This window comes from Mauremys reevesii, unplaced genomic scaffold (assembly GCF_016161935.1).
Source record: "Mauremys reevesii isolate NIE-2019 unplaced genomic scaffold, ASM1616193v1 Contig1, whole genome shotgun sequence".
NCBI lineage: Eukaryota > Metazoa > Chordata > Testudines > Geoemydidae > Mauremys > Mauremys reevesii.
The window spans coordinates 1,785,721-1,856,271 of NW_024100715.1; the positions used below are offsets into that span (position 1 = coordinate 1,785,721).

Below are 70,551 nucleotides of genomic sequence, written 5' to 3' on the forward strand. Positions count from 1 at the left end.
GGGGTGTGTTTATGTTGCTATTGACATGTGTGTGTTTGTGTTGCTGGGTGTGTTGCTGTCTAGACGCGTGTTTCTGCGACTGGGTGGCTGTGTATTTGTTACTGTTTAAGTGTGTGATTCTGACTGTGTGTGCTTGTGTTTCTGTAACACATTTGTTTTGCTGTGACTGTGTGTCAGTTGCTGTGACTGTGTGTGTTTGGGTGCATGCTTGTGTGTGTCTGTGTCTGGTGAGGAAGGGTGTGTGTGTATGATGGAGGGAGGAGGTTTTGTGTGTGTGAGAGAGCGAGGGTGGTTGTGTGTGTGTTAGGTGTAGTGTGTATGGGGAGTTGCGTGTGCGTGTTTGAAGCCCTCAAACTGAGCCCAGTCAAACATGTCTCACCCTCTCATTTGCCCTCCCAGCCCAAGGGACTCAAACCCTTTTCCCACCGCAGATCCCACCGCTGGCACCAGAAGTGTCTCTGCAGTGGGCTCCTCGGGTCCCCACTAAGGGCAGCGGGAGGAGCAGCCACAGGACCCACTAAGAAGCACTAGGGGGCGCTGGCAACACTCCCACCAACAGTTGTCTGCAGTGGGGTATTTGTAGCTGGGTGTGAACACGGCCTCTTGCGCTCCGGCCTCCGCCAGCGCCTGGGACAGGAACCGGGGCCTGGCAGGAACTGCCCTGGGTCAGGGCGTCTCGGACCACTGCTCCCGGGACGGCTCAGCAGTGGGGCGGGTTCCGGGGACGTGGCTGGAACTGGTGCATTTGCCCAGGGCAGGTTTCTTGAGCAATTGGCGTCCGGTTAATTGTTCTGGGCAGGAAGGTGAAAGCGAGGGGGAGGGGGAGAAAGAAAGAAAGAAATTTCCATTCCAGATGGCTGGCCTGGCCTGGCCCTGGGTGCCCCCTCCCCTGCCAGGACCCCAGCCCTGCCGGTGCCCCTCACTCCCGACCCGCAGCCCCTGCCAGCCCAGCCCTGCCCCCCCCAGCTCTGCTGGTGCCCCTCACTCCTGACCCACAGCCCCTGCCAGCCCAGCCCTGCCCCCCACGAGCCCTGCCGGTGCCCCTCACTCCCGACCCGCAGCCCCTGCCAGCCCAGCCCTGCCCCCCCCAGCCCTGCTGGTGCCCCTCACTCCCGACCCGCAGCCCCTGCCAGCCCAGCCCTGCCGGTGCCCCTCACTCCCGACCCGCAGCCCCTGCCAGCCCAGCCCTGCCCCCGCCCAGCCCTGCCGGTGCCCCTCACTCCCGACCCGCAGCCCCTGCCAGCCCAGCCCTGCCCCCGCCCAGCTCTGCCGGTGCCCCTCACTCCCGACCCGCAGCCCCAGCCAGCCCAGCCCGGCGCCCCGCCCCCCGGGCGGCCGGGGCCCCGCACGCCCGCCCCGCCGCCCCTGCCAGCCCAGCCCTGCCCATCCCCCCGCTCCACTGGTGCCCCTCACTCCTGACCCACAGCCCCTGCCAGCCCAGCCCTGTCCCCCCAGCTCTGCCGGTGCCCCTCACTCCCGACCCGCAGCCCCTGCCAGCCCAGCCCTGCCCCCGCCCAGCTCTGCCGGTGCCCCTCACTCCCAACCCGGAGCCCCTGCCAGCCCAGCCCTGGGCTCCCACTCCCGACCCGCACCCCCTCTGCTCTGCCCCACACAGCGCTCAGCGACCGAGGGCCCCTTTGGTAGCCGGATGCCCAGGGGCCGGCGCGCTCGTTTCACTGTAAGCGAAGCCGGCGGAGGCCGGATCTGGGCAGAGCGCAGGCTCCTGCTCCGGCCCAGCCGTGCCAAGACTCCGACTTTGGAATAACAGCTCCAGGCCGCACACGACCCCTCGGCTGTTTAGTAAACACGGCGGGTGAGTGCGTCATTTCCCTTCGCTTCTGGGCTTGCAAGTGCAACCTCCCAATGGCCTGCCTGGCTCTGCAAGGGCAGTGGGGCGTAGTGGGGGGGCTGGGAGCCAGGACACCTGGGTTCTCTCCCTGGCTCTGGGAGGGGAGTGGGGGTTAGTGGTTAGAGCAGGGGGGCTGGGAGCCAGGGCCCCGTTGGGCACTGCACAGACACTGTCTGAGATGGGGGCTCTGCTGTATTTAATGATCCGGCCACCCCACTCCTGGGCCCCCCGGCGCTGAGTGTGGAGCCAGCCGGTCAGCCCAGGCGGGGGAGGGCTCAGGCAGGGGCTTCTTGGCTAGAGACGGAGAGAGGGAACGAACGCAGCGAAGAGCTGCCCGCCCTGAGACCCGCCCTGGGGGAACGCTGGCACCAGGCCTGGTCACCAATCCGTCCATTTGTCCAGCCCCATAAACCCCCGTCCGTCTGTCTGTCTGTCTGTCCCCTACACCCCCATCTGTCTGTCTGTCTGTCCCCTACACCCCCATCTGTCTGTCTGTCCATCCCTACAGCCCCATCTGTCCATTTGTCCAGCCCCATAAACCCCCGTCTGTCTGTCCGTCCCCTACACCCCCCATCTGTCTGTGTGTCTGTCCCCTACACCCCCATCTGTCTGTCTGTCCATCCCCTACTCCCCCATCTGTCCGTCTGTCCATCCCTTACACCCCCATCTGTCCATTTGTCCAGCCCCATAAACCCCCGTCTGTCTGTCTGTCTGTCCATCCCTACAGCCCCATCTGTCTGTCTGTCCGTCCCCTACACCCCCATCTGTCTGTCTGTCCATTCCTACAGCCCCATCTGTCCATCTGTCCATCCCTTACACCCCCATCTGTCTGTCTGTCCGTCCCCTACACCCCCATCTGTCTGTCTGTCCCCTACACCCATCTGTCTGTCTGTCCAGCCCCATAAACCCCCATCTGTCTGTCCGTCCCCTACACCCCCATCCGTCCATTTGTCCAGCCCCATAAACCCCCATCTGTCTGTCTGTCTGTCCCCTACACCCCCATCTGTCTGTCTGTCCATCCCTTACACCCCCATCTGTCCATTTGTCCAGCCCCATAAACCCCCGTCTGTCTGTCTGTCTGTCCATCCCTACAGCCCCATCTGTCTGTCTGTCCGTCCCCTACACCCCCATCTGTCTGTCTGTCCATTCCTACAGCCCCATCTGTCCATCTGTCTGTCCCCACACCCATCTGTCTGTCTGTCCGTCCCCTACACCCCCATCTGTCTGTCTGTCCGTCCCTACACCCCCCATCTGTCTGTCTGTCTGTCCCCCCCCCCATCTGTCTGTCTGTCCAGCCCCATCTGTCTGTCTGTCCAGCCCTACAAACCATCTGTCTGTCTGTCTGTCCCTCCCTACCCCATCATCTGTCATGTCCATACACCCCCCCCATCTGTCTGTCTGTCCGTCCCTTACACCCCCATCTGTCTGTCTGTCCATCCCTACAGCCCCATCTGTCTGTCTGTCCGTCCCCTACACCCCCATCTGTCTGTCTGTCCATTCCTACAGCCCCATCTGTCCATTTGTCCAGCCCCATAAACCCCCATCTGTCTGTCTGTCCGTCCCCTACACCCCCATCTGTCTGTCTGTCTGTCCCCTACACCCCCATCTGTCCATCTGTCCATCCCTTACACCCCCATCTGTCTGTCTGTCCCCTACACCCCCATCTGTCTGTCTGTCTGTCCCCTACACCCCCATCTGTCTGTCTGTCCAGCCCCATAAACCCCCATCTGTCTGTCTGTCTGTCCGTCCCCTACACCCCCATCTGTCCATTTGTCCAGCCCCATAAACCCCCGTCTGTCTGTCTGTCTGTCCGTCCCCTACACCCCCATCTGTCTGTCTGTCCGTCCCCTACACCCCCATCTGTCTGTCCCACCAGAGGCTCAAGCAAAGGAAGCAGCCGTGGGATAGGAGGGAAGGTCTCTCATGGATCAGTAACTGGGTAAAAGACAGGAATAAATGGTCCGTTTTGACAGTGGGGTCCCCCCGGGGTCCGTGCTGGGCTCAGCCCAATTCACCATGTCCATAAAGGAGCTGGGAAAAGGGGCAGACAGTGAGGTGGCAGAACTGCTCCCGATCGCTGAGTCCCAGGCAGCCTGCGAGGCGCTAGAAAAGGGTCTCACAGAACTGGCTGACCGGGCGACCAAATGGCCGATGAAATTCAGTGCTGATAAATGCGAAGTGATGCCCATTGGAAAGCATCATCCCAGCTAGACAGATGCAATGACAGGGTCTAATTAGCTGGTACCGCTCAAGAAAGACCTTGGAGCCATTGTGGAGGGTTCTCTGAACTCCTCCGCTCCACGTGCAGCGCTGACAAAGCAGCGAGCAGCACGCTGGGAATCATTAAGACAGGGACAGTCGATAAGACAGAAAAGATCCTGTTGCCTGTATATAAATCCACGGTACGAGCACGCCCCGAATACCGCGTGCGGCTGTTCTCAGCCCAGCTCACAGGCTGCGTGTGACTCTTTCATTGGGGTGGGTGTGACGAGGGAGGTGCCCCACACCCTGCATGTCTTGCCCTGTTTGCGGCGGCTTCGCCGCCCCGGGGCTCGTATACCCAGCGCCCAGGCCCTGACTCAGCACAGCTCTGTTAGGCTGGGACAGGTACAGAGCAGGGCAACGCACATGGTCGAGGGGCTGGAACAGCTTCCGGAGGAGGAGAGATGAAAAAGGCTGGGGCAGTTTTCTTCAGAAAAGAGATGACTAGGCCAGAGGTCGATAAAGTCATGATGGGTGAGGAGACAGCAGTAAGGAAGTGCGATTTACCCCTTCTCAGAACAAAACAGCTAGAGTCACCCGATGAAATGAATCAGCAGCAGGTTCAAAACAAAGGAAAAGGACGTATTGCTTCACACACCGCACAGCCAACCCGTGGAACTCCTCGCCGCAGGATGTTGTGTAGGTCAAAAGTGTAACTGGGTTCAAAAAAGAATTAGATAAGCTCATGGAGGGCAGGTCTATCGATGGCTATTAGCCAGGATGGTTAGGGGTGCAACCCCATGCTCTGTGCGCCCCTGAATCTCTGACTGCCAGAAGCTGGGAGTGGGCGACAGGGGATGGGTCACTTGATGATTCCCTGCTCTGTTCATTCCCTCTGGGGCACCTGGCATTGGCCGCTGTCGGAAGACAGGACACTGGACTGGATGGACCTTTGGGCTGAACCAGTATGGCCGTTCCTATCTATCTATCTATCTATCTACACCCCCCCCACATCTATCTATCTATCTATCTATCTATCTATCTATCTATCTACACACACCCCATCTATCCATCCCCACACACCCCCTCTATCTATCTATCTATCTACACCCCCCCCACATCTATCTATCTATCTATCTACACACACCCCATCTATCCATCCCCACCCACCCCCTCTATCTATCTATCTACACCCCCCATCTATCTATCTATCTATCTATCTATCTATCTATCTATCTATCTATCTACACACACCCCATCTATCCATCCCCACCCACCCCCTCTATCTATCTATCTATCTATCTATCTATCTATCTATCTATCTATCTATCCCCACACACCCCCTCTATCTATCTATCTATCTATCTATCTATCTATCTATCTATCTATCTATCTATCTATCTATCTATCCCCATTCCCAAGCCCAGCCCTGCTCTCCTGGCCTGCTCTGGTCACCGGAGTCCCCTGTGGTGGCCACCCAGCAGTGGCCGGTGAGTCAGCGTGTGGTGTGAGCGCACGGACGGTCATGCAGAGCACGGATGAGCGAGCCGGTGTCGCCATCCCGTCCTTTCCCTGCCGGCCCCGGGGGATGGACCCGTTTGCAGGCCAAGGACTCAGGCCGGGCCGGGGGGGGGGGGGGGCACTTCCACGCTTCAACGTCTAACTTCTCTCCAGCGTGTTAGACACGGGTGTGGGGCTGGGGAACGGACACGGGGCCTTTCCCCTCCAGGGGGCGCCGGCTCCCACCTGGGCCCAGGGCTGGGGGACTGGCTGGCTCAGCGGGGAGGGACCCTGTGTGTGTGTCTCACAGGCTGACACTAGATCTAACCTGCCCCCCTCCCATTCTTTGCTGCCCAGTCACCCCCTGTCCTGTCCAGCCTGTTCATTACGGCTCATTGCTCTGCAGGGGGAATGGGGCCCGGTCACTCATTAACAGCCCCCTGCGTCCTGAGGGCCCCGTTCACACAGGAGGGTGGGGGTGGGGGTGGGGGCGCAGCCCCAGGCCAATATTAACCGGACGTTGATTGTTCCAGGACTGGCCGGGGCTGAGTGTCCCTGACGTGCCCCATGACGCAGGCGTTTGTGGGATTGTGCCAGGCGAAAGGGGCACCCAAGGGTGTGAACAGACCAATAGATCGCAAAGCACTGGCTGTGATAGTGCAGCCAGCTCTGGGGAGGGGCGGCTGGGGAAAGCCGCACAGCGACACTGCACAGGGATGTCCCGCCTGGCACTGAGATGCAGCCAGCTCTGGGGAGGGGCGGCTGGGGAAAGCCGCACAGCGACACTGCACAGGGATGTCCCGCCTGGCACTGAGATGCAGCCAGCTCTGGGGAGGGGCGGCTGGGGAAAGCCGCACAGCGACACCGCACAGGGATGTCCCGCCTGGCACTGAGATGCAGCCAGCTCTGGGGAGGGGCAGCTGGGGGAAAGCCGCACAGCGACACTGCACAGGGATGTCCTGCCTGGCGCTGAGATGCAGCCAGCTCTGGGGAGGGGCGGCTGGGGGAAAGCCGCACAGCGACACTGCACAGGGATGTCCCGCCTGGCGCTGAGATGCAGCCAGCTCTGGGGAGGGGCGGCTGGGGAAAGCCGCACAGCGACACTGCACAGGGATGGCTCCCAGCACTGAGATGCAGCCAGCTCTGGGGAGGGGCGGCTGGGGAAAGCCGCACAGCGACACTGCACAGGGATGTCCCGCCTGGCACTGAGATGCAGCCAGCTCTGGGGAGGGGCGGCTGGGGAAAGCCGCACAGCGACACCGCACGGGGATGACTCGCCCGGCACTGAGATGCAGCCAGCTCTGGGGAGGGGCGGCTGGGGAAAGCCGCACAGCGACACTGCACAGGGATGACTCGCCCGGCACTGAGATGCAGCCAGCTCTGGGGAGGGGCGGCTGGGGAAAGCCGCACAGCGACACCGCACAGGGATGTCCCGCCTGGCACTGAGATGCAGCCAGCTCTGGGGAGGGGCGGCTGGGGAAAGCCGCACAGCGACACTGCACAGGGATGTCCCGCCTGGCACTGAGATGCAGCCAGCTCTGGGGAGGGGCGGCTGGGGGAAAGCCGCACAGCGACACCGCACGGGGATGACTCGCCCGGTGCTGAGATGCAGCCAGCTCTGGGGAGGGGCGGCTGGGGAAAGCCGCACAGCGACACCGCACAGGGATGGCTCGCCTGGTGCTGAGATGCAGCCAGCTCTGGGGAGGGGCGGCTGGGGAAAGCCGCACAGCGACACCGCACGGGGATGACTCGCCCGGCACTGAGATGCAGCCAGCTCTGGGGAGGGGCGGCTGGGGAAAGCCGCACACCGACACTGCACGGGGATGGCTCGCCCGGCACTGAGATGCAGCCAGCTCTGGGGAGGGGCGGCTGGGGAAAGCCGCACAGCGACACTGCACAGGGATGTCCCGCCTGGCACTGAGATGCAGCCAGCTCTGGGGAGGGGCGGCTGGGGGAAAGCTGCACAGCGACACCGCATGGGGATGACTCGCCCGGCACTGAGATGCAGCCAGCTCTGGGGAGGGGCGGCTGGGGAAAGCCGCACAGCGACACTGCATGGGGATGACTCGCCTGGCACTGAGATGCAGCCAGCTCTGGGGAGGGGATGGCTGGGGAAAGCCGCACAGCGACACCGCACGGGGATGACTCGCCCGGCACTGAGATGCAGCCAGCTCTGGGGAGGGGCGGCTGGGGAAAGCCGCACAGTGACACTGCACAGGGATGGCTCGCCTGGCGCTGAGATGCAGCCAGCTCTGGGGAGGGGCGGCTGGGGAAAGCCGCACAGCGACACTGCACAGGGATGGCTCGCCCGGTGCTGAGATGCAGCCAGCTCTGGGGAGGGGCGGCTGGGGAAAGCCGCACAGCGACACTGCACAGGGATGACTTGCCCGGCACTGAGATGCAACCAGCTCTGGGGAGGGGCGGCTGGGGAAAGCCGCACAGGGACACCGCATGGGGATGGCTCGCCCGGTGCTGAGATGCAGCCAGCTCTGGGGAGGGGCGGCTGGGGGAAAGCCGCACAGCGACACCACATGGGGATGGCTCGCCCGGTGCTGAGATGCAGCCAGCTCTGGGGAGGGGCGGCTGGGGAAAGCCGCACAGTGACACCGTACGGGGATGACTCGCCCGGTGCTGAGATGCAGGGGCGGCTCTAGGCACCAGCAAAACAAGCTGGTGCCTAGGGCGGCCAAATGTAGGGGGCGTCCCCTGCGGCAGGGGTGAGCGGCAGGCTGAGCAGGCGGACCTGCCGCAGTCATGCCTGCGGGAGGTCCAGCGACACCGCACAGGATGACTGGACCTGCCACTGAGATGCAGCCAGCTCTGGGACGGGCAGCTGGTCCCGCTGCTCGGCTGGACCTCCGCACAGGCATGACTGCGGCAGCTCAACTGAGATGCAGCCAGCTCTGGGAGGGCAGTCCAGCCGAGCCACGCGGGACCAGCGGACCCTCCACAGTCATGCCCGCGGGAGGTCCGCTGCTCCCGCGGCTCCGGGGCGCCTCCCGCGCATGACTGCTTGGGGCGGCCAAAACGCTAGAGCCGCCCCTGCTGAGATGCAGCCAGCTCTGGGGAGGGGCGGCTGGGGAAAGCCGCACAGTGACACCGCACGGGGATGACTCGCCCGGTGCTGAGATGCAGCCAGCTCTGGGGAGGGGCGGCTGGGGGAAAGCTGCACAGGGACACCGCACGGGGATGACTCGCCTGGCACTGAGATGCAGCCAGCTCTGGGGAGGGGCGGCTGGGGAAAGCCGCACAGTGACACCGCACGGGGATGACTTGCCCGGCTCTGAGATGCAGCCAGCTCTGGGGAGGGGCGGCTGGGGAAAGCCGCACAGCGACACCGCACGGGGATGACTCGCCCGGCACTGAAATGCAGCCAGCTCTGGGGAGGGGCTGCAGGTCCTAGCTCACAGCAGCACCTGAGGATGAGCGGGGGAAGGACAATCCTGGATCCCTTTGAAACGTCACAAGGAATTTAGGGAGGCACATGGGAAAGGGTCTCGCCGGGGTTCAAACCCACCGCGCTGGATCCCCCCACAGACGCCCGCGGGCCCCCGGCTGGTGGGACAGGCCCAGAGAGACTGTAACCCTGAGCCTGAGGCTGGGCCCATGGGGAGCAGCGGGTCACACGCTCGTGAGAAAATAACCCCAGGCCCAGTTCTGCAGCCCGGCTGTGACGTGAGAGAGCATCGCCGCCCCCTGCTGGTGGGAATAGAGACCTGGGGTGTGTGTGTGTGTGTGTGTGTGTGTGTGTGTGTGTGTGTGTGTGTGTGTGTGTGTGTGTGTGTTAGCGCTGCCCTCTGGTGGTAGGAAATAGGTTTGTGCTGTATGTGCGTATGTCTATGGGACTCCCCACAATATGTCTACCCCGCCCCTGATTTTGCCCAAACTCCTATTGTCTTCATTTAACAATCTCCAGCCCTGGACAGTCTCCCAGCCCAGTGACTGAGCCGGCCGGTCCGACAGTGCCAGCCGGCAGCACTCGCTGTAACCCCACCTGGCCGTACCCAGCTGCTCTGCCCCCCAACCCCCAGCCCTGCAGCCTGTCAGTGGGGGTGGTGGGGGCTGGGGGGCTGGGGGCTGTGTCATGTGCCCCTGGGACACTCCAGCCCTTTTCACCCGGGTCAGGCCTTGGGCATGACTCAGTGACACCCAGCGCTGACACTGATGCAGGAGGAATGATGGGGTGGGGATGGAGGGAGGGATGTGGGTGCGGATGGAGGGATGCATGCCCCAGCCCTGACCCCCCTCTCAGAGCCAGCACCTCACACCCCTTCCTGCACCCCAATCCCCAGCCTTGAGCACCCTTCCGGAGCCAGTACCCTGCACCCCAACACTGTGCCCCAGCTCGGAGCCCCCTCCTGCACCCAAACTCCCTCCCAGAGTTTGCACCCCCACCCCCTCCTGAACCCCAATCCCCTGCCCCAGGCTCAGCCCAGAGCCTCCTTCCACACTGCAAACCCCTCGGCCCCAGCCCAGAGCCCACACCCCCTACCCCATCCCGGTGAAAGTGAGTGAGGGTGGGGGAGAGCGAGCAATGGGGTGGGGAGATGGAGGTGGGGGGCTTTGGGAAGGGGCGGGACTCGGGGAAGGGGCGGGGTAGATCCTGAGTTGCTCTTAAATTCAAAAAGTGATCTTGGGCGTAAAAAGGTTGGAGACCCCTGGTATAGCTGGAGGGCTTGGTAAGAGTGGCGGGGAAAACTCCACAGTGGCCCAACACTGGCATTTAATTTCAGAAAGGCGAACGACACAAAAAGGAGGAAGTTAGTTGAACAGAAATTGAAAGGTTCAGCACCAAAAGTGAAATCCCTGCAAACGCAGGGAAACTTTTAAAAGACACCGTAATAGAAGCTCAACTTAAAGGTATGTCCCAAATTAAAAAACACAGTAAGAGAATCAAAAAAGTGCCACTGTGGCTAAACAACAAAGTAAAAGAAGCAGTGAGAGGCAAAAAGGTATGAAGAGAGATTAATAAGCCTGGGACTTTTCAGCTTGGAAAAGAGACGACTGAGGGGGGATATGATAGAGGTCTATAAAATCATGCCTGGTGTGGAGAAAGTAAATAAGGAAGGGTTGTTTACTCCTTCTCATCACACAAGAACTAAGGGTCAACAGATGAAATTAATAGGCAGCAGGTTTCAAACAAAGAAAAGGCAGTATTTCTTCACACAACGCACCGTTAACCTGTGGAACTCTCTGCCAGAGGATGTTGTGAAGGCCAAGACTATAACAGGGTTCAAAAAGGAACTAGATAAGTTCATGGAGGATAGATCCATCAACGGCTATTAGCCAGGATGGGCAGGGATGGTGTCCCTCACCTCTGTCTGCCAGAATCTGGGAATTGGCGGCAGGGGATGGATCACTCGATGATTCCCTGTTCTGTTCATTCCCTCTGGGGCACCTGGCATTGGCCACTGTCGGAAGACAGGAGACTGGGCTAGATGGACCTTTGGTCTGACCCAGGATGGCCGTTCTTGTGTTCTTATGATTTCTGTGGCTTGGTTAAATAGATCACTTGTTTTAAAAATCAGACCCTTCAGACTTGTGGGATGTTAGCACTGGGCTTCTAGATGACTATGGATCTGTCTGTCCTCCCAGTCTGTGATGGTGACATTTAGAGAATAATGTTAGTTAGAGGCAAACTGCCCAGATTTGCTCTGGCGTCGTCCAGAGAGGTCCAGCCTGGCTCCCACCACGGGGCTACTATTACAGTCACGCTGTAGCCTAAGCCTGCAGTTTGGCTGCCCTTAGCACTTTGGGGTCCTCTGCTTCCCCCCGGTCTCTCCGTCCGGCTTGCTGCAGGCCCACTGCCTCTCGGTGTCGCAGCCTGCGCTGTTCACAACGCCGTCAGCCAGGTAAGCGCAGAGTCCGGCTCCTCTGACCCCAAAGCTGCAGCGGAGAGGAAGAGGATTAATCCCAAAGGCCCCGGTGAAGCTAGCGGAAAAAGGCAACTGGCTGGAAGTCAAAGCCAGACAAGTGAGGTATAATATAAGGGACACGTTTTAACAGTGGAGGGGGGGGGCTTTGCGCCGATGTAGCTACACCCAACCATATATCCCTGACCCCCCTCCACGCCCCCACAGTCCTCTGGGCTGAGTTTCGTGGTGATTTCAACCTGGGCTGGCAGGTCTGGCTGCTCTCCCCTGAGCTGGTAACCCGTCCACTTTGCAGTGTGGACACAAGCGATACCCCTCGAGTGCTGATCATTCTCCAATGCCTTCCCACAATTCTCCTGCCATGTGCCCAGAAAGGGCAGACACGTTCTCCCACAATTCATTGGGAAAGAATCGAGTGTCTTGGCTTATTGAAGCACAAAGACCCATGGATACGTCCTCAGAAGTCAGAGTGACACACACCGGGGAGGGGAGCGCTGCCCTGGCTAACCCAATAATCAACCCAATGACTTGCATCTGAAGAAGTGGGTATTCACCCACGAAAGCTCATGCTGCAGAACGTCTGTTAGTCTATAAGGTGCCACAGGATTCTTTGTTGCTTTTACAGATCCAGACTAACACGGCTACCCCTCTGATACTTGACACCAATAATTCAGGTAGTGCTGCTAGGCTAATCCATGTGCTGCGACCCAAGTTAACTCTGCAGCGAAGACATTCAATACTAGGACAAGCCCTGTATTACGCTGGTGCCGGTCTCCTATGCTGGGGGTTTGCGCTGGGCTAGTGACACTGTCCATGTTCTTAAACTAAACTGGCTCTTTGCTAAGAGAACAATTGACAGAGGTGCTGTGACTGCAGCTAACATTCCAGCCATGTGCACACAGACCGACTGCCTGGTGCTTCCTCCAGACTCTTTCCCCTGCAACCTGTGCTCCTCCCTCCAAGTTCCGTGCAGGCTGATACACCCAATATAGGCTCTGAGTGCACAAATGCTGCCCACCGCCCTTGCGGAAGGGTTTCTGGCTAGTGACCCCAAAGAATCAAAGCCCTCCCACTCCTGGCACCATGTTAAGAGCTGTGCCATCTGGAAGCTGGTTGTGGTGCATGACAACGATAACTTTATTGGTCCTACAAAATTGCGAATATAAGACCACACCTCTGTGTGGTTGACAGAAGCAGGGATCGAATCTGAGATTTCTGGGTCTAAGTGCAGGCACCTCTACTGCCTGAGCTAAAAGACCAACCTCTGTTAGCTTACAGGCTGTAGAAGATCCATAATTCCGATATGCTCCAATCAGTAGAGGGAAGCATAGAGCGACTCGGAGTAAACTTGAGGGAGTGTGAAAAATGTTACATATTCTTAACTGCATGAGCCACCTCCATACCCACTGCAGTGGGGTGGGAAGTAGATTCTTCAATTTGTGGGAAAATAGCTGAGTTTTAAATGTTTTCTCTTCCAAAATGGAAGAAAACAAAAGGAAATGTCCTGAAAAACAATGCAGAGTTTTTGTTGTCATTATTTCGGGACAATTGAAACATTTCGTTCTGATTTTGACTTTTAAAAAAATTGTTTTACATACAATTAAAAAATGGAACGGAGGCAACATTTTGAAATGGGAAATCCAACCGTTCCATTCCGAACAGGTCAAAACATTTTCTCTTTCATTTTTCTTTCCAAATGAAATTTTGTTGACACCCACAGGGCTCTGCTAAGGGTTTCCCATTTGAGGCGTTGGCGTTGCGTGATGGAAAAACGCTGCATTGGGAAAATCCCGGCCAGCTCCAATACACACACAGATACAGGCATAGCTCTTGCGTAATGCTTCTCTAATGACATCAGCCTTGGCCCAAGCTGACCCTGGCTGCTGCTGTAAACTCCCAGCCATGATTTATAGCGCGACCTATACAGATCCCACCGCTTCCACCAATACCTCTCTGGGAGTAGACAGGCCTCTGCTGCCACTTCCGGAGGTGGGGAAAGGCGGCTGCTGCCTCTCTGGGAATGGGGCTTCCCTAAGGCTCCCAAGTGGTGGGTGGGGCTCTGGCCATAGTTACCCTATAGCCTGGTGTGGATCCCCTCAATCCTGCCGCCCCCATGTGCAGTCGGAAAGAAAGGGACTCACGGGTGGTTGAATGCGGCGCCATCCACCCATCTCCAGGGCTGGCCCGGTTCCCTCCGCAGTCCAACCCAGTGATTGGAGGGGCCTTTATGGTGCACTGCGGTATTCTGAATGAGGCAAAGGGAAATCACACGTCATACGTGTCCCTCTCCCCCACCCATTCCTTCACTGTCTGTTTCTGGCCCCTATGAGGCCATGGGGTGTAACATGCTGTTATGCTAGACGGTGCTAATGGAGGCCACCAGGTCACTCAACGGGAGTGGGGGACTAAATCGGGGGACCATATTTCCCTGTGCTGAATACAGGACACCTGGTAAAATTACTGGTATTCAGGTGAGTTCAAGGGCAACCAATCCGAACTGTGCAGGGCAAACGTTCAAATTAACATCAGGCTGACTGAGCCCCTGTTAGAAAGAAATACTGTGGAGCTGGAGTCTTTTTATTTGCCTTCTTATCAGTAAGGTTCACACAGGGAGGGGTGACACACACTCTCCCGTACCCCTCTCTCACACAGGGTGGGGTGGGGTGCGGTGACCAACCCTCCCTGCCTGGCGCTCTCCGCCCTCCCTGCCTGGCTGTGTTGATAGCGGCCTGTAAGGGGAAATGTGAGTCAGGTGGCTCCAGAATAGAAAGGTGGAAAAATACCAGCGGCCCCTTATTGAACAGCCTTCAGACCGAGGCCAGATAACAGGACACAACCCCACCACTGGCTGCCTTCATGCTTGCGCAGCTCGAAAAGAGACAAAGTGCGTGTTTCACTTAAGACGACATTTGTGTGACATTTTGTTGTATCCTCATAATATTCGTTAAAAATACCAGAACTTTTAATATTTATTACAACCACTTTAGAGCTACTGTATGGAGCATGCAAAGAAGCCCCCTTGTAAAGGCAAAAGCAAATCACTTGCTCTTTTCAGTGCAAAACAAAAATGAAAGAGGGGGGAGCAGGATAGCTCAGTGGTTTGAGCATTGGCCTGCTAAACCCAGGGCTGTGAGTTTAATCCTTGAGGGGGCCACTTAGGGATCTGGGGGAAAAATCTGTCAGGGATGATACTTGGTCCTGCTGTGAAGGCAGGAAACTGGACTCAACTCAATGACCTTTCAAGGTCCCTTCTAGTTCCATGTTTTTCAACTCCATAATTATTATTGGTAAGAAAATAAGTTTAGAATGAAGTTATTTTCTTTGACACACAGGAGAATTGGGAGCGTGCTAAGGGGTGCGTCTCATCCCTGGACTTCAGCAAGGACTGCGTGGGTCTGAAACTGGCAAAGTGGCTACACTAAGGGGATTTGCTGCTGAAACTGTCGCTTTGGGGAAGGATTTGGCTGCACCCAGAGATCTGCCGGCTGGGTTCTCTCTGCCATCTGAAGGGTCAGGTGCAAACAGCCTCTAGATGAGACTGTTCGTGCTGCCCCCGTGTGGCCAAAGGGTAGCATTGACAGAGGGTAAAGCTGGAGGGAGCAGACAGCGAGGCGGGTGGGGCACTGGGGGTTGCGTCCAGCCAGGCCCCACCGACACACCCAGGATTACATGCAGCACCAGAGGCTTTATGTGCAGCTTGTTCAGATTCACTCCAGCTTTAAACTCCGCCTGTCAGTTCTAAGCTTTGGCCACAGGGGAGCAGCCTGGAGCTCGGCTGATGCTCCACCTGGGGGGCTGCATTTCCCCCTCCCATTGCGGGTTAAAGCCCCGCAGCAGATGTGTGACCAGAGGCCGGATCCTTCCCCCCAGCCAGCGCGTTAGCAGCAGCTGCCCTAGAAAAGCGCTGACGTCCCCATGAAGGTAAATGACTAGCCGGAGCCCTGTCTCCAGGTTCTCCTGTTTGGGGGACCATATTTCCCTGTGCTGAATACAGGACACCTGGTAAAATGGCTGGTATTGACGTGAGTTCGGCGGCTGTCACTCAGAACTGTGCAGGACAAACGTTCAAACTAACATCCAGCTGGCGGAGCCGGAAATGGGAGGCAGGGCGGGGCCCTGCTGGCTGAGAGCCGGCACGCGGCCTCGGCTGCTCTGATGGAGCAACAGGGGGAGCGTCTGGCCCTGCGCGCTGCATCTTCGCCCTGCCACCCACCTGGCACCCCCATCGTCAGCCCCTGGACCCCCCCACTCACCACTGGTGGGCGGGCAGCAGCTGAGCAACGATCCAGCCAGCAGCAGGACCCACCAGTACGGGGGGGGGGGGGGCGGTGGGGTGACAGAAAATATGGGAGAATTTGCCTGATTTAAGAAAAAGGGAGACCTGCAGGAGGGCTTCAGTACGGGACTGTCTCTTTAAAAATGGGCCATCTGGTCACCTGACACCTAACTACTCTCTGGGTGACCAGAAAGGTCTGTGGATGAGCTAGGAATTGAACCCAGGTCTCTTAAACATCAGGTTCTTGCCCTAACTTGGGGGCCATGGGATGAAACCAACCTGCACTAGCTGCAGCTCCCCCAGCTCCCCTCTGGGCTGAGCTACCTAAGCTGTATTGTGGGTGCTGGCTGTAGATTGCAGTCCAGTGCCTGGCTGTGGGTCACTGAGCCTGCACATGGGGCCTGCTATTTTGTGTTCTCAAACCACAGATTACAAACTCTTTGGGGAATGGATTTGTTACATGTCTGTACAAGTGTCTCATTCAGCCTCTGTGATCTGCATATTCACAAAGAGGATGTGGGTCCCTGGTCAACAAGAGAGGCAAAGTTGGAGAGTGAGCTGTGTAGAGAAGCCTGCTTGTTTGGGGCTATAGTTTGCATCTGTTTTCTTTTAATAACACCCTCCTGTTTAAGATAGACGGTGATTCCATATATCAATGCGGCCCTGATCCCTGACTGTGACATCTAGGCCTACTATAATAGAGCTAATGAATTAAGAGAATGAAGACGCTCCACCCCTTATGGTTCAAAACAAGAACTGAGTGTGACACAGCCACATCTGCCTGAGTTTGCAGAGAGCCTGAAGCAATTGCTGAGAGAAAGAACTGCCCCATGTCACTTATGCAGCGGTGCTGCCTGAGTCTGCAGAGAGCCTGGGCCACTCAGCGGGATGGCACATGTCCTGCCCATCGCCACTGGGTGTTAAATCTGAACCCTAATGACAACACATCGATATTTAACCCTAACGGGTTGCCATCTCTTATGATTTTATCGGTAGACTCGGTGTTTAGTCCTGAAGCCACAGTTCCTGAGTCATGGGAATACATAAGAATCTCAGCCTTCCATTTAAACATTTAAAACGTTCCCAGCTCTGTGTTTGCAGAAGAACGTGACCTGAGTGCACAAAAGAATCCCCAAGTTTAGCGAGGCTTCCAAAATGCCGTGATTTTTAAGCCCATGATTGTTTTTTTGAGGGGGGCAGGGGTGATGTGATTTTTTGAACAGGGTTGGTCACCACTGCCCCACCAGGGACACTTGGTGTCATGAGTGGGCGGGGCTTGTTTTGTGGGCGGAGTTTGGATGGCCTTATGTTTTCCCAGTCTAATGCCAACACCTCCTGCTGTGGGGAACCTGGTCTATTGCCGTTACAAGGACTCGACGGCTCTGTCTTACCAGAGCCTCTAAGCTACTGTTTGCAGCCAGAGAGGCACCGTGTGAAGCGCAGTGATTCTGGCCGGATTTCCAGTTCCCTTCCGCTTCAGAAAAATAGTAGCACTTTCCTTGGGAGGCGATCCAGCCTTCTGCACAGCAGGGGGCAGCAGACGCCGTCAGAGCAGCCGTGTCAGGTTTGATGGCAGCTCCTGGTAAGGCACAAGGATAACAAGAAGTTAGTGCCTCCACTGTCACGGGGGGTGTTGTACTGCTGCGACGGGAACCGTCAGCACTTTTCACATCCGCTCCAGGGTCGACACAGCTGTAGTCGTGGACGTGTTGGGCTGGAAGGGACAATGAGACGTCATCAAGTCTCCTGGGGCAGGGCCAAGTGAACCCAACTGGGTCTTAAACACCTCCAAGATGGGGATCCACAACCTCCTTCGTGAGCCTGTTCCAGAGCTTCACTACCCTGAGGGCACATGGCGAACAATGGACCAACGTGCTCTTTATAACAGCCCTTAACATAGGTGAAGACGGTTATCACTCCCACCTCAGTCTTCTTTTCTCAAGACTGAACACACCCAGTTTTTTTAACCTTTCCCCAAAGGTCAGGGGTTCTAGACCTCTCATCGTTTTTCTTGCTGCCCTCTGGACTCTCTCCACTCTGTCCAGATCTTTCCGACAGCGCAGCCCCCAGAACTGGACACCGTGCATCAGCTGAGGCCTCACCAGTGCCGAGCAGAGTGGGACAATTGCAATCAATGCAGCTACGTAGAGCTGGTGGGAAAATGTTTTTTTTCCCCCTGCTAAAAATTTGGATGAGAATAAAAAATGTGGAAAATTTTGAGTTTACAGAAAAAACATTGCAAGTGTTTCGTCTGAAAACCAAACTATTTTGGCTTGGAAATGTCAATGCAGTGCATCATGGGAGCTGTAGTCTTGGTGTCTGATGTCTCCATTCTCTTCTAAAGGTGAGGCTACTTGGTCAGCTGCCATCTCCCATGATGCACCATGGTCTCCCCTCTTAGTGAAGGGAGTGTATCATGGCGATCCTTAGACTTATGGGAGATGAAGTCCAGCTGGAGTTCCAGCCTGGCCTCCACACGTTCCCTGTAATGAGATTTTGACATGCAATGTCTCATTCAGCCTCTAGATGGTTCTGTGATCTGCAGACAGGATCCAGGTCTCTGGTAGAGCGACCAGATGTCCTGATTTTATAGGGAGAGTCCTGATATTCGGGGCTGTGTCTTATATAGGTGCCTATTACCCCCCATCCCTTGTCCTGATTTTTCACACTTGCTATCTGGTCCTCCTAGTCCCTGGTCAACAAGAGAGGCAAAGTTGGGAAGCGAGCTGTGTAGAAGCTTCCTTGTTTGGGACTATAGCTTGCATCAGTTTTCTTTTAATAATCCCCTCCTGTTTAACATAGATTGTGACTTCATATGTCATGACATTCCCTGTGCCAGGGTTGTCTACGCTAGTAGGATCTCCCCTACAGAAGGGGTATTCCTAGCTGGGGAGATGTCAGTTTCCATCCTGTTTACGCTCCTGGAGTAGCTCAAAGGGGGGCAGGATCTGGCCTTGCATGGGAAAGGGAACTGGGAGGACAGAATGTGTCACCGAGTCGCGGAGATGGAGCCAGCCTGGGCCCTTTCCACTCACGTGTGAAAACAAATATGGTGGCGCTCAATCCTCCGATCGCAATCAGGAAAATGAGTAGGACCATCCACGCCATGAATGTCTGGATCTTGGAGAAAGATGGATCGTCTGCAATGGGGAGGAGGGAAAGCCATTTAAAATTCCTTGGGGACAGAGCTACTCAGAGCCCAGGCTTCGTACATTGTGTAGACAGACGCTGGAGGTTTCTGGGGGGAGGCAGCAAGGCAGTGGATCGCACACTGGCCTGGAATGCAGCAGACCTGTGTTCATTTCACCCTCTCTACCTCAGTTTCCCCATATGCCAAATGGGACAACAATACCAGTCTCTTTTGAGACCCCCAATGAAAAGTGCTAAGTATGATTATTCCTGGAAGCGGGGTTTCAAACGGGCGGCGCTCCCTTCCTCCCTTCCTCCATTCCAGTTTCTGCATATTTAAGATGAACCCACCCCATACGATTATCTTCCTTTACCTTTGAGTCCGACTGGGTCACCGTTCTCAGCCTGCTTCGCCAGCTCCACCCTATTTATGTCTCCGCTAACGGTAGAAATTGGCTTTGATTTTGGAAACTTCTCCCGGCTACAAAAACACAATGTTACATTGAAGACACCTGAATGTTCTCTCGCTGCGCAGCATGGGGAAGGGATGGAGAATGGGAGAAGAGCAAGTGGTGAATTATTGAGTTATTTGCTATTGGGTGCTATAAAATGATTCTTTCATCCAAAGTCAATCACAGGCCTCATTAGAACCAATGGGTGGCCAAGCCCCCTCTTTTAAGCTCAGAGGGAGCAATTAAGTCTCTTTATGCAAGAGGGAGAGCTAGAAACAATGCAGGGACCGCCCAAGGCACATGACTGTTGTGTACTGGGACATATATGATCTGGGGGTCAGAGCAGGAGTCGGGGTCAGAGCCAGAGTCAGTAGCCAGGAGTGGGGCACAGAAACAGGGATCTGGAACAAGGCAGGGTCCAACATAGCAGCCAGCTACAGATTCACGTAGCCACTCAGACAACTTCCTGTGCCTCCATCTGGCTTAAATAGTGAGTCAGAGCCAATCAGAGAGGCCGGACATCTCCTCCAATCAGGAGCTTTGTGGGCAGGGCGTCTGGTGAAGTAGGGTCTGCCAGCCCACATTTCCTGCTGGTACCAGCGAGCTGCCAAGTGGTGGCTGCAGTCTGAGGACTGACTGCGGACCCGGATTCGAGAGTCAAAATCCCTCACATCAGCGGAGCTAAGCTGTGCGAGCCGAGGGTTTGCAGACGCAGGGGCTAGGAGGCTGGTTGCAGGATGTGTGTCTTGGAGGCTGAAAGCCAGGGGAAGCAGAGAGACAGGGCTTTTTGGGCACAGAGCTCCCGGCTTGGGGGTGGGGAGAGGCGGACACAGTCCATTACTGGTAAGGGGAGGGGCACAAGAGGAAAAGTTTGGGCACCACTGGATTAAAGAATTAGAAAATCTGCCTTGTAGTGATAGTCTCAAGGAGCCCGATTTATTTAGTGTTACAAAGAGAAGGTTCAGGGTGACTTGATCCCAGGCTATAAGTACCTAGATGGGGAACAAATACTTTAAGGGCCCTTCAATCTAGCAGAGAAAGTTACCACGTGACCCACTGACTAGAAGTTGAAACTGGAAATTCAGATTCAAATTCAAATTCAGACTGGAAATAAGATCTATGTTTTTCCCAGTGAGGGTAATTAACCATTGGTACAACTTACCAAAGGTCACGGTGGATTCTCCGTCACTGACACGTTTTACATCAGGATGGGACGTTTTTCTAACAGATCTGCTCTAGGAATTAATTCAGTGACGTTCTCTGGCCTGTGTTATCCAGGAGGTCAGACTAGATGATCCCAATAGTCCTGTCTGGCTTTGGAATACACAGGAATGGGACATCGGTGTCCCCCCAGCAGACTGAGCAGATACTGTGACCACACAAAGGAACCACAACCTGATAGGAACCCACCCAGAGGAGAGCGGACCAGCGTGTTACCTGGACATTGCAATACCCCTTTAGCGTCTTGGGTTAGGATCCAGTGGAGTAGGAGGGCCTTGGCTTGACCACTAGGCAAGCTGGCTATCGCACTGACCCACCACAGAGGGCCTTTATCAGAGGGGGAAACTGAGGCATGGAGAGTCTCAGGTCACCCAGGATGTCTGTGATGAGCAGGGCATTGAACCTAAGGCTGCCAAGTGCTTAGCTAGTGAATTAATCATTGGACCAGCCTCCCTCTCTGTACTAAATGCCAGATCCAGCACTGGCTAATCCATCTCTACAACAGCTGGTCAGGAACTTCCCATCAAATTGAATTTCTGATGCAAAATGCAGTTTCCGGAAAAATCAAAATTTCCTGCAGGAACATTTCAAAGTTGCCAATTTTTTGTCTCAATTTTGTTTCGGGAAAACCAAAATGGGACATTTTGTTTCGGGTCGGTTCAACGTTAATCTATGTCTGCCTGAGCTGTCGCGGTGCCTCAGGGGAGTTGAAGTTCGGATGTTTCATGCTCCCATTCACCTCTCTGGGATGGGCTCTCTGGCTGGACTACATGTCCCAGGATGCATTAGGGTCTTCCTGTTGTGTGGTGCATCAGAGGAGTCACATTACCATGGATGCATCATGGGAGATGTAGTCCAGCCAGGGAGCCTAGCCCATAGGGAAAAATGAGGGGATGAGGCACCCAAACTCAGGGCCGGCTCCAGGAGTTTTGCCATCCCAAGCAGCCAAAAAAAAAAAAAAAAAAAAGCCGCGATCGCAATCTGCGGCAATTCAGCAGGAGGTCCCTCGCTCCGAGCGGGAGTGAGGGACCCTCCGCCGAATTGCTGCCAAATACCTGAAAGTGCTGCCCTGCTCCTGAGTTGCCTCCCCAAGCACTTGCTTGTTAAGCTGGTGCCTGGAGCCGGCCCTGCCCAAACTACAACTCCCATGAGGGGAGATGCATAGGAAGATGCAGATTTATGTTAAATTGACTCGAAAAAAATATTTCAACATTTCTGGGATTCTGTGTTCAGTCCCAGGAAGATATGGTTAACCACAAAGTCCTGTTCCTTTGAACACGGGAAAAACAAACAACAGCCGGCAAGTTCCTTGCTCGATTCCTCACGTCTGCCCTTCCAGGGAGTTCTGTGCCCAGAAAGCCCTGTCTCTCTGCTTCCTTTCACACTCACAATGGTTTCCTCTGGCTTTTTGCCTCTAACACACAACCTGCTACTGATATCCTCATCCTTGCATTTGCAACCAGGGACACCCCTCGGCCCACGCGGCTTAGCTCTGCCCTGCCACGAGCCTTGGGCAGTCCCTCCATGGTTTGTAGCTCTCACTTCTGCATAAGAGGGGCTTAGTTGCTCCTTCCATTGAGTCCGAAAGTGTTTGGCCACCCACCGGCTTTCACCACATGTGGGATTGTCTTTGGATGACAGGCTCACTTGACGGTAGCCACTTAACACCTTTCAGCGTGACGAGGCAGCCAAAGTGTGGAGGGTTTGGAAAAGAGCAAAAACTGTGCTCAGGGGGTTAGAGGGACACTGGGGTACGTCTACACTGCAAAAAACAAACCAACCCTCAGCAGGGTTCAGAGCCTGGGCTCCAGCCCAAGCCGGAAAGTTTACATTGCTGTTATTGTCCCTGTAGCCTGAGTCCCGGGAGCCCGAGTCAGCTGACCGTGGCGTTGAGATTTTCTTAGGCACCCAACCTGCTTCCCAGACCACTCCCCAGCAGAACAAAGCTCAAGGGGCAGCTGATAGCAGGAGCCACTCACCCGGCCAAGGGACGCCTGATGTGCTGGAAGAGAAAGCAAAGGAAACTTAACCCATGTTCCATACAGCAGATCCCCTGTAGGGGCAAGACGTTGCTGACACCAGAAAGGGGCCGGCGAATGGGTGAGCTCCATTGCGTATCGCCCCAAATGTTGGACGTCTTTGGTTTTTGGGATTCCAACACTGGGACGTGGCATTGAGTGCAGGGCGAAAGAGAGGGCTCGGGTAGCCTGATTTATAGTTCACTTGTGTTTGCTATTGTTATTAAAAAATTAGTTCTGTTAGCCTCAAATTCTGAGCTCTTTACTCAGGTGTCACCTGTACAACTTGTGATAATCATATAGGGGTAACCCATTAGTTGGCAGCGGTAGTAGGCTGTTATCCACTATGTCGACCAGCCACTAGAGAGTGCCATGGTGCACACTTAACAAATGTATTACACTTACTCAGGTAAAACTCCTAAGGGCAGCAGTAAAACTGGGGTGAGGTGGGGGAGGTAAACTTTTTAATCCCAATTTCATTGTACATTTGAAAAAACTCCCCAAAATTTCATTAAGAAAAATGGCCCTTTCCCCCCCGGCATTTTAAAAAAACGTTTTGTTGAAAAAATGTCAATGTGCTCGGAGGATAATGATCTTTCTGTTGTCTGCCGTGTCTATTTATACTACAGGTTGTTCAAGGCAAGGATTGTCTCTCGCTGTGTGTCTGTGCAGCACCCGGCACGACGGGGCCCTGATCTCAGCTGGGGCAGGGCCTGTCTCTCCCTGTGTGTCTGTGCAGCGCCCGGCACAACGGGGCCCTGATCTCAGTGGGGGCAGGGCCTGTCTCTCCCTGTGTGTCTGTGCAGCGCCCGGCACAACGGGGCCCTGATCTCAGCTGGGGCAGGGACTGTCTCTCCCTGTGTGTCTGTGCAGCGCCCGGCACAACGGGGCCCTGATCTCAGCTGGGGCAGGGCCTGTCTCTCCCTGTGTGTCTGTGCAGCACCCGGCACAACGGGGCCCTGATCTCAGCTGGGGCAGGGACTGTCTCTCGCTGTGTGTCTGTGCAGCGCCCGGCACAACGGGACCCTGATCTCAGCTGGGGCAGGGACTGTCTCTCGCCGTGTGTCTGTGCAGCGCCCGGCACAACGGGACCCTGATCTCAGCTGGGGTCCCCAGGAGCTGCTGTAACACACGTAATAATTACTCAATTAGCGCAATATCCTACCTGGTTTATGCTGCTATCAGCCTCCTCTCTGGGAATCAGTGTGTGTGATTTATGATTCTGGGCATCCCTGCAGACAAGGCAAATGAAGGTTTGATCCTCTACGCAGTAGAGTTTTAGCTCTTCTCTGTGGTTCGCACACACCCCTTCTGGCCACAAACTCAGCTCCTCTAACAGGAACTGCTTCTCTATTTCTGCCACCTTCCAGGGTTGGTTGTCAGAGCCGGATTTTCCCTCCTGAAAATCTTCTTTGCACCACGGGCAGGTGATTTGCTCTGTCACTTCTCTCTGGGGCCGGTTGATGCAGGCCTGGCACAAGTTGTGCCCACAGTGTCTGATCACTGGATCTCGACAGCGCTCCAGGCAGAGAGAACAAGTAACGAGCCCCCGGAGATGCTTAACAGAGTTGGTGTCTTTCATGGCTCCTGTGAGAGAGAGGTTGGAATGTGAAGCTTACGCTTGTCTCTTGGGGTTATTTTTTGTGTGCGTCAGTTGCCTATACTGTGCCTTTGGAAAGGAGGCGACGGAAAGGGGATAAGGTGGAGTAAATTGAGGGTAGGCAGCAGTAGCGTAGCTAGGGGGTATGCAGGGGAAGCAGCCGCTTTCCCTCAGCACATTTTCCAAAAGTGGTGCCTTAGTTAGGGGTTACCATGGTGCCAGCGGGCGGGGCCCACGCTCCGCTCTGAAGCTTGGCCTGCCGGGCTGGCGCTGGGCTCCTGCAGGCAAGGGTGGGGCAGCACAGCCGGAGGAGCCATGGGGAGGAGGGGCCACGGGGGCGGCACGGCACGGCCAGAGGAGCCATGGGGGGGCAGCTGGAGGAGCGAGGGGGAGCGCAGCATGGCAGCCCACAGCACGGCCGGAGGAGCCGGGGTGGGGGGGGCATGGAGCGGCCGGAGGAGGACCCAAGGGGGGGGCGCCTTTTTAATGTTTGCTCCCCCTGCTCTTAGAACCTGGCTACGCCACTGGTAGGCAGACAGATATTCCCCTAGGTACCATGCCATTGATGGTTCTCTATCTCTACCGTTCTGACAATGCCAACAACATGCAAACGGTGACTCTCCCTCCCTCTGGTTTATAATGTGGCTGTGTGTGAGTGGATTTTCACAGAGCACGCGAAAGGCCTGATCTCAGAGCTACCCACTGTCAGATCTCCAAGTTCCTGTTCCAAACCAGGGAGATGACAGAGCTCTTCAAACCAGCAAGTGAGGGGAGATATAGTTAACATTGGCATTCTCTGCTGTTCGACATGGCTGCACCGGTTTGGCTGAAACTTAAAACCCCCCAACCAACCAAACCCCGAATCCCTGGGGCAGAGATTTTAGGAACAAACAGGTAAAGTTATAAACAACTGAAAACAGGGGGTGATTAGGGTGAGCATCAGGCAATCTGAACGATGCACATCTCGAATGCTCGTCCTTAGCAGCTCTCTGTCTGTATGGTATTACGGGGGTGTTTGATTATGTGGGGCTCAATCCTGCTGCCAGCTTGAAATCTAGTCTGTTTCAAAACAGGTTAAAAGCAGTTTCTGCTCCTGCGTCTGCTTCTCAGATGTCCTTCTATGAATAGTTTTACAGTCACTCTTTACTATCTTAAAGGATTATCTTTTTCTGCCCAGTTGCTGTGTGAAAAACCTGCATAAACACGGGAAACCAACAAAGTGTGTAGGAGAAATTGTGAGAAAGACTGTACACAGAGTGTCAAGTATCAGAGGGGTAGCCGTGTTAGTCTGGTTCTGTAAAAGCAGCAAAGAATCCTGTGGCACCTTATAGACTAACAGACATTTTTGCAGCATGAGCTTTTGTGGGTGAATATCCACTTCTTCGCTTGCATCCGAAGAAGTGGGTATTCACCCACGAAAGCTCATGCTGCAAAAACGTCTGTTAGTCTATAAGCTGCCACAGGATTCTTTGCTGCTTGTACACAGAGTGCTGCAAATGCAGAGAGATCCCACTAGAGAGTAAAAGTGGAGAAACGTTTTTTATCTCGAGGGTCCTGATCCTGTGGACACATCAGTCACTTTACTCATGTGAGTAATCTCACTGATTTCCATGAGACTAATCAAGTGATACAAAACATCTTAACATGATCAGAAGGACTTACTTTAAAATAATCAAATCAATGTAACCGTAATTCTGCGGACTCATAAACATCCTTCCACCCTCCACATAAATTAAATACAGTTCCCAGTTAGTTTGATCTGAAAAACAACAGAAGCTTTTTTTAAAGGCCATTAGACTGCATGGGAATGTATCAAATGAATGTTATAAAGGCTGGAGATGGAAAATGAGACGCCTTCAGGGGTCTTTGGCTGCAGCCTGCTTTCTGGGTGAAGATCAGCCTGGTTGAGAGCTACCATACCTGGAATATGCTCTTCGGTCGTCACAAATCTCTGACTCAGGGGAGACCTCACCTGGACCGTGTGCTCAGCCCCTCTGCGAAGTCCCCAGCTGAACAGCGGGTAGTTACTGCCAAACTTCAAGGAGTTCAGAGAGGGGCAGTGAAACCGATCGGGGGCTCACAAGGGGAGACTGAAATAGCTAACGGGGCTTGGTTGGTTGATTTCTTTTCCTCAGCCCTGGTTGATTGGCTGTTTGCTGTAACCCCATCCTGGGCCCTGTCCCAGGGTTGCTTCACCTCAGCCTCACTCCACACCTGCTCCTCATATCTCTTCTGCCCTGTCCTCCTGGCCCCTCTCGATGCCCTCCTTAGTAAACTCCACTCTCCCAAAAATATTACGCAATTAACATGCCATGACACTGTTCTTTTGCTCCGCTTGTGTGTCAAACTCCTTCCCCTCACCCTGGGCCTATTTAGATCGTAAGTCCTTCGACACAGGGACTGTCTCTTCCTGTGTGTCTGTGCAGGACTCAGCACAACGGAGCACTGATCTCAGCTGGGGCAGGGACTGTCTCTCCCTGTGGGTCTGTGCAGCACCCGGCACAATGGGGCCCTGATCTCAGCTGGGGCAGGGCCTGTCTCTCGCTGTGTGTCTGTGCAGCGCCCGGCACAACGGGGCCCTGATCTCAGCTGGGGCAGGGACTGTCTCTCCCTGTGTGTCTGTGCAGCGCCCGGCACAACGGGGCCCTGATCTCAGCTGGGGCCGGGACCGTCTCTCCCTGTGTGTCTGTGCAGCGCCCGGCACAACGGGGCCCTGATCTCAGCTGGGGCAGGGCCTGTCTCTCCCTGTGTGTCTGTGCAGCGCCCGGCACAACGGGGCCCTGATCTCAGCTGGGGCAGGGACTGTCTCTCCCTGTGTGTCTGTGCAGCGCCCGGCACAACGGGGCCCTGATCTCAGCTGGGGCCGGGACCGTCTCTCCCTGTGTGTCTGTGCAGCGCCCGGCACAACAGGGCCCTGATCTCAGCTGGGGCAGGGCCTGTCTCTCGCTGTGTGTCTGTGCAGCGCCCGGCACAACGGGGCCCTGATCTCAGCTGGGGCAGGGACTGTCTCTCCCTGTGTGTCTGTGCAGCGCCCGGCACAACGGGGCCCTGATCTCAGCTGGGGCAGGGACTGTCTCTCGCTGTGTGTCTGTGCCTGACTAAAGTCAGTGGGAAAGTGATTGCAATGTTGCAAAAGGTGTATTTAGCTGACATGTTTCAATATTACATGTGAATTTAACAATCCCGCTTCTGTGCGTTGTGTATGCTCCGCCAGCTGTGGCCTTCAGGAACACTTCACGCACGCCGGCCGAGCATCTCCACCAGATAAGCATTTCAACATCTCTCACGGTAATCTTGTGGTCTGGAAAGAAAGTCCCCGCTTGCAGCTTCGGGTATAGGCCGGTGTTCCTGAAGATGTGTGCGTCATGCACCTTCCCGGACCACCCTGCGTTGATGTCAGTGAAATGCCCACGGTGATCCATAAGCATCTGCAACACCGAGGAGAAGTACCTCTTCCTACTGATGTACTCCGTCGCAAAGTTGTCTGGTGCCAAAATGGGAATGTGTGTGCCAAGTATCGCCCTCCACAGTTAGGGAAACCCATTTCTGCAAAGCCATCCACTATTTCACGCACATTTCCCAGAGTCACAATCCTCCGTAGCAGGATGCAATTTATTGCCTGGCACACTTGCGTTAACACAGCCCCAGCGGTCGACTTCCCCACTCCAAATGTATACGTGACCGACTGGTAGCAGTCTGGAGTCACTAGCTTCCACACAGCGATCGCTTACCGAGAGGGCAGCTCTCATTCTGGTGTCCTTGTGCCGCAGGTCTGGGGCCAGCTCCGTGCACAATTCCAAGAAGGTGGCTTTCTGCATCCAAGATTTCTGTAGCCTCTGCTTGTCATCCCACACCTGCATGGCGATGCGATCCCACCATTCAGAGCTTGTTTCCTGAGCCAAAAAGCGACGGTCTACCCTCTGCAGCTGCTCTGTGACTGCCAAAAGCAAAATCTAAAATTGCTCCTCTCTCTATCATGCAGAATGTCAGGCGCCTGCGAGTCTTCTTCAGGTAGGAACTTCACGATTAACTGCACTGCCTTCCGCGATGTCTTCATGACAGTTAACAGAGCGTAGCAGAGCAGTGCAGGATCCATCCCTTCTCCCAAAGATGCCGAGGTGCACAGCAAAGAAGGGCCATTGCAAAAATGCTGTGAAAGAAAGCCAGAAGCCCACGGAGTGCCGGGACAAAGCAATGCATCACGGGACATCTAGCTCAGCCCCAAGATGCACTGCAATACGCTCTGCCGTCCCACAGCACCTAGCGACAGAAGGTGTTGAGCGGAACCCACAGTTCATTGCTTACACGGTGGATGATGGTCCCCGCTCTGTATACGTGATCTGCCCAGAGAGGGAGCAAATGTGAATATGAAATTCCGATATCAACTTTTGGGTGTCAACATCACTTTTGTCGACACAAATTGGTAGTGTAGCCATGGCCTAACTCCAGCAGCATGGCAGTTTTCTGGCCAGTGTGAGTACACCTGTGCAATTTAATGAGGAAAAGAACCTGGAGATTACAGTGGACGAGAAGCTGGATATGAGTCAGCAGTGCGCCCTTGTTGTCAAGAAGGCTAATGCAATATTGGGCTGCATTAGTAGGGGCATTGCCAGCAGATTGAGGGAAGTGATTATTCCCCTCTCTTTGGCACTGGTGAGGCCACACCTGGAGCACTGCACCCAGTTTTGGTCCCCCCACTACAGAAGGGATGTGGACAAATTGGAGAGAGTCCAGCGGAGGGCAACAAAAATGATTAGGGGGCTGGGGCATGTGACTTATGAGGAGAGGCTGAGGGAACTGGGCTTATTTAGTCTGCAGATGAGACGAGTGAGGGGGGATTTGATAGCTGCTTTCAACTACCTGAAGGGGGTTCCAAAGAGGATGGAGCTCGGCCATTCTCAGGGGTGGCAGATTGCAGAACAAGGAGCAATGGTCTCAAGTTGCAGTGGGGGAGGTTTAGGTTGGACATTAGGAAACACTATTTCACTAGTAGGGTGGTGAAGCACTGGAATGGGTTACCTAGGGAGGTGGTGGAATCTCCATCCTTAAAGATTTTTAAGGCCAGGCTTGACAAAGCCCTGGCTGGGATGATTTAGTTGGGGTTGGTCTAGATACCTCCTGAGGTCCCTCCCAACCCTGATATTCTATGGTTCTATGATTCTAATGCACTTAGAGAAATCGGGTTTAAAAAGAAAGCTCTGCTCAACTTTAAGTTGTGTTAGTAAAGAGAAGTTGTAACACATCCAGGAATTACTAATCTGATAAGATAACGTTTAGACACAGCTCCCGTTTACTTTGGCTCCATTCACAAAGAATTCATCTTTATCAAAAGTGAAAATGTTCTTCTGTCACTGCTGATCTGCTTTATGGGAACTGATTATCGTTTATTGCTACTTTGTCCCAGCAGGTTTGTGTCCGTAAGTGGCAGGTACAAAATGTTTTCCTGTCAGCAAGTTGGATTTCCTTCATGGGTGTGCGGGGGGCGAAGAACAAAAGCTTTGTATTGCCATGTCCCACAATGGCCCCTTGACTTTTGACAGGCCTCCTAGATGGGCAGGAGAAGATCCCTCCTGACTGGGGTCAGCTTTTCACAGGTGTGATAAGATGAGGCCCTGAAACATAAACCCTTGTATCCGAGGCCCGGTATGAGGCCTGAGGCCTGAACTGAAGTAATGGTCAAGACTTTGCTAACACAAAGTTAAGCTGTGAGCTGAGGCAGGCCCGGCTCACAGAACTTAGCAAGAAGAAGGCTTCTGAAAGCACGTAGACACATATAAGCACGAATAAGCTGAACGTGTGCCAGAACATCCCGGTACGAACACATCCCACAGAGATAAGAAGGAACAGGCAGGTCCATTCTAAAGACAGGGTCAGAAGGACAATCTGATGGATAGACTTGTCTGTTCGAACCGACCTGTACCGGGGAGAGGCAGCACCCTAACGCGTAGAGGGGCTGTACCTCAGTAGGTCAGGAATGATGTGTCACCTGTTTGTACCTGTGTATAAGAACGCATCCCTGAGTGGGTGTCTCTGTCTGGCCTAGGGGGCAGTGGACAGTCCCACCACTGACCGAGCTGGTCCATTGTTTTCATAGTATGTCCTGTAGTCTGCGGGGAACTATTACTGTGCTTCATTTGACAATAAACCTGGCCAGGTGCCTTCGGACCTTATCAGAGTCTGTGGCCATTGGGGGTTCTCTCAGGGTCTGCGGTGTCAGCGATGTGCAGAGCTGGGGCAGCGCACAGAGGGAACACGCACAGGCAGCCGACTGTCATCAACATTGAACAGAGCAGAGCACCACACCGGTGGTGTCTGACGCCAACAGGAAACATTTTTCCAGTGGGGAGTAATGATGGGGGAAGAGGGATGGGGTGGGAGCCAGTGGGGTGCTGTGTGGGCGAAGGGAGCCCCGATTGCCTGCCCTTTGTGACGGCCCAGCTGATGTGGGCGCTCTTGGTGCTGAACACTAAGTATGGCCGAGGCAGGCCCGTGAGCAGAGTCTGAGCCCCAGCGTGGTTTCCCTGAGGTCAGCTCCCCCATCTCAGTGCCCTGAGCCTCTGTCCTGCACTCCTTAGTCGCACCTGCCTGCCCGGCGTGCCTGTGTATGCGCTGGGCGTCTCTGTTCTCAGGCCTGATTCTACAGCATGAAGAAAACCAGAAGCAAGTCGTTTGGGGAGGGAACTTTGGCTCAAACGAATCACAGGGTAATGTCCCCAGATTTACCCCCAGATCTGTTATCCAGTCCCTCAACTGGCGCGCTACATTTCAGTGCAATTGGAAACTGCCCGTGTGTGAGAGTGAGAACACTGGGAAAATAGACTTGAAGCCACGTGCTCTCTTTCTATCCTGCTTCTGGCCCAGATTTCTCATTTGATCAGCTCTGCACCAGCCTTCATAAAATCAGAAACTTCTAGTGACCTGTGGAACATTACGTCGTGCTGCTGGTTCTCCGGGGGTGCCTCAGCTGCGATCAAGGGAACCCCACTGACACACGTGGATCCAGGCTGTATTTCTGGGGGTAAGAATCTCCTTATAAGAAGCTGTACATTTTAAAATGAAGTCTTTATTTGATATTGGGGGGCATAGTTTAGGATTGCCTAAACAAACGTCCCTAAATTTGCATCACTAACACTACCAGCATGGTAATTTTCTGGCTCAGGGGTAGCCAATCTGAGCCTGAGAAGGAGCCAGAATTTACCAATGTACATTGCCAGAGAGCCACAGTAATACGTCAGCAGCCCCACATCAGCTCCCCCACCCTGCTCCCAGCGCCTCCCACCCACCGGCAGCCCCGCTGATCAGTGCCTCCCTGTCCCCCCAACACCTCCCGATCAGCTGTTTCTTGGCAAGCAGGAGGCGGGGGGGGGGGGGGAAGGAGTGAGGGCAGGGCAGGCTCTGGAGAGGGGGTGGGAAGGGGTGGAGTGGAGGCAGGGCCTGTGGCAGAGCCAGGGGTTGAGCAGTGAGCAGCCCCAGGACATTGGAAAGTTGGCGCCTGTAGCTCCAGCCCCGGAGTCGGTGCCTATCCCAGGAGCCGCATATTAACTTCCGAAGAGTGTGGCTCCGGAGCCACAGGTTGGGCACCCCTGCTCTGACCAGTGTGAGGACACATGTGGAATTTAATGCATTTGGAGAAATCGGGTCTAAAAAGAAAGCTCTGCACAACTTTGAGTGGTGTCAGTAAGGACGATGTGTAACACACCCAGGAATTACTAACCTGATAAGAGAATGTTTAGACACAGCTCTGGTTTACTGTGGCTCCATTAGCAAAGAATTCATCTTTATCAAAAGTGAAAATGTTCTTCCTTCACTTCTAATCTGTTTTACGGGAACTGATTATCGTTTATTGCTACTTTGTCCCAGCAGGTTTGTGTCGATAAGTGGCAGGTACAAAATGTTTTCTTGTCAGCAAGTTGGATTTCCTTCATGGGTGTGCGAGGGGCGAATAACAAAGGCTTTGTATTGCCATGTCCCACAATGGCCCCTTGACTTCTGACAGGCCTCCTGGATGGGTGGGAGAGGATCCCTCCTGACTGGGGTCAGCTTTACACAGTAAACTTTTTTTACAGTTCAAAGCACAATTTACCCTTTACCTTATAGCAGGGGATACAGTGATTGTGACTGAGATTATTGCCCGTAGCTTCTTAGAAGCGTTTCCTAAAGTCTAAACACATTCTCGTGAGGCCTGCACAGTGAGCTGGGCTGGTTCCCCACAATGAATCTGTCCGTGTTCAGCAGAGGCCTTGGCAAGAGCTGGCACCTGCTCTGCCAGCGTCACACCAGCTAGTTGCAGGGACAACTTCTTGGTCTCCTCTGCAGGCCTGTCAGTGGGCCTGGAGCAATCGAGGACCCTGGGAGCAGAGCCCCTCAGGGCCTAGTGGGCAGCACGACCTGTGGTGCTTGGGCCCTCAAGGCTCAGAGCCTGTGGGTCACTGCTGGGCCAGGGCTCTCCGATGGGGGTGTGGCTGTGCCCGCAACTTAGGGACCAGCGTACCCAGGCTGTAGCCTGCAGATCCTCCCCAGGGGCTTTCACTGGGGGCAATGGTGGGGGAAGGGGGATGGTGTGGGAGCCAGTGGGGTGCAAGGGAGAGGGGGATGCTTCCTGAGCTTTTCTCACAGCTCCTCATCTATCAGCTGGAAGCACGTCTGTGTGGGCGAGGGGAGCCCCGATTGCCTGCCCTTTGTGAGGGCCCAGCCAGGAGCGGCTCCAAGCACCAGCAGGCCAAGCACGTGCCTGGGGCGGGAAGCCGCGGGGGGTGCTCTGCCGGTCGCTGCAAGGGCGGCAGGCAGGTTGCCTTCAGTGTCATGCCTGTGGAAGGTCCGCTGGTGCCGCGGCTTTGGCGGACCTCCCGCAGGCAGGTCACAGAATCCGCGGGACCGGAGACCTCCCGCAGGCAAGCCGCCGAAGACAGCCTGCCTGCCATGGCTGGGGCAGTAAAATACCTAGAGCCGCCCCTGGGCCCAGCCGATCCGGGCGTTCTTGGTCTGCTCTTGGTGCTGAACACTAAGTATGGCCGAGGCAGGCCCGTGAGCAGAGTCTGAGGCCCAGCCTTTTTTCCCTGATGTCAGCTCCCGCATCTCGGTGTCCTGAGCCTCTGTCCTGCACTCCCTAGTCGCACCTGCCTGCCCGGCGTGCCTGTGTATGCGCTGGGCGTCTCCTTTCTCGGCTCCTGGTGTCGCATGCCCCATTCTACAGCATGAAGAAAATCAGAAGCAGGTCATTTGGGGAAAGGATTTTAGCTCACATGAATCACAGGGTAATGTCCCCAAATCTACCCCCAGATCCGTTATCCAGTCCCTCGTCTGGCGCGCTACATTTCAGTGCAATCGGAAACTTTCCGTGTGTGAGAGTTAGAACACTGGGAAAATAGACTTGAAGCCACGTGCTCTCTTTCTATCCTGCTCCTGGCCCAGATTTCTCATTTGATCAGCTCTGCACTGGCCTTCATAAAATCAGAAACTTCTAGTGACCTGTGGAACATTATGTCGTGCTGCTGGTTCTCCGGGGGTGCCTTAGCTGCGAACAAGGGAACCCCACTGACACACGTGGATCCAGGCTGTATTTCGGGGGTAAGAATCTCCTTATAAGAAGTTGTAAATTTAAAAATGAAACTTTAATTTGATATTGGGGGGCATATTTTAGGATTGCCTGAACAAATGTCCCTAAATTTGCATCAGTAACAGTACCAGCATGGTAATTTTCTGGCCCAGGGGTGGCCAATCAGAGTCTGAGAAGAAAGCAGTATTTACCAATGTACAGGGCCGGTGCAACCATTTAGGCGACCTAGGCGGTTGTCTAGGGCACTGGGATTTGGGGGGCGCCATTTTCTTCGGCAGCTACCGCGGCGGCCGGATCTTCTGCCGCCCCGGTCACTGCTGGCATTTAGGCGGAGGGAGCTGGGGCAGGGGAGCGCGAGGAGGGCCGCCTGCAGCAAGTAAAGGGGGGGGCGGCACGCAGGGGAACTCCCCGCCCCAGCTCACCCCTGCCCCGCCTCCTTCCCGAGCACGCTGGGGCTGCTTCACTTCTCCCGCCTCCCAGGCTTGCGGCGCCTGAGCTGATTGGTACCACAAGCCTGGGAGGCGGGAGAAGCGAAGCAGCCATGGCGTGCTCAGGGTGCTCAGGGTGCTCGTGCACGGAGCGGGGGTGAGCTGGGTGCGGGGGTGCCTCAGGGCAGAGGGTGGGGGGTGGGGAGCTGCTGCAAGGGGGTGCGCCTCAGGGCAGAGTGGAGGAGCTGCCGCAGAGGGGGGAGCTCCCGCGGGGAGGGGTGGCACCTGGTGGAAGTTTCGCCTAGGGTGCGAAACACCCTTGCACCGGCCCTGCCAATGTACATTGCCAAAGAGCCACTGTAATATCTCAGCAGTCCCCCATCAGCTGCCCCGCTCCACTTCCAGTGCCTCCTGCCCACCGGCAGCCCCACAGATCAGTGCCTCTCCCTTCCTCGATGTACCCAGGTGGCGGATCCAGGCACCAGCAGGCCAAGCGCATGCCTGGGGCGGCAAGCCGCGGGGGGCACTCTGCCAGTCGCCGCGAGGGCGGCAGGCAGGCTGCCTTTGGTGGCAAGCCTGCGGAGGGTCCGCTGGTCTGGTGGCTTCGGCAGACCTCCCGCAGGCAAACCGCCAAAGGCAGCCTGCCTGCTGTGCTTGGGGTGGCAAAATGCCTAGAGCCGCCCCTGGATGTACCTCCCAATCAGTTGTTTCGTGGTGTGCAGGAGGCTCTGGGGGGAGTAGTGAGGGCAGGGCAGGCTCAGGGGAGGGGGCGGGAAGGGCTGGAGTGGGGGCAGGGCCTGTGGCAGAGCCAGGGGTTGAGCAGTGAGCAGCCCCAGGCACATTGGAAAGTTGGCGCCTGTAGCTCCAGCCCCGGAGTCGGTGCCTCTCCCAGGAGCTGCGTATTAACTTCTGAAGAGCCGCATGTGGCTCCGGAGCTGCAGGTTGGCCACCCCTGTTCTGCGCAGTGTGAGGACACGTGGAATTTAATGCATTTGGAGAAATCGGGTCTAAAAAGAAAGCTCTGCACAACTTTGAGTGGTGTCAGTAAGGACGATGTGTAACACACCCAGGAATTACTAACCTGATAAGAGAACGTTTAGACACATCTCCTGTTTACTGTGGCTCCATTAGCAAAGAATTCATCTTTATCAAAAGTGAAAATGTTCTTCCTTCACTTCTAATCTATTTTATGGGAACTGATTATCATTTATTGCTACTTTGTCCTAGCAGGTTTGTGTCGATAAGTGGCAGGTACAAAATGTTTTCTTGTCAGCAAGTTGGATTTCCTTCATGGGTGTGCGAGGGGCGAATAACAAAGGCTTTGTATTGCCATGTCCCACAATGGCCCCTTGACTTCTGACAGGCCTCCTGGATGGGTGGGAGAGGATCCCTCCTGACTGGGGTCAGCTTTACACAGTAAACTTTTTTTACAGTTCAAAGCACAATTTACCCTTTACCTTATAGCTGGGGATACAGTGATTGTGACTGAGATTATTGCCTGCAGCAACTTAGAAGCGTTTCCTAAAGTCTAAACACATTCTCGTGAGGCCTGCACAGTGAGCTGGGCTGGTTCCCCACAATGAATCTGCCCGTGTTCTCTGCAGGCCTATCAGTGGGCCTGAAGCAATCGAGGACCCTGGGAGCAGAGCCCCTCAGGGTCTAGTGGGCAGCACGACCTGTGGTCCTTGGGCCCTCAAGGCTCAGAGCCTGTGGGGCACTGCTGGGCCAGGGCTCTCCGATGGGGGTGTGGCTGTGCCCGCAACTTAGGGACCAGCGTACCCAGGCTGCAGACTGCAGATCCTCCCAAGGGGCTGTCACTGGGGGCAATGGTGTCTAGTTCTGAGTAAGGAAACTGCTGGCTGCTTATTGTTTCTACCCTGATCAGGGCAGAGGAATATGCGGACATTGTTTGTGAATAATAAAAATTGCACCAAAGAAATACCTGACCCCTAGAATCCATTTCTCCTTCCAATGGAAGAACGTAGCAAGGCCGCAGAGACTGGCTGACCAATCCACACTGTGATTATGGGCTCAGTATTGGCCCAAGGAGAAAAAATGATGGGAAGAGACTGGGGCAGCTGGAATGGGGTGGTTTGTGGGCTGGGTAGGATTGTTCCCTTCTGTCTATGGAGTTTTACAAAGTTTGAAACTACAATCGTCTTTCCAGCTCTTAGTTGGCCTTTTGAAGGGGCTGGGCCGTAATCCTTAGACTGCAAAGTCATAAAGTTTAGAATATTGACCATAAAATCACCCTTCAGGTCAAGGGTTGCTCCTGATTAATATGTTGCTGATGTTTTTATGCCTTGTCATTAGCACACACCAGCTGCTGCTGCCCTTGACCCAGGGAGCCCCTGTAACCCGGCTGGTCCCAGGCTGGTGGCTGGATGTTCAGCAAGACACTGCTAAGCCAAGGCTCCTCTGCACACACACTGTGTCACTGACATAACGCAATGGGGTTCAGTTCCCACCCGTTGTTGTTTCACTGCAAGTCTGTGTGTGGCTGTGGACACCTACCTCATTGTGAATTAAGAATGTCCTTGTTCGGTTGCGGGCACCTTTACACAGCACCTGGGAGCTGTGATTCCCAGCTCGGGTACACACACACGTGCTGCTGGAATAGAATCCAGCCCGACCTCTGCCTGGACACATACTGTGTAGACAGACACTGAGTTTAAGCTTTCATGTTCTTGTTTGTTTGTTTCATTCCCTCTTTTCCCTTCATTCACTTTCTGCTCCTGTACAACCCACTGCTCCCCCATTCCTTGTCGATGTAATTCCGGCTTTCATCTTTTCTTATCTTTCTCCAGCTCCTCCTCCTGGCCTCCCTTTTCTCTCCTTCACCTGTGCAGCTGATATGGGACCTCCTATCATCAGCAAAGCCATTTCTGATACAGAGAGTACAGAAGCCAAGAGATCCCAGCAGCTTTGGCCACGGCGACTCCTATATTGGAAATCCAAGAGGAAACCGAATACTCCATCTGCCTGGAATATCTGACAGACCCAGTGACCATAGACCGTGGGCACAACCTCTGTTGAGGCTGCATCACTCAGTACTTGGAGAAATGGGCAGGTGGGGCCTGTGACCCCTTGTGCTGCCCCAGCTGCAGAGCCCGGATCTGGAAAGGGACTCTCTGAAATAACTATCAGCGAACAAATATAGTGGAAAAAATCAAACCACTGGAATTCAGACCAGAAAAAGAGAATCTGTGTGAGAGACACGACAGAGCCCTGGATCTGTTCTGTGAAGAGGACGGGGAAGCCGTTGCTAGAGATCCCCAGAGCACAGATCTCACATGGTGCTTCTCCTGGATGAGGCTGCTGAGAAAAACAAGGTAGGAGACACTGTGGATCCGGGTTAATTCAACCCTTTCCTTTTCAGACTGTCTCAGAGCCCCAGAATCTCCCACTTTCCCAGATTTCCTCCCTTGATCTCTGGCTCCACTTAAATTTCTCCCCTGCAGGCTCCTTCCTGTGGGCAGGGTCCTGTGGCTGCAGAGAACCCAGTGTAACTGCAAAAAAACAACAAGGATTCCTTGTGGCATCTTAGAGACTAACAAATTTATTTGGGCATCAGCTTTCGTGGGTTATGTAACTGCATTACTCAGCTCTGTAAAGCCTTCGTTGAGTGATACATTCTTTCTGTCTTTCCCTCCAGGATATCAGAAGCACCTTGAGCAGGTACGTGGTTCTTCCCACTCCCCCTCACACTTCACAGCACTGGGAAAGAGCTTGGAGACGACGTTAGCATCGTATCTCCCCTGGGCCCTACAGCAAAATGTGTGGGGAAGGTCACATGTTGGATACAAAATTCTCTCTTAAACTTTATCCTGAGCTTCTCATCTTTTCTAGAAGACTCTGGAATTCTCCATTAAGTGGGCAGGACTGATTCCTAGAGATGTGACATCCCTGGGGGACTGGCTGCCTCAGGATTGCGGGGCTGGAATATGGACCTGTCACTGCTGAGGCACTGGTCACCATTCAGCCCAGGGCAGCAGTGGTCAAGAGTCTTTCCCAGCTGAGGGCTGTTTGGAGACCTGGGTGGAATGAACTTGGGAGGAGGGCGTTTTTAGTGGACCGATTTCTATAACACTGAACATGGGAACCGCCTGTCCCTCAGAGCATGGAGGCCAAGGAATGCATAGAGACTCGATTCCCCTTTTATCCCCACAGCTGGTCTCTCCAGGCCAGAGTTGAACAATATCAATGGGATCTTCAGAGGGAAGGTTTGACTGGCAGAGCCTGAAATACACCTGCCCTGAGGCTGGGAGAAGCAGAGGAATCCTAAATCCAGCCCCATTAGAGCAGCAACTTTCACTGACAACAAATTATAAAGTGTCAGTAAATGCAGTAAACCAGGTGAAATTGTTTCTGTCCAGGTGTGAGAAGGGGAAGTTCCAGCAGCCAGTGGAGATTTCTCCTGAACTGGAAAAGAGACTCAGCGATTTCTCCCAGAAACCTGTTGCTCCAATGGAGACTCTGAGGGAGTCCAAAGGTACCGAGAAGGGATCTAGGAGGGGAAATTGGGATGAGCCTCTGAGATTGTGGGAGGACTGTGGGCTCTGGTCAATTGGTTTATAATTAGACGATGCTTCTATTATATTGTTGGGTGAGAATGCCACACATTTGGAGTCCAAGTCACTCAGGTTGATTAATTCAAACTTTTGTTTGTACCGAAAGCATGCCTGCCATTGCAGTTACTGTTACAGTAAGAGATGAGAGACATACAGAGAGAAGAACTAGCCTATTATCTTCTTCTGGGCATAGGCAGGTCACACTGAATTTCTCCTATGAAGCTCCGACAACTCATTACAGTGTCTGACATATTATACGTGTCCAAATTATCTATGTATTAGTTCTTTTCCAAACACCTTTGAGAGTTATGAATATTAGTATATTATGTAACCCATCCAATACACATACACAGACTTTCTAATTGGAGGGGTTTGGGATGTCCAGGCCATGTGCCTGTTATTGTTCTCTTTTCTGACTGAATTATTATTAAGACTCAGATTTCGTCTCAGATATTATTAGTAAAAATCACAGACAGGTCACAAAAATTCACGGAAGCCCATGACCTGTCTGGGATTTTTCCTAAAAATATTCCTGTAAAATGGAGAATAAGGAGGGCCCCCTTCCCTGCCCCCCACAGCAGTTGGAAGCTCCAGGGTTCCCTCCGCGTCCGCCAGGACTAGGAACTCCCGGGGGCCTGCTGCCAGCAGCAGCTGAGAGCTGCAGGGCTCCCCGCTGAACTCCATGAATTTGGGATTTACCAAAGGTCACAACATACAGGCCCCAGTTTAGCAAACTGGCCTAACCTGGGACACCTGCATTTCTCACTCCCAGCTAGAGAACTGCAGGGCAGGTTCTCCAGAGCTGTGTAACCTCTGCAGCCGCAGGTAGAGTCAGTGGGAGCTGCAGGTGCCCAACCCCTCTGAGAACCAGGCCTTGGAGGTCACTATCCAAAATCTAGATGCTACATTAAAGGCCATTTGTTAGAGCTGGACCCAGCCCATCACTGTGCTCTGGTGCCGTATGGCAGCTAGTCTGGGCTGTAGGGGAGGAGAAAGCCCCTTTCATGGGGTGAGGAATCTCTCCTCCACGGGAACTTCGGCACAGGGCATGTTCCTGAGAGGGCTGGAAATGGAGAGGGATTGGTGGGGGTGGGGGTGGAAGAGGGAGGGGATGGACGAGGGATAGAGGGAGGTGGGCAGTTAAAGCTGGGCCTCTGAAACTCAGCTCCCTGGCCAAGACACATGGAGGCCATTGTCATAGGGATGTAACTGTGGCTGGCTTCAGAACTTCCTCAGCCTATGCCAAGGGAACCAACATGGGTCAAGTTACTTTCATGCCAAAGTCTTTGCATAACAGGGGGTGGGGTCTAAGTTATGACAAAGGCAGCAAATGAATGAGACAAACCAACTGGGGTCTGAAGGGTGGGAAGAGATGAGGAGGGAAAAAGTAAATCTCTCTTACAGATTGTCTGTCCTAGGATGGTTGTGGGGCTTCATAGATGTTGGTTCCATGGCTGAGAGATGCCTGAATGAGAGAGAAATAGAAGGTTTCAGATTAGTTTATATTAAATACCCAAGTGTGTGTCTGTCTATTTCTCTGTCATAATTAAAATCCAGGTTCACTGAGTTCAGCGTTATAAACATGAGAGTTCCACTGTTATAACTATGAAAACCTGAAATCTCCTCTCTTTTCTCCTTCTCCCCGCCAGACACGCTGCCATCTGAACTGGAGACCCAAACTGGGGAATCCCTAGGAGCACAAACAGAGAGTGAGATTGCAGGTGGAAACTGTCTTTAAGTTATGACATATTAAATATCTGAGTGTGTGTCTGTCTGTTTCGCTATCATAATTAAAACCCAGTTCTCTGAGTTCAGCATTATAAACATGAGAGTTCTGGTGTTATAAATATGAAAGCCTGAAATCTCCTTTTTTCTCCTTTTCCCCGCTAGACGTGCTGCCCTCTGAATTGGAGATCCAAACTGGGGAATCCGTAGGAGCACACACACAGGGTGAGATTGCAGGTAGAGATTGTCTTTAAGTTATGAGATATTAAATACCTGAGTGTGTGTCTGTATGTTTCGCTGTCATAATTAAAACACAATTCTCTGAGTTCAGCGTTATAAACATGAGAGTTCCACTGTTATAACTATGAAAACCTGAAATCTCCTCTCTTTTCTCCTTTTCCCCACCAGACATGCTGCCATCTGAACTGGAGACCCAAACTGGGGAATCCCTAGGAGCACACACAGAGGATGAGATTGCAGGTGGAGACTGTCTTTAAGTTATGAGATATTAAATACCTGAGTGTGTGTCTGTGTGCTGTCATAATTAAACATTTTCTGAGTTCAGAGTTATAAATGTGAGAGTTCTGGTGTTATAAATATGAAAATCTGAAATCGCCTCTCTTTTCTCCTTTTCCCCACCAGACATGCTGCCCTCTGAACTGGAGACCCAAACTGGGGAATCCCTAGGAGCACACACAGAGGATGAGATTGCAGGTGGAGACTGTCTTTAAGTTATGAGATATTAAATATCTGAGTGTGTGTCTGTCTGTTTCGCTGTCATAATTAAAACACAATTCTCTGAGTTCAGCATTATAAACATGAGAGTTCTGGTGTTATAAATATGAAAGCCTGAAATCTCCTCTTTTCTCCTTTTCCCTGCAGACGTGCTGCCCTCTGAACTGGAGACCCAAACTGGGGAATCGCTAGGAGCACACACACAGGGTGAGATTGCAGGTAGAGATTGTCTTTAAGTTATGAGATATTAAATACCTGAGTGTGTGTCTGTGTGCTGTCATAATTAAACATTTTCTGAGTTCAGAGTTATAAATGTGAGAGTTGTGGTGTTATAAATATGAAAATCTGAAATCGCCTCTCTTTTCTCCTTTTCCCCACCAGACATGCTGCCCTCTGAACTGGAGACCCAAACTGGGGAATCCCTAGGAGCATACACACAGGGTGAGATTGCAGGTGGAGACTGTCTTTAAGTTATGAGAAAATTACAGTGCCAATATCTTCATGAGATTGTAGCTAAAGTTGCCAACCAAACCAACAGTGACCATGACACACACAGGCCTAAAAATAATGCAGGGGCCCATACCCCACCTCTCCCACTTTTTAAAGTGGATGACAAAGCCCACTTACTTCTCAACATGGGCATATTTTGGGGGCCGGGGACCCCCAAACTGCAAGCCTGGGCAGGCATGGAGCATCTCAGGCAGTGGCTGGGCTTCATGGGGGGGCAACTGATCAGCTCCCTGCCCCCACTCCCCCCATGTAGTGCAGCCCCTGCCCGTGGCACCAGCCTCTTCTGGTGCTGGCCTCTCTCAATGGCCCCACTCCTGCTCCTCTTCCCCTGAGGCCCTGTCCCCTGGCTAGGGAGTGGAGGCTGCATTAGCAGTGGGAGTTTCTCTTTGGGTTTTAAAGCTGGTACCTGCCTCATAGACTCACAGAATCTCAGGGACCTCAGGAGGTATCTAGTCCCACCCCCTGCTCAAAGCAGGACCAATCCCCAACTAAATCATCCCAGCCAGAGCCTTGTCCAGCCTGACCTTAAAAACCTCTAAGGAAGGAGATTCCACCACCTCCCTAGGGAACCCATTCCAGTGTTTCACCACCCTCCTAGTGAAACAGTGTTTCCTAATATCCAACCTCCCGCACTGCAACTTGAGACCATTACTCTTTGTTCTGTCATCTGCTACCACTGAGAACAGTCTAGATCCAGCCTCTTTGGAACCCCCTTTCAGGTAGTTGAAAGCAGCTATCAAATCCCCCCTCATTCTTCTCTTCTGCAGACTAAACAATCCCAGTTCCCTCAGCCTCTCCTCATAAGTCATGTGCTCCTGCCCCCTAATCATTTTTGTTGCCCTCGGCTGGACTCTTTCCAATTTTTCCACATCCTTCCTGTAGTGTGGGGCCCAAAACTGGACACAGTACTCCAGATGAGGCCTCACCAGTGCTGAGTAGAGGGGAATGATCACATCCGTCGATCTGCTGGTAATGCCCCTCCTTATACAGCCCAAAATGCCGTTAGCCTTCTTGGCAACAAGGGCACACTGTTGACTCATATCCAGCTTCTCGTCCACTGTAACCCCCAGGTCCTTTTCTGCAGAATCGCTGCCTAGCCACTCGGTCCCCAGCCTGTAGCAGCACATGGGATTCTTCTGTCCTAAGTGCAGGACTCTGCACTTGTCCTTGCTGAACCTCATCATATTTCTTTTGGCCCAATCCTCTAATTTGTCTAGGTCCCTCTGTATCCTATCCCTACCCTCCAGCGTAGCAACCACTCCTCCCAGTTTAGTGTCATCTGCAAACTTGCTAAGGGTGCAGTCCACACCATCCTCCAGATCGTTAATGAAGATATTGAACAAAACCGGCCCCAGGACCGACCCTTGGGGCACGCTGCTTGATACTGGCTGCCAACTAGACATGGAACCATTGATCACTACCTGTTGAGCCTGACGATCTAGCCAGCTTTCTACCCACCTTATAGTCCAATCATCCAGCCCAGACTTCTTTAACTTGCTGGCAAGAATACTGTGGGAGACTATCAAAAGCTTTGCTAATTTCAAGGAATAACACATCCACTGCTTTCGCCTCCTCTGCTCCCTCCTCAGTAAAACCTTCTGACACCTTGTGCTGGCTGTGTCTCTGCTGCTGGGAATGGAGCAGCCCCAGCATGGGGAGCTGAAGCTTTTGCAGGCAAATGAGGAACAGAGTGAGGAACTGCAGTGACTCTGCTCAGTCTGAGGTGCCCAGGACAGAGGCAGCTCCCTGGGATCCAGGCCTGTCCCAGCCACAACAGGGCTGCTGGGGAGTGTGAGGAATGGTCCTAGCCTCCCCCAGGGCTCAGCTCTGTCGCTGACGCTCTGATTCTCTCTGTCCCCAGCAAATGTGACTCTGGATCCAGACACGGCTCATCCCAAACTTGTCCTGTCTGAGCATCGGAAAAGTGTGCGATGGGGATTCAGAGACCCATGGCAGGGTCTGTCTGAGAACCCTGAGAGATTCGACTCTTGGACCTGCGTGCTGGGCTGTGAGGGATTCACCTTGGGGAGACATTGCTGGGAGGTGGACGTGGGGGCTGGGGGATACTGGGCTGTGGGGGTGGCCAGAGAGACTGTGAGCAGGAAAGGATGTATCAGCCTTAGCCCTGAGGAGGGGATCTGGGCTGTGGAGCTATGGGGGAATCAATTCTGGGCTCTTACGTCCCCTGAAACCCCCCTGCTCCTGAACCAGCTCCCCAGGAGGATCCGGGTTTGTCTGGACTGTGACCAGGGGCAGGTGACATTTATCGATGTTCATGACGAGGCCCTGATCTTCACTTTCCCACCAGGCTCCATCCCTGGGGAGAGAATCCGACCCTGGCTCCGGGTGGGGTTGGAATCCCAGCTCAGACTGTGGTCCTGAGGGATGCGAGGGTGGGGATGGGGGCTCAGTGGAGCCCCAGAGATCAGCTTCACCCACCCCAGTCTCTAGGACTCCTGCTTCTGCAGACTTTCTACTCTTCTCCTATCTCTGTGACCCTGCCTGGAGGCTCCCTGGAGTCCTCTGGGCTGTCAAACCACACGGCGCAAGGAGGGGCCGAGATAGAAAAGCCAATGTCATTGTCCCAGGATGGTGCAGCCTGTTTCTCACTGTCCTGTATGGTCCAGGAGGACTTGGGGGATCCCAGTTAGCCCAGCGAGAATGAAAAGAAAAATGGGATTCCCTAGCTGCAGTTATCCCAGTCTCTATGACAGAGGTAGGCAACCTATGGCACGTGTGCCGAAGGCGGCACGCGAGCTGATTTTCAGTGGCACTCACACTGCCCAGATCCTGGCCACCAGTCCAGGGGGCTCTGCATTTTAATTTAATTTTAAATGAAGCTTCTTAAACATTTTAAAAACCTTATTTACTTTACATACAACAATAGTTTAGTTATATATTATAGACTTATAGAAAGAGACCTTCTAAAAACGTTCAAATGTATTATTGGCAGCAAAACCTTAGAGTGAATAAATGAAGACTCGGCACAGCACTTCTGAAAGGTTACCGACCCCTGCTCTATGAGCCTGGAGGACTCCCATCTGCCCTGCCCCCTGCCCCGGTTCCTCCTCCGTACAACCCCTGGAAGATCCTTCCCCCTCCCTCCCTGCAGCACCAGGGATGGCAGAGGGAGGGGTGAAGGACCCCTGGAGTTACAGGAGGAACAGAGGGGCCAAAGTCACCTTCTTCTGTAGCTAAGGGACAGCTAGTCAGATGGTAAAATTGTCACACACATGGGGGATGAGCGGGGGTGCAGCTAGACCAAAACCATTATATAATCTTTTAAAATAATCATTATTTTGGGTCATTCTCAGCATTTTTTAAAAGCTCCTGCGGTTGGCAGCACTGTGCATGGCAGGGACAGGGTGGGTTTAACCAGAGGGCAGGGCCGGCTTTAGGCCTACTCCACCAATTCCCCCGAATCAGGCCCCGTGCCCAGTGAGAATCCCTTCCCTGGCTAGAGGCGCCTTTTGAATTTTTACTCACCTGGCGGCGCTTTGGGTCTTCGACGGCACTTCAGCGGCGGGTCCTTCGCTTACTCTGGGTCTTCGGCGACACTTCGGCAGCGGATCCTTCAGTGCCACTGAAGACCTGGAGCGAGTGAAGGACCCACCACCCAAGTGCCACTAAAGACGCAGAGCACCGCCCGATGAATACAACCCCACGTGTTTTTCCCATGTGTATTTTTTTTTTAAGTCATCCCTGCCAGGGCCCCGTCGAAACTGTTTCAATTGCGCCCCGCACTTCCTAAAGCAGGCCCTACCCTTGAGATGCCGGCGAGCGTTGTTGTAGGGATGGTGTAGGGCAGAGCAGCTGGATGGAAAGGGGCTACGGGCCTGACTCCAGAGCTGAGTGAAGGACTCTCCAGAGCCAGCTAGGGAGGGGCTGAGGAACAGGGACAGAGAGTGGAGTCCCAGGTGAGGTTCCCTGTAGCACAAGGCCTGGAGGCCTGGGGAGAGATTTGGTGGATGCGAAAAGCTGGGAGTTGGTGACAGGGGATGGATCAGTTGATGATTCTTTGTTCTGTTCATTCCCTCTGGGGCACCTGGCATTGGCCACTGTTGGCAGACAGGATACTGGGCTAGATGGACCTTTGGTCTGACCCAGTTTGGCCTCTCTTATGTTCTTCTAACAGTGAATCCAACAACACCCCTACCTGCTCCAGGAGCGGATGCTCAGAGGAAGGAACCAGAAACCACATCAGCCTGTTCAGCTACCACCATAATGCCGGGCTGGGCTGTGTGATGTCCTACTGAATGGTGTAAACTCTGTCACCTCTGAGTCCAGTGCCCAGTGGACAAACCCCATTAACTGCCCCGGGGCAGCTAGAACCAGCCTTTCCTCCCCCTCCCCCATCTGTTTCCGATTCACCATCTGGCTCGTCCTTGTCTCGAACCTTCCCCATCCAGACACCCCGAGCGCCGGCCTGTGCCCCCCGTCAGACCATCTGCTCCAGCAATGCCACAGTCATCCCCCAGCCCGACCACATCCCTGACTAACTGCCAGTCTGTCCCCCACAGACAGAGCCCCGCTCTTCCCCACCCCCTCCCCCTTCCCTGACTAACTGCCAGTCTGTCCCCCACAGACAGAGCCCCGTTCTTCCCGACCCCCTTCCACGTTCCTGACTAACTGCCAGTCTGTCCCACACAGACAGAGCCCCGCTCTTCCCAATCCCCCCACGTCCCTGAGTAACTGCCAGTCTGTCCCACACAGACAGAGCCCCGCTCTTCCCAACCCCCCCACGTCCCTGACTAACTGCCAGTCTGTCCCCCACAGACAGAGCCCCGCTCTTCCTGACGCCCCCCACTTCCCTGACTAACTGCCAGTCTGTCCCCACAGACAGAGCCCCGCTCTTCCCAACCCCCCCACGTCCCTGACTAACTGCCAGTCTGTCCCCACAGACAGAGCCCCGCTCTTCCCAACCCCCCCACATCCCTGACTAACTGCCAGTCTGTCCCCACAGACAGAGCCCCGCTCTTCCCTAGACCCCCCTCCCTGACTAACTGCCAGTCTGTCCCCACAGACAGAGCCCCGCTCTTCCCAACCCCCCCATCCCTGACTAACTGCCAGTCTGTCCCCACAGACAGAGCCCCGCTCTTCCCGACCCCCCCACGTCCCTGACTAACTGCCAGTCTGTCCCCACAGACAGAGCCCCGCTCTTCCCGACCCCCCCATCCCTGACTAACTGCCAGTCTGTCCCCACAGACAGAGCCCCGCTCTTCCTGACCCCCATCCCGCACTGCCAGTCTGTCCCCACAGACAGAGCCCCGCACTTCCCAACCCCCACGTTCCCGACTAACTGCCAGTCTGTCCCTCCAGACCGAGCCCCGCTCTTCCCAACCCCATCCCTGACTAACTGCCAGTCTGTCCCCACAGACAGAGCCCCGCTCTTCCCAACCACCCCACATCCCTAACTGCCAGTCTGTCCCCACAGACAGAGCCCCGCTCTTCCCAACCCCCCCACGTCCCTGACTAACTGCCAGTCTGTCCCCCTGTCATAAACAGATAGTTATGGGTTAAGGTCTCTTTTACCTGTAAAGGGTTAACAAGCAGTAACCTGATGAACACCTGACCAGAGGACCAATCAAGGGACAAGATAATTTCAAATCTCTGTGGAGGGAAGCCTTTGTCTGTGTTCTTTGTTGGGTTTTTGTTCTCTCTTTGGATCTAAGAGAGGCCAGACGTCTATCCAAGCTCTCCAAGTTTCCTGAAGTATTTTCTACTATTCAGTATAGTGAGTATTAGAAAGACGGATTAGTCTCATAATTAATTTCTGTATTTGCAAATGTGTGTTGCTGGAAAGATATCTTTATTTCTGTTTGCTCTTACTTTGATCATTCTGAGAAAGGAGAGGGGGGAAGTCTCTCCAGGTTTATAAGCTAGACCCTGTATATTTTTTATCCTGGTGTTACAGAGATAGTGTACTTTCTTTCTTTCTTTTAATAAAATCCTTTTCTTTTTAAAAACTGATTGATTTCTTCCCTTGGTTGGATTTTCAGGGGAAGGGGAGGGGGGAAAAGTGAATCCCTCTTTGTTTTGATTCAAGGAGTTTGAATCAAGGTATCTCTCCCAACGACTAGGGGAGGCGGAGGAAGGTGGGGGAATGTTTTTTTCCCTTTGTGTTAAGATTCAAGGAGTTTGAATCTGTGTTCCCCAAGGAAAGTTTTGAGGGAACAGAGAGTGTGCTAGACACTAAAACCTGGCTCGTGACAGCTTTACCAGATCTAAACTAGGATTTAAGTTTAGAGGAGCCCATGCAGGTCCCCATCTTGTGAATGCTAAAGTTCAGAGTGGGGAATAAACCTATGACACCCCCACAGACAGAGCCCCCTTTTTATTAAGTCTTGACCCGTACTCCAGGCAGGGTGGTCATATCCCTGATATGCATATCCAGTGGCGTACCCAGGTTTCTCATGGTCTACCATCAGCACTGGCCCTCTTGCACAAATCCCAAAAGATCATGCTGTGAAGTGGGTTTTCTAGTCAGAGGGCTGGTGGGAGAAATCACACACACGGGGTCTATATGTTCCCAAAACATGGTGTGCAGCTGCGCAGCATCTTTGAGAGGAAAGATTAGAGATCTCCCACCTTTTCCTCCCACCCCCCTTCCCTCCCTTCCTTGCTGCATGGCCTTCCCTTCCCCTTGCGTTGCAGCACTTGCTTTTAGGAAGCTAGTGAGTAGAGCCCTGCAAAACCACAGATATTCGCTTTATATCCATGAACCGTTTCTGCGGATGGCAGTGCGGATGCAGATACAAATTTCGTATCCATGCAGGGCTCTGATGGTAAAATCCAGGCAAGCAGCTGTGAGGAACCATGGTGGGGACCTTCCACCTGCCCTGTGGGGGGGGGTCTGTGGGTCAAGGACAGGGGCCAGCTGCTTCGGCCCCCCACCCAGGGCAGGTGGAGGGTCCACTGCAGCTCTGCACAGCTGCCTGCCTGGCTCTTACCCAAGCAGCCCCTGGCCTATGTCCCTGCCCCCCAGACCCTCCATCCAGGGCAAGTGGAGGGACCCAGGCTCTCCACAGCTGCCAGCGCAGGTCTCTCCAACCCGGGTCTGGTGAGGGTCTGAGGCAACTCAGAGCCACAGCACGGCCACGATAAAAGCCAGACGGGGAGCTGTGGGGAGCCACAGCAGACCCTCCACCTGCTCGTGGTGCAATGGGTGGGACTTAGAGCAGCCCCCGGCTGTGTCCTTGCCCCCCAGGCTTCCTGCCCGGCTGAGGCAGGTGGAGGGTCCATGGATCTGTGCGATCTCCCCTCTCGAGCTGCCCGCTCGACTCTCCTCGACCGGTCTGCAGCGAGGGAGGATGTGTGCCTCAGAGCCTCAGCCTGGCCCTGCAAATATGTAGAGCCCTGCAAATCTGCAGATATCCACGTCCGTGGATGCGGATATCCACCGTAAATGTTTGCAGATCGCAACTCAGATGTGGATACACATTTTTGTATCTGCACAGGGCTCTAGTAGGAAGGTCTGAATTCCTTTCCCCAGCTCTCTAGAGCCCTCTGGTGTTCCAGACTAGGGTTACCAGACAGCAACTGTGGAAACACGGGACGGGGTGGCGGGTAATAGGAGCCTATATAAGAAAAAGTCCCAAAAAACGGGACTGTCCCTTTAAAAGCGGGATGGATGATCACCCTATTTCAGACACACCTGGGAGCTGCAATTGTTATGGGGTGTAACGCAAGAGATCCGACATGTCCCCGCTACCCCTCTCAGCCATGTCCTCCTTACTCCAATGTGCTGGGTCCCCCCATTTCAGCAACATGTGTCCCCTTGCTGCAACCCCATGCATGGGTCCCTGTCCCCCTGCCCCTCCCCCCATATCTTCCATGTGCACTCCTGGCCGCCATTGCACCCATCCCAGACAACGCCCAGCCCTGAGCACTATGGGTGGCCCCCAGGCTCTTTCCCTTATCACCGCTAAATAATCTATTACCTGGCTGCAAATGCAGCAGCTGATTCTGTGGGTGGACGGTTCATCCCCACAGCATCGCACACGATACTGGCGGGCATCTGTGTGCACAATATCACCACAGCCCCATCACCTTAAAAGATGCCGGCCACGCCCCATCTGTGCCTGTCCACTTCAGAGAAGCTGGCCAGGATCCATCCATCCCCATCCGCCTCAGCATGGACTGCAGTATAATAGGCCTTTCCCGGCACAGCCGCCCCACCGTCAGATGCCTGAGCAATTCCTGATTGACATGGGTGTGTCCAGGACAGAGACACAGCACAGGCTGGACAGTGACACACCACAGCTGTTGCCTCAAAGGGGAGCCAAGGTAACTCTAACGTATAATCATGTAGGTATCGAGATGTAAAACAAGCCCCTTTTCCTCAGAAGAGCAGAGCCGCCCCCTGCCGTGTCTGTCACCGGTGGACTGGTGTGCAGGTCTCCCTCCCTCTTCCCTGTGTGTTGTGCAAATAATCAAAACTGGCAATAGGTGAAGGTAAAAACAACAGGTAAGTGTATGGGGGGGGGGGTAAATTTACAAATCAGGGAAGGGGAAATTGTGAATAAACAGGAGGACTTGTGGCACCTTAAAGACTAACAAATTTATTTTAGCATGAGCTTTCGTAAGCTACAGCTCACTTCTTCGGATGCATAGAATGGAACACACAGACAGGAGATATTTATACATACAGAGAACATGAAAAGGTGGAAGTATGCATACCAACAGGAAAAGTATATGATAGCTCATCTCAATTGATTAGACTTTTCCTGTTGGTATGCATACTTCCACCTTTTCATGTTCTCTGTATGTATAAATATCCCCTGTCTGTGTGTTCCATTCCATAGGCGGCAGGTTTGTATAATTTTTGGTGGGGCCCAAAATGGTGGTGCCCCCCCGCTCCCGCCCTGTAAGCCGATATAAAATGAAGCTACAACGCGTCAGTGCCACAAGATTACAAGGGTCAATTAAAAGTGGAAAGTCAGAAGCAGCACTTGCCTACTTCAATATACAGTATTATATTTTGTTGCACCTGTTGTGATGAAGTGGGAATGTTCTTAATATTTTCTCTGAATACTGTGTGGGTGCCTCAGTTTCCCCTGCAAGATGCCAGCTGAAGGTGTTGGGGACAAAGAGATCAGGTGGCCTCCCTGTCCGGAAGAGACACAGAGGCCAGAGGAGGGGGTGTCAGTTTGGAGCTGGCTGGGGAAATGGGGAGAGACTCAGAACTTGGTTCTGGGCTCCCCACCCCCCAAGATGGACCTGACAGAGGGGTTCTGTTTTCTGTACTAACAAGCTCTGTTTAAACTGTGTTCCCATCATCTAATAAACCTTCTGTTTTACTGTCTGGCTGAGAGTCACATCTGATTGCGGAGTTGGGGTGCAGGGACCTCTGGCTGCCCCAGGACCTGCCTGGGCAGACTCGCTGTGGAAAGTGAATGATGTGGAAGGGCTGAATGCTCTGAGGTCAGACCCAGGAAGGTGTAAGCTTCTTGCCCTGGAGACAGTCTGCTCCAAGAGAGGAGGCTCCCCCAGAGTCCTGACTGGCTTTGTATGGAGTTGTTCCAAAGCATCACAGCATCTCCTTCCACACCGTGCACTTCCCAGAAGTCCGCACAGGCACTGACACTCCCTCCTCCGGCGTTTGTCTCTTTTCCAGGCATTAGGAGGCCACCCGATCTCTCTGTTCTCCAACACCTTCAGATGGCACCTTGCAGGGGAAACTGATTTGGGAGAAATGAAGTAAAAGCTGCCCCTACCGAGCTTGAGCACTCCTGAATTTTGAGGTGTTCAAATCTGGAAGGCAGGTGCTGGGGGTGGGAGAGGGCTGTGGGCTCCATGGGGGAGCATGGCAGCAACTGTCTGGAGCTGCACGGAGCCAGACACGCTGGTCTGAGTGGCACAGTAAGCGGTTTGGGGGTTGGAGAAGGGGTAGGGAGTTCCGGGGCGCAGTCAAGGGACAAGGAGCGGGGGTTGGATGGGGCAGAGTTTTGGAGGGACAGTCAGGGGACAGGCAGCAATTGGATAGGCATGGGAGTCCAGGAGGTTTATCAGGGGACAGGTAGGGGGTGCGGTCCTGGGGGAAGTTGGGTGGGGTCTCAGGAGGGGGCAGTTGGGGACAAGGAGAAGGGAGGCTTAGATAGGGGCTGAGGTCCCAAGGGGCAGTTAGGGGCAGGGGTCTCGGGAGGGGATAATCGGGAGACAAGGACAAGTGGTGCTGAGAGAGGGGGTGGGGGTCCTGGGGGGCAGTTGGGGCAGGGGTCTGGGGAGGGGGCAATCAGCGGGCAGGGGCTGGGATTCAAAGGGCTCTGGGCTGCCGGCAGCCACGGGGAGCCCTGAGCTCTTTAAATCCCAGCCCCGGCCGGGAATCAGAGGGCTCTGGGCTGCCCGCTGCGGAGGGGAGCCCAGAGCTCTTGAAATCTCAGCCGCGGCCGGGAGTCAGAGGGCTCTGGGCTGCCCGCGGAGGTGGAGAGCCCAGAGCCCTTTAAATCTCAGCCGCGGCCGGGATTTAAAGGGCACTGGGCTCCCCGCCGCAGCGGGCAGTGCAGAGCCCTCTGATTCCCAGCCGCGGCTGGGATTTAAAAGGCTCTGGGCTCCCCGGCAGCCCAAAGCAGGGGCGAAACCTAGCTCCAAATATTGCTGGAGCAGAGCCCCTGTCTGTGAATATTCCTGGGGCTAAAGCCCCAGGAGCCCATATAAGTTGGCGCCCATGTTCCATTCTATGCATCCGAAGAAGTGAGCTGCAGCTCACGAAAGCTCATGCTAAAATAAATTTGTTAGTCTCTAAGGTGCCACAAGTCCTCCTGTTCTTTTTGCAGATACAGACTAACACGGCTGCTACTCTGAAACCTGTGAATAAACAGTAACTAGATAAGCAATACAGACAGTGAAACAGCAGCCTTAAAACAGGAGCATGAAGCTGGGCCCAAAATACAAATCACACTGGCAATAACACACACAAATCCCCAACTGAGAGAGCCCGTTTTCTCTCGCTATGTTGTCAGCACGTCTGTGGCGGCGGCGAAGACCAGGACCTGCAACTCGTTGGGTAACTGGAACCCGCAGAGGAGGAGCACTGGGGAGTCCCTCGGTGGATGTCTCTGGGCGGAAGACGCGACCGAAGCAGGAACAGGAGCAGGTACCATGGAACGTATCCTTCCCTTTCTCTTCGCCTCAGGCCCGGGGGTGCTCTGAACCGCGCACGCACACTCCCTGGGACGGACTGCGCCACATGTCGGTGAGTTCAGTCCCTTTATGCCTTTAGTGGCGGAAAATATGGTACAGTCCCAGCAAAGGCGGGAAACAGTCTGAGGTAAAATTGTCCTTGGAGTTACCAGTGGCGGGAAAAACCAGTGGGAGCCGATAACAGTAAACAACAAGATGGCAGTGACAAGATGGCAGTTCAGACTCCATCTTGGATTGCTGCTATGTCTTTACAAACTACATATTGGATTTAATATATACATATTTTAACAGACTATAACAGTATAACAAAACACACCCAACACAGCCAAACCCAAACTCTCCTCCTAGAGGCAGGATATTCCCTGCAGGGGCATGGGGGGAACAACCAAGTCAGGAAGCAAATCCCAGGACTCTGCCCCCAGCAACTGCAGCTGGGACATTAAAGTGGAACAAAACAAGAATGGTTTGTAATGTTTTATTTACAGCAAGTAACTGGAAAGCAGGAACGTAAAAGGCACTAAGAAGGAGCTTTAATAACCACAGAGATGGAGAAGGAGATCCCCAGCTACAGGGTAGCCAGATCAGCTTCCTTAATGGCACAAAAATAGCACAAATGTCCAGGAATTAATATAGGGAATTAATGAGTTACAGTGTAACATGTAAAAAATCTCTCTGTCCCTCTTACGTTCCCTTTCCTTCACTTCTGTCCTTTTTTTATTCATAATTTTTCTAGCCCTCACTTCCCACCCCTGCTTATTTTCCTGTATCCCTCCCAGTCTCCTCTTCTCCTTGTCACAGGGCATCTCCAGTCCCACCCACCTGATTTTATCCTTTCCCCTCTGGCTGCCCCCGGGCTGGTTCCCCTGTCAGGGATATTTTCTTGTCACTCTTTTTATTTCTGGTTTTCACTATTTCTCCAGGACTCTCCCTTATTTCTAGTTTTATTTTCATTCACATTTTTCTTCTTCTTTCTTCTATGCCCTAGAGTAGGGCACTTGGAGCTAGGGTTAGGGTTCCTATGGGTAGGGCATTTGGAGCTAGGGCTGGGATTCCTATGGGTAGGGCTTCCCGCCCTAGGGTTAGGGTTCCTAAGGGTAGGGCATTTGGAGCTAGGTTTAGGGTTCCTATAGGTAGGGCACCCCAACTTAGGGTTAGCGTTCCTAACAGTAGGGCACTTGGAGTTAGGGTGAGGGTTCCTATGAATAGGGCTTCTCTCCCTAGATTTAGGGTTCCTATGGGTAGGGCACTTTGAGCTAGGGTTAGGGTTCCTATGGGTAAGGTGCCCCACCCTAGATTTAGGGTTCCTATGGGTAGGGCACTTTGAGCTAGGGTTAGGGTTTCTATGGGTAAGACTTCTCGCCCTAGGGTTAGGGTTCATAAGGGTAGGGCACTTGCAGACAAGGTGAGGATTCCTATGGGTAGGGCTTCCCCCCCTAGGGCTAGGGTTCCTAAGGGTAGGGCACTTGGAGCTAGGGCTTACATTTCTGATTATTCCATTCTGTGGTTAAGTGTCCTTAAAAACACATTACTGGGTTCCTTTTATTTATTCTATCAGGTTCCCTATTTTACTACAGTATCTGGCACAGAATATGATATAAATATTTAATATTAATTGAATAAGATTTTTAATCAATTTCTTTATTCACAGACAGGGAAAAAGGGGAAGTCTTTTCAGCTGCACCAGTGGCTCACTCTTGCAAAAGGCCTTCTTCAGACTATTGAAGAAATCAGGCCCTTAGACTTTGGCTTTTTATTCTCTTAGCTCTCCATTGTCTTTTCTAAAAGACCTTGTTGCCTGGGCGACACTTGAGTAGTAATAACTTACAATTTGGGGGCTTTAGTTACTATACACCCTACCACGTGAGCCATTTTACTTATCCAAAGGGCTTTACAATCATTAGCCAAGAGATTAGTGTTTTTTCATGCACTGATTTTCATGTGGCAGTTCAGACACCTGAGGAAACACCTATTTCATGTGTGTCAAATCTTTGCCAGCATGGATGTGAGCTCCCATGAACACCTAACAGGGTCTGGCTTTTACTGATGGCGTTGGGGTTCAGTTCCCCACCTGCTCACCCAGTAGCCTGACTGGAGACATTCTGATCTCTAGGCAGTTCTCTCTGTTCAGTGGAATGATCCCTCTGGAATCAGGAGCATGGGCTGGGCAGATGGTCACTTGGTGGGGGTGGGTGACACTGCCCAATGTGCAGATAAAGAGACTGAGAAAAAGAGCTGAACTGAGAAAAGAAACCAGAAATCCTGGCCCCCACTCCCCACAATAGGTTTTATCCCTAATAGTTAGAGATGGACCTAAGCTCTGATACATGGGGGCTTCATATCCTTAACACCAAATTTTTTATATCATTAATTTTGATAACTCCGGATATTCTTATTCTTCATATAAACTTCCTATCCCATTTTGAATTTTACTAACTTCTTGGTCTCTTCCTGTGGCAATGAGTTCCACAGCTTAGTTACATGTTATATTAAAAATATGTCCTTTTATGTTATTCAAATTAGCCCAATGTAGCATGTGGTCCAGATCACTCTGTACACTTGTCCTAAGCTTATCATTATTACGTTCTACCAATTTACCAATTTGTGTCATATGAAAACCTTACTAGCAATGATTTAATTTTTTCTTCCAGGTATTGTTGATCCTGTTTTTCATAGGAGATTGTTTGGATGACTGGAGAAATGGTAACATTGTGTCATCATAGATAACAAAAGAAGTAAAACCCAGTTGATTGGGAGGAGAAGAGAGATTTATACAAAACTGTCTCAGGGGCCACCTACTTAACTCAAATGTCCACAAATACTTGAGAGAAAAACTTTCTTCATATGATTCATATGCCCTTTCCCTTCAGTTAAAAGCAGAGAGAGCTTCAGCTATAGCTCTGCTGAGCTCTAACATGATTTCCAGTAAAAACTAGGGCAGACAGGACTTGACAAGGTGTGAAATCTTGCTCCCATTGAAATCAATGGCTAACCTCCCATTGACATCCATGAAATCAAGATTTCATCTAATATTTTGTATTTCTTGGGGCAGACACAGAGATCATGTTGTATAAACTAGTGTAAATGAGCCACTTTTTTGATGAAATGAGACAGCCTTATACTCACTTACAAAGACGTAACATATACCTCTTCCACCCCAGCTTTGATCTCCAGCCTACCCCAGTGCAAATCCAGAGAGACCCCAGGGACAGCAGTGGAGTCAGAGCCGGATTCTGATCTCAGTGACCCGGGTGTAAATTTGGTGTAAGTGGGATCAGGCTCAGGCTCACTGACATGTCGCACCCCCCTCTGCCCTGGCTTAGCTCAGCTCTAAAAATTCCTGTCTTTAGCCTTGTCCATATCCTCCCTAAGCTTTTCAACCACACATTTTAGCTTCTCGACCGGGTTCTTTATTGTCTCTGTGTCAAGGAACGTCCTGCTCTCCCACCCTCCTTTTTCTACCACTGGCCGCACTAACTGATAAATCTCCTCCAAAATCATGCAGGCATATTCATAGTTTGAGGGGTCATCAATGAGTGCCTTGACTTTCCCAATCAGCTGACTCACAAATTGTATGTGTTTTTTCAGCTCCTCCTCCTCCTCCTGCACTGCTGAAAGCTCAGTTGGTTCACCACCAATCTCTCTGTTTTTCCCCAGACTGGCCCTGATGTGTTCAATCTTCTCCTTGGTTTCTCTCTTCTTTTTGTCACATATGCAAACTTCCCATTTGTAGTCAAAGACCTGGACTTTGTACTGGCCGATGGTTTTGTGCAATTCCAAGGCTGTTTTCCGAGTATTGTGCATAGACACCTTGCAAATGATGGTCACAATGCTAGCCGACAGGAACTGCACCTTTGTATCAGTCACTTTTAGGGCTTCTTGAAAAAATTCCATCGAAACTATTTATGAAAAGAAAATTGGGTTTTTGACTAAACAACATTTTTCTAAAAATTACCTGCTTACTCTGGAAAATATTGATTGTTCTGTTTTATTGTGCTTAGTTTTATTTGATCAAAAAAACAAATGCAACAGTAATAAAAAAAATTCTGAAATAGCTTTTGTGGTGCCTGAGGAGATTTACAGTTCTGTTGACCCACATCCCTTTCTCCTCTATGGGCCAGGCTCCTTGACCAGACAATATCTCCCATGGTGCACCATCTCCCCACAACAAGAGGCTGGATCGGAGCTGCCATGCCCCAGAGGTGATAGGCCCCTGTCAATTGCCCACCACCTGAGCCAGCCAGTCCCCCTGTCCTGGGGCCAGATCAGAGCAGCCACCCTCTAGCTGGGAAAGGCCCCATCTCCTGATCCTGGACCTCCTGAGCCAGGCAATCCCCCACCCTGGGACCACATTGGAAGCAGCACCCCTCTGCCCCCAGGGGATTAGCAACTTTAGTCACACAAAACTGAACACCCTTGCCCTGTCCCTGCCCCCACTCCTCCTACGGGGCCACACCCCTTCTCCAAGGCCCCACACCCTGCTCTCTCCATTCCCTCCTTCTTCTGTTGCTCGCTCTCCCCACCCTCCCTCACTCACTCATTTTCACTGGGCTGGCTCAGGGGTTGGGGTGTGGGAGGGATGAGGGCTCCAGGGTGCAATCAGAAGTGAGGAGTTCAGGGTGCAGAAGGGGGCTCAGGGCTGGGGCAGTGGGTTGAGATGCGAGAAGGGGTGAGGGCTCTGGCTGGGGGTGCAGACTCTGGAGTGGGGCTGGGGATGAGGGGTTGAAGTGTAGGAGGGGAGTCTAGGCTAGGGCGTGGAGCCGAGGGGTTGAGAATATGGGAGGGGTCTCCGGGCTAAGGCTGAGGTGTTCATGGTATGGGAGGGGGCTCTGTGCTGGGGCAGGAAGTTGGGGTGCAGCAGGGTGTGAGGGCTCCGGCTAGGGTTGCAGGCTTTGCGGTGGGGCTGGGGATGAAGCGTTTGGGGTGTAGGAGGGTGCTCCAGGCTGGGACTGAGGGGTTTGGAGGGCGGGAAGGGTATCAGGGCTGGGGCAGGGGTGGGAAGTTGTGGGGCCGGGAGGTGTGGGCTCTGGGGTGGGGCTGGGGATGAGGGATTTGAGGTGCAGAAGGATGCTCAAGGCTGGGGCTGAGGGGTTCGGAGGGTGGGAGGGGGCTCCAGTCTGGGGCAGGGTGTTGGAGTATGGGAGGGGGTGAGGGCTCCGACTGGGGGTGTGGGCTCTGTGGTGGGGCTGGTGATGAGGAGTTTGGGGTGAAGGAGGGTGCTCCAGGCTGGAATCGAGGGGTTCAGAAGGCAGGAGGAAGATCGGGGCTAGGGCAGGGGGTTGGGGTGCAGGAGAGGGTCAGGATGCAGGCTCTGGGTGGCGCTTACCTCAGGCAGCTCCTGGAAGCAGCGATATGTCCCCCCTCTGGCTCCTACACAGAGGCGTGTCCAGGCAGCTCTGCACAATGCCCCATCCGCCGGTGGCGCCCCCCACAGCTCCCAATGGCCAGGAACCACGGCCAATGGGAGCTGCGGAGCTGGCGCTTGGGGCGGGGGCAGAACACAACGCACCCTCGCTGCCCCTACACCTAGGAGCCAGAGTGGGGACATGCCACTGCTTCTGGGAGCCGCGTGGAGCCATGGCAGGCAGGGAGCTTGCCTTAGCTCTGCTGTGCCACTGACCGGACTTCTAACAGCCCAGTCAGCGGTGCCGACCGGAGCAACCACGGTCCCTTTTTGAATGGGCATTCCAGTCACAAACCGGACACCTGGTAACCCTACCCCCAAAGAAGAAATTCCCTGTGTCCCAGGCTGAAGGGCTGGATAGGCAAGTAGAGGTGGAAGTGCAGCAGAGTTGTGGTCAGGAGGAGGGGCCCCTTTAGGGCTGATAGAAGCAGCCTGTCAAAGCAGAGCTGGGAAGCAGAGAGACAGGGGAGGGGCTGGGAGAGGCCCCAAGACCAGTGTGTGCAATTGCCAGGGAATTATTATGCTCAGGCCTCTCACCACCAGTGAGTCAGGGCGCGGGGTGCATCGAGCATCCATGGGGCAGAGAGACGACTCTCAGGGGACACTACTGATGGCACCAGAGCCAGCCCCAATCCCTAGCCAGAAAGACCTAGATCAATGGATCAGTGGAAGGACTCAATGGGCTTTGGATCAGACCCTTCCAGGGGAGCCCTCATGTGTTGAGCCTGAGGATGTCTGTTGTGGTTCCCCACTAGGGAAGCCCACCCTTAGGGGCAAATTCAGGGACTGCGGTTCCCTGTCATTAAGACTAACCCCTTTGTACCCAGGTCTCCCACACACTCGTTTCCCACCTCAGCCCTAGAAGATAGCCCGTTCCTGGCTGACATGCCTGGGGGCTCCCTCTGGGTGTCCATAGCACTATGTAACCCCATGGTGGGTGGGTGTTATCCATCGCCCTCTGTGCCACCCACAGGGGATGTGAGTCTGTTACAACCCACAGATAGGAAACATGGCTTTTTAGCTCAAGCTGCAACAGCTCGGGCTCTCAGCTCGGGAGGTGCCTGGTTCAAGCGCTGGGGTATCAACCAAGGTGGTGGCAACCATGTAAGTGGCTCAGGCAGAGAAGGGGACACACGAGACATGCCGACCCACGTGCTATGCTTCTCTCTGAGCCAGTGGCAGCAATTGATGTGCTATCAGGCATCCTGCTGCACCCATGAGCTGGAGCGGCCTTGGTGGATACTTACCTAGGAAAGTGTAAAGAGGCAGGAGCACCAGGGTGATATATTTCATGATTTTACTAAATGTCTCCTCCTTTCTCGCATTCTCCAGCAGTGCCATCAGCTCCTTCAGATGGTTCTCGACCATGGTCAGCTGTTCTTGGACGCAAACGTGCATCTGCTCATGGTTTTCCATTTGGATCTCTAACTGACTGAGCTCCCTTTCCTTCTGCTTCTCTTCATCGCTCTGCTCTTTCTTCTTGACAAGCAGTTCCCCGATTTGGGATCTCAGGGCTTTTATTTGGGTTTCTAATTCCTCCTTCGTGGCGTTCATTTTCTCCAACGCACATTTACTGTGTCCCTGCATCTTCTCATGCTTGTCCGGGTCTGTTTCAGCCTGGGGCAGGCATTCGGCTAGAGACACCAGAGACTTCATCCCCATGGTGAACTCACGCACATAACTGTCATCTTGTGAGGCCCGTGGTGAAAAAGCCATGATGGGCAAGCCAGAGACAGGGCATGTGCAATCTACACGAGGGAGAGAACTTTCATTACCATGGACAAGAGAAGGAACAAGGGGAATTGTTTTCTTACCCATGATCTCAAGATTGCCTGCCCCATGCATTATGGAACAGTGGCAGCCTCTCTACAATTAGGATTGAATGCCCACACAAAAAAAGTATTGTGAAGGCTATTAGTTCCTTCTGGACATTGTACCCTTTCGGCATGTGGGATATTAAATGTGTTAGAAAACCGGGAAATAGAGAATGAAGGTGATTTGAGAAGGAACTAGGGGATGGGCAACGCCTCTGAAAACTAATCCCTGATCTAAATCGGAGCTCCACCAAAGTCAATGAAGTCAAGGTCACATCCTGATTTCAGTGACCCTGCAGTAAATCTAGTGACTATAGGGGACTAAGTGGAGTCTGGACTGGATTCTGATCTGAATTACTCCAGTGCAAGACTAGAGTGACCCCACTGACCTCATTGGAGTGAAGTCCAGATTCTAAACTCCACTCCCCCAGTGTAAATTCTGAGTGACCCTAGTGACTCTGGATGAACAGTGTTATAACTGAGATGAGACTCTGTCCCACTGAATTTGATATCCTGAACCAAGTCTGTGTAATCCACAATCCTGGCTGCCTTCATGGACCAAATCAGACCATCTATAGCTCAGTGTAAATCCACCACTGCCACACCAGATCAAATCAGTGTGCCCATCCAGCCCAATCTGCAGCCCACCACCACCACCCAGGATCAAACCAATGGGATCATCTAGCTCAGTATCTCCCATTCCTCCACCACACTGGACTAGACCTTCTGATCTCTGTCCCCAGCACACCACAGGACACTGCCTCCGGGGGGACAGGCTTTCACCAAGCTCCCCACCACAAAAGTACCATGAAAGAATCCCTACCCCACCCACCACCACCACTTACCTTTCTGCTCGCTTCAAACCTCTTCCCTTCTGTAACTGAACCAAGTGCCTGAGTCGAGGTGATATTTATACAGGGCTCTATTGATCAAGGACTCAGCCTAGTGGTGTGTTAGTGTCTCTGCATGACCTCAGTTGAATCTTGAAATCCCAACATCCAATGAGGTTACACGTAGGAAAATACCTTTGATCACTTGTCCAGAAGGTGAGCACTAACCCTCAACATCTGTGGGTGAATTGCAGCTGGGATGGTTCCATCCAACCTCCCTAAAAGCCAGTTCCAAATGGACACGGGATTCTCCTTTTGGAAACCCAGGAGTCCTGAGTCCTAAACCCTTCTGCAGTGTTGCTTGCACTGATCTCCTCAGCTTTAGGTGAGGTTTCCTGGAAGTCACCAGACAGAACTTCCTTGCTGCTAGTTCTCTGCCCCCTCTCAGCAATCCTGCTCCTTCCATACAGTTCTCAAACTTCAGCAATGATCTCTGCTTTATAGATCTCTAGCTATAAAACCAGCAGGTACCACTGTGATCATCTAGTCTGATCTCCTGCATAGCACACGCCACAGGGCTTCCCTGAATTAATTCCTGTTTGAATAACAGCATGTCTTCTAGGAAAAAAAAGATTTCATCTTGATTTAATAATTGCTTCTCATACCCCCCCCCCCAAACAGAACTGGAGTTACAGCCTGGGCATGACATTGCATTTATCCACAGGGTCTGCAAATTCTTCTTCTGAGGGCCCCTTCTGGTTGACTTGACACAACCCAGTACCTCTGGGTTTTGTAATTAGTTCAGCTTCTGGCTATCCAAGCTAGTGACCTGACCACAGAGGGCTGAGTGGATAACTTCCCTGGCCCCAGCACTGCCGTATGTTGCCATCCTGTCATTTCCCCATTGAATAGGTTACCAGAAAGCTGGAAATCATCTCATTTTCAGGACCTCTCTGTCCACACATTCCATGGGAATAAAACTCAGCTGTCCCGGCTCTAACCACTAGATCACACTTGCCTCACAGAGCCAGGAATAGAACCCAGGAGTCCTGGCTCCCAGCTCTAACCAATAGACACCCCCCCTCCCAGAGGTGGGAATAGAAGCCAGGAATGCATAGCATTATCATGTGCATTGCAGTAGTGCCTCAGGGCCCGAGTCACAAACCAGGTCTCCACTGTGCTAGGTGCTGTACAAACTGAACAAAAAGATGGTGCCAGCCCCAAAGAAATTCCAAAAGGGTACGTCCAAACTGCACACTTCTTAGGTGGCGTGTAGAGTCCCTACACTGAACAGGTGTGAATAGCAGTGTAGATGGACACGCCTGAACCCTGCTGCAGTGAGAGACTCCAGCAATGAGGAAAGGCTCTGGCAGTGGGGAGGCAACAGGGAAAGCCTCCATCAGCGGGGACAGGGCCTGGCAAGGGGAACTGCCAGAGCCTTTCCCCGCTGCACCCCTCTACCAGAGTCTTTCATTGATGCCTGTAGCTACGCACTGCAGTGTAGATGCAGCCTGCCTCTCACTGTGGCACATTGCTATACATACCCCCATACTACCGCCAGTATGTGCAATGTTGACATAGCCTAAGTTATGTGGCAGTGCTGCCTCAAACACCCCAGTCAAGGTTTGCTTCTCCAACACCCAAGGGGCAAAGGTGGGTGCTCTGTAGGGCTAATGTGGGAGGCCATAATGGGCACCCAAAGATCACATGGTGGCAAGGTGTTGGTTTAGGGGGTGGGGGGAGGAATGAGAAGAAAACACCCACTCACATGCTGCTAAACAAACATTAAGGAAATACAAGCGTGTCAATATTCATAAGCTGTTTCTCTTCTCCAGCAACACTGCCAGCTGCTGAAATGTCCAGTTAAAGTTCACATTCATTCATAAGTCCCTTCATATTCTTCGCTGCTCTTTAAAGTTGTTTGAACACTCTGCCATACAACGCAAAGTCGCTCCAAGAACTGCTGTGCTCCAGGGACAACTGTATAAATCTTCCATTTCTCCTCTCCTTGTTTTAGCAACAATGGTGGAACCTTAGTATGTCTGGCTGAGCTGAGTCCATGCATTATTAACCAAACGTTACATTCCTGATTATTCCACTCTGTCATCAAGTGTCCCTAAAGACACATTATTAGGTTCCAAATATGTTCCTTGACAAATTGTATAATTGGTCTGAAATCAACAGGATGAAATTCAGTGAAGACAAGTTCAAAATACTTCACTTAGGAAGGAAAAATCAAATGCACACTATAAAATGGGAAAGAACTGCCTAGGCGGCAGTGCTGCTGAAAAGGATCTGGGGGTTATAGCAGATTATAAATTGAATATGAGTCAACAATGTGATGCAGTTTCAAAAAAGGCTACTATCATTCTGGGGCGTATTAACAGGAGTGTCGCATGTAAGACATAGGAGGTAATTGTTCCACTGTATTCAGCACTGGTGAGGCCTCAGCTGGAGTCCTGTGTCTAATTCTGGGCCCCAGACTTGAGGAAAGATGTGAACAAATTGGAGAGCGTCCAGAGGTAAACAACAAAAATGATCAAAGGTTTAGAAAACCTGACCTATGAGGAAAGATTTTAAAAAACTGAGCATGTTTAATTTTGGTGAAAAGAAGACTGAGGGGGGACCTGATAGTCTACAAATCTATTGAGGGCTGTTATAAAGACAAATGCGATCAATTTTTCTCTGTGGCCACTGAAGGAAGGAGAAGAACTAATGGGCTTAATCTTCAGCAAGGGAGAATTAGGTTAGATATTAGGAAAAAATTAGGGCTGTCAAGCGATTACAAAAATTAATCGCGATTAATCACGTGAATAAAAAACTTAATCACAATTAATCACACTGTTAAATAATAATACAATATCATTTATTTAAATATTTGTTGATGTTTTCTACATTTTCAAATATATTGATTTCAATTACAACACAGAATACAAAGTGTACAGTGCTCACTTAATATTTATTTTGGATTACAAGTACTTGCACTGTAAAAAACCAAAAGAAATAGTATTTTGCAATTCACCTAATACAAGTACTGTCATGCAATCTCTTTATCATGAAAGTTGAATTTAAAAATGTAGAATTATGTACAAAATAAACTGCTTTCAAAAATAAAACAATGTAAAATTTGAGAGCCTGCAAATCCACTCAGTCCTATTTCTTGTTCAGCCAATCGCTCAGACAAACAAGTTTGTTCACATTTGCAGGAGATAATGCTGCCCTCTTCTTGTTTACAATATCACCTGAAAGTAAGAACAGGTGTTCTCATGGCACAGTTGTTGCCAGCATCGCAGGATATTTACGTGCCAGATGTGCTAAAGATTCATATGTCCCTTCATGCTTCAACTACCATTCCAGGGCACATGCATCCATGCTGACGGGTTCTACTCAATAACAACCCAAAGCAGTGTGGACTGACTCATGTTCGTTTTCATTCAGTGGCGTAGCCAGGTTTTCAGCGTAGGGGGAGCAAAAAACATAAAAAAGTCCCCCCCCCTTGGCTCCCCCTCTGGCCACGCCCCCACACCAGACCCCTCCCCCCCCACTCACCTTCCCTCCTGTGCTGCCGCCTGTCCCCGGCTCCTGACCCAGCGCTTGGCTGTGCCTGCACTGGCCGGCAGGCACGGCTTCCACGCCGGCCTGCCGCCCTGCGGCTCCTTCAGCCATGCGGCGGGCAGTGGCAGCCGGCAGGTGCCGCTTCCACACCTGCCGGCCTGAGGGGAACCGGCTGCTTCCGCTGAATCCCACCAGCTATGCTACTGTTTTCATTATCTGAGTCAGATGCCACTAGTAGAAGGCTGATTTTTCTTTTTTGGTGGTTCGGGTTCTGTAGTTTCTGCATCGGAGTGTTGCTTTTTAAAGACTTCTGAAAGCCTGCTCCACACTCTGTCCAGATCAGATTTTGGAAGGCACCTGAGATTCTTAAATCTCAGGTCGAGTGCTGTAGCTATCTTTAGAGATCTCACATTGGTACCTTCTTTGTGTTTTGTCAAATCTGCAGTGAAAGTGTTCTTAAAATGAAGCACATGTGCTGTGTCATCATCTGAGACTGCTATAACATGAAGTATATGGCAGAATGTGGGTAAAACAGAGCAGGGGATATACAGTTCTCCCCCAAGGAGTTCAGTCACAAATTTAATTAACACATTGTTTTTTTAATGAGCATCATCAGCATGGAAGCATGTCGTCTGGAATGGTAGCCAAAGCACAAAGGGGAAAACGAATGTTTAGCATATCTGGCACATAAATACCTTGCAGTGCTGGCTACAAAAGTAGGAGTGTTGCCAGCAGATCGAGGGCAGTGATCATTCCCCTCTATTCAGCCCAGATGAGGTCACATTTGGAGTATTGCATCCAGTTTTGGGGCCCCCACTACAGAAGGCATGTGGACAAATTGGAGAGAGTCCAGCGGAGGGCAACGAAAATGGTTAAGGGGCTGGGGCACATGACTTACGAGGACAGGCTGAGGGAATTGGGCTTATTTAGTTTGCAGAAGAGAAGAGTGAGGGGGGATTTGATAGCAGCCTTCAACTACCTGAAGGGGGGTTCCAAAGAGGATGGATCTAGACTGTTCTCAGTGGTGGCAGATGACAGAACAAGGAGTAATGGTCTCAAGTTGCAGTGGGGGAGGTTTAGGTTGGATATTAGGAAACACTGTTTCACTAGGAGGGTGCTGAAGTACTGGAATGAGTTACCTAGGGAGGTGGTGGAATCTCCATCATTAGAGGTTTTTAAGGCCCGGCTTGACAAAGCCCTGGCTGGGATGATTTAGTGGATGTTGGTCCTGCTTTGAGCAGGGGGTTGGACTAGATACCTCCTGTGGTCTCTTCCAACTGTAATATTCTATGATTCTATGATTTCAGTAGCACATACAGTAATACTTCATAACTTCACATGCAATGATAGTCCACACAGTCCAATTGGATATTAATGTTCAACAAATCAAGACTTCTTCAATGATATCGCACAAGGTACACTTTGTACAAAATACATCATACTCATAAGTCAGTGGTGAATATGGGGGTGCCAGGGTGCTATTTTGAGGTACAGAGAGTCACATTCTCCTAGTGGAGACACAGTTTATCCCAGCAAAATGTGCATTTGCCAGCAGAGCTCACACCAATTCCCAAGAGAAATAAACTCTACCAGAAAAAGCACTCTCTGGGGCGCACCAGGTGTTTGCTGCCTCCTGCCTGAGGCCCCACCGCCTCGGCATGCCTGGCTCTCCGAAGGTGTCCTGCTGGAAGGGAAATGCTGCAAGCTCAGAGCTCCAGGGATTGCCTAGCAACGTCTCTCATCATCAGCTGCAGGCAGAGCCAGTAAGTGTCGGTCCTCTGGTGCCTAGAAGGGCCAGGAGCAGGTGGAGGCCAATCAAGGACCATCCAGGCTGGATAAAAGGGGCTATTTGCTTCTAGTAAGGGAGAAACCTGGTTGAAACCAGGATGGGGAAGGTTGGCTTGGACCTCTAAGAAAGGCTATTGTTTATGTTATGGACTTTACGTACAGTAGTTATTCTGAGTTCAGCATTAATTTGCTTTTTCATAAACCCTCAGCAAACCCACTCTGTGGGGCTCTGGGATCAGGTGATCCCTAGACACTTACATTGAAATGAAACAAACCTGAGATTCTCAATAGATCCAACTTTAAGTGAAGTCAATGGCAAAACACCCATTGGTCTATATGGTACAGGACCGAGTCCATAATCACTTGACTCCAGGAACTGGGAAAAACATCCAATACCACGAGACTCAGAAAAACTAGAATGGAAGTGTAGGGTCCACCCTGAGGAGCATTATAATTACAGTAGCACTAGGAGGTCCCATTGTGCCAGGCGCTGCACAGACGCACAGTGAGAGACAGTCCCTGCCCTGAAGAATTTACAATTTAAGACAGACAGAGGAAGGATTTTAACATCCATTTCACAGATGGGGAGGCGAAGCATGGAGAGATGAAGTGATTTTACCAAGGTTACCCAGGACACCTGTGTCAGAAGAAGGACTGGTCCCTAGATCTTCCCTGAGTTGTTGTCCAAAACCTTAGCCACAGGGTCATCTTTCCACTTGGCTCAAGCTGATTTCAGTGCAGGACACATCTGGCAGGCAAAATCAGTGGATGCCACCTTGGCACTCCCTGTCCCTGTACCCAGGGCTGCAGGGAGCTGCGCCAGCCCTTGGAGTAAGTTTTTACAACCCCAGTCACCCTTATGGGCTGTTATCCCAACCAGAGATCCCTTGACAGCAGCAGAATTGCAGCCATGCCCCATGTTTGGGAAACTTCATTTGAGATAAGATTTGTGCACATCATTTTCTAGTCATGAAACGATGGACTTTATATGAGTTTGTGTTGTCCAGGAAGGTGCTGGGCAGTACAAGATGCACATTTCTGGGAGAAATTCTGGGACTGGGAGTTTGCTGCTGTTGCCCTGCAGGGTAATTCATGGGTGGGTGGCTAGCGCACTCATATAATAGAGCTGGGAGTGATTTACACGCTGGAGGCTGTGTGTGAGCAGACCAGGAGTGGTGGCTCTCACAGCGTAGCAGTGTTAAAGACAGCCCCGGTTGCAGAACCTGAGGGGATACAGCTGTCCATCAGTCCTGATTGTACCCACGTATGTCACACATATTTCCCCAGTCAAGGCAGCTTTACATCCTTTGCGCTGCGAGATCACTGCAAAGGGGCCATATCGGGATCCTTATTGGATCGACTGTCATGTCTCCATAATACTGAAAACACCCAGGGTCAGGAGGAGCTCAGTAAAATTATTATTTCTCAGGGTCTTCCTAAAACCGGGACACTAGAACAAATAAATCCTCCCTAGAGAAACTGGCTGGCCCAATGAGTAGCTTTCAAACCTATACAGCTGCCATATGCGATGAGTTTGAGTCCTACTCATGACTTTCTAATACCAAGAACTAAAGGACTCTTTAACCTAGCAGAAGAAGGTAGAACAAGAAACCAATGGCTGAAACAAGCTTGACAAATTTAAACTAGAAATAAGGATTTTTGATGGAGCACAAAAATCAGGTTTCTATTGGAATGACAATTGCAAGCAGAGCTTGTCGGGAACTGGAATTCCTGAAGTTCCAGCATTTTGGATCCCTCCCTGCTCCAAATGGAATGAAAAGCCAATATTTCAAAAATGTCTTATGAAATGAAAATTGTGGAAAAAATTGGATTCAGGACTATTGAAAAATGTTGATTAAAAACATCAAATCACTTTGATCAGGTAAAAACATTTCATTTATATCTTATATTCTTATGTTTATATTTCATTACTATATTTAAAATATTTTGGTATATTTAATCTGATATATTAATATTATACGTACATTTAAACTAAATGAATCAAAATGCTAGTGCTGAAATGAGAGGCGAGGTGGGTGGGGTAATCTTTTATTGACGTTGAGTTGGTCCCATAAAAGATATGACCTCATCCACCTTGTCTCTCTAACATCCTGGGACCAACGTGGCTACAACTACCCTGCATACAAAGCTGAAATGAAACATTTTATCCTTATGAAAATGAAACATTTTCCTGTTGAAAACTCCATCAAACTTGGCACATTCCCACAAAACATTCTGATTTAGATAAAAATGCTTTTTTCAATGGAAAACTGTTGCATCTAAATTTTTGCGACCAGCTCTAGTTACAAGCTTAGCTATGGCGTGATTGTCATCTCTCCATAATAATGAGGAACTCAGAGTTAGCAGGAACTAACGTAAGTTTGTGTTACAAGTGCCTCTCTTGCTGAGCCATAGAGGACATAAGCCCTTACAATCCCTATCCCCCCAGGAATCTGGTCTTTTAGCTCAAGCTGGAAGAGCTGATGCTTTTAGTTCTTGAGGTCCCAGGTTCAATTCCCAGTGTATAAACTCCCGTCAGTTATTATTATTGTTTCTCTGGCATCTCCTAAAGTTGGGACACTGGAATAATTTTTTTCCCCCAAAGTAGGTGGCTCAAGGGATGATCTGTGGCTATTAAAGCTGCCCCTTACTCATATACTGTGAGTTGGAGTCTGGTCGTTGGCAGCTTTCTAACAACTGGTACCAAATGTGTCTTTAATCCAGTGGCAAATAAGAACCACTGGCTGGAATATAAAATCAGACAAATTCCATTTAGAAATAAGGCTCACATTTTAAGGGCAATTAAACACTGGAACAAACTAAGTAAGGGATGGCCTAGATAATCCTTAGCCCTGCCTTGAGTGCAGGGGACTGGACTAGACGACCTCTCAAGGTTCCTTCCCGCAGCTCCCATTGGCCGGGAACGGCAAACCGCGGCCACTGGGAGCTGGGAGCGGCCGTACCTGCGGGCGCTCAGGTAAACAAAGCATCTCATGGCCCGCCAGGGGCTTACCCTGAACAAGCCATGGACCAAGTTTGGGAACCCCTGAGCTAGAGGGGAGAGACCTCCCCACACAGTGAAAATTATAGTAACCAGCCTCAAGAGGGGTGTTAGGGGATACCCAGATTTGAACCAGGGACTTTCCCAGCCGACAGCATGACCAGTTACAGCTTGACCTAGAGAGCCAGGCTTTAGAAGCAGGGGCAGTGATGGCTTGTAGTCTCAGTGGGTTGGGCTCAGCGGGGGACACAACACACTGACGGAGGGTCACACAACCAGAACAGCTGTTGATTGTGGCGCTGTGTGACAGAGCTGCTGGGGGAAAGTTTGTTCAGGGTCTCCTGGTGCGAATGGTGTAATGCTGGAATATCTTCCAGCTGGAGACACCCACACAGCTGGCTGCATCTCCAGGTGGGATGTGGGAGCAGAACAGATGTGATTTCTCTCAACTTGCTTAAGGGATCTGGAAACCCAATTCTCATTTACATTTGGGAGGCCAACCCAGATCACATGGGCGGGTTTGAATCTGTCAGCCCAGCACCACAGGAATTGCTCTGCCTTTCCAGTTCGGAGCATTGCTTATCTCTGGCAGAAATCAGACCCCACCCTGGCCCTAGGCAGGAAGGAGCCATCCTTGAGGCATCGCTGTGAGATCTCATGGCCCTGCCCTATTTCAAAGCCTATTGGCCGGAAACTCCTCCCAGCTGGGATGCCAAGGAGAGGAAAAGCTGGACAAACGCTACAGCTGGTCCCTGGCTATTGCAATGGGTACGTTGGTACTGCCTTCCCCTGTCCCGCCTGGCACAGAAAGATCCCCACAAGTCTCAGAACCCCTCAGATAGTGCCAGGGCAGGGAGATGGGAAGTGCTATGTGAGGAAATCACTGTCTCACTTAAATAGACTGAGCCACAAGTAATTCTGAGAAGCCGACACACAGCGTCTGTCTCCTCTGCCCTGTCGGCAGTTGGCTCAGGACCAGCGACACCAGGCCCAGGCCATCCCCGGGTAGTGCCCAGTGGAGGTGGCCAGGCAGAGACATGGAAGTGTGAGATACCTCTGAGCCTGCTTCTGCCTGCTCGGCCTCAGAGGTAACCCAGGCTGGGGCAGGCTGAGACTCGGGGGTATCACAGAGAGGTGGGAGGGGCAGAGCTGGAGTATGTTACGCTCCAGCCATCCCCAGCCCCTCAGGGGTCCATTGCAGAGCGGTGCCGTTACAACAGCCCTGAGGCTGCTGGAATTACGCTGGAGGTCGACACAGCCCCCTGCCCCGGTCTGGTCCCAAGAGCAAAGCTGCCGTGGCCCCATTTTCCCTTCTCAGCTGCACGGAGCAGACTCTGGCGCACCAGAGCAGCCAGCCAGAGAGTTTCTCTTGGCA

General features: G+C 52.7%; 1 protein-coding gene and 1 long non-coding RNA gene across 4 annotated transcripts; one reads left to right on the plus strand and one right to left on the minus strand.

The window, feature by feature from the left end:
- Positions 1–10,933: 10,933 nt before the first annotated feature.
- LOC120392386 (C-type lectin domain family 2 member D11-like) lies at positions 10,934–46,149 on the minus strand. Of its 3 annotated transcripts, none has more exons than XM_039517103.1 (8): positions 45,802–46,149; positions 23,686–24,107; positions 22,482–22,504; positions 19,204–19,310; positions 18,736–18,840; positions 17,092–17,279; positions 13,566–13,669; positions 10,934–11,437 (listed from the first exon to the last, which is right to left on the minus strand). In XM_039517103.1, the coding sequence occupies exons 2-8, from the start codon at positions 24,100–24,102 to the stop codon at positions 11,296–11,298; spliced, it is 1,086 nt and encodes a 361-aa protein (XP_039373037.1). In that variant the 5' UTR covers positions 24,103–24,107; positions 45,802–46,149; the 3' UTR covers positions 10,934–11,295. The 3 variants fall into 3 exon arrangements, with proteins under 3 accessions (XP_039373037.1, XP_039373036.1, XP_039373035.1); XM_039517102.1 differs by lacking the exon at positions 45,802–46,149 and adding an exon at positions 26,093–26,390; XM_039517101.1 differs by lacking the exon at positions 45,802–46,149 and adding an exon at positions 26,041–26,390.
- On the plus strand, positions 41,040–41,574 carry LOC120392387. Its single transcript, XR_005591676.1, has 3 exons — positions 41,040–41,114; positions 41,283–41,342; positions 41,517–41,574. It is a non-coding gene; the product is annotated as an uncharacterized LOC120392387 (long non-coding RNA).
- Positions 46,150–70,551: the final 24,402 nt, after the last annotated feature.

Excerpts from the sequence above, each read along its gene's own strand:
- LOC120392386 (XM_039517103.1), bottom strand. The coding sequence starts at position 24,102 with ATGAAAGACACCAACTCTGTTAAGCATCTCCGGGGGCTCGTTACTTGT. Across the intron at positions 22,505-23,685 it reads CTGATAGCAGCATAAACCAG|CACATCAGGCGTCCCTTGGC; the intron begins GTAGGATATTGC and ends TTTCTCTTCCAG. Across the intron at positions 17,280-18,735 it reads CACCATATTTGTTTTCACAC|GAGCTGCCATCAAACCTGAC; the intron begins GTGAGTGGAAAG and ends GTGCCTTACCAG.